The 71,608-nt window shown below is 45.3% G+C and overlaps 1 protein-coding gene across 1 annotated transcript; it reads left to right on the forward strand.

The window, feature by feature from the left end:
• The first annotated feature begins 16,499 nt into the window (after positions 1–16,499).
• On the forward strand, positions 16,500–42,930 carry ZNF831 (zinc finger protein 831). Its single transcript, XM_072799735.1, has 5 exons — positions 16,500–20,174; positions 21,245–21,381; positions 37,282–37,433; positions 41,329–41,478; positions 42,385–42,930. Exons 1-4 carry the CDS (start codon positions 16,500–16,502, stop codon positions 41,373–41,375), a joined length of 4,011 nt encoding a protein of 1,336 aa, XP_072655836.1. The 3' UTR covers positions 41,376–41,478; positions 42,385–42,930.
• Positions 42,931–71,608: the final 28,678 nt, after the last annotated feature.

The raw sequence follows: 71,608 nt of genomic DNA on the forward strand, positions 1-71,608 counted from the left end.
TAGGGGATGATTAGTATATGTAAATAGACTCATTGGTATAGCATGCATAGAGATCACACACAAAGCTTTTCCAACCTTCATTTCTGCAGGTGGCCATGAAGATGTGGTCCAGATCTATGACTTTCTTTGGTGATCCGTTCCATAGATTCCTTGCTCTCAGGGTATGACCTCAGCTGCTCTCAGTTCTTTACCCTTGGAGTATCTAGTATTCCTTGAAAAGTTCAGTATTTACCTTTTATTCCAACTATAGTCACTCTAGTATGTGGCCAAAGGTCCTTCTGGAAAAGGCTAGAAGGAAGATCAACAGTGTTTCTTACGGCAATAGCGTGGGGTCCATTTTCCAGGAGATCTAGTAGGTCTGTCATTCAGGGGCCTCTGGTCTGTGAACTGACTTAGGTCTGAAAACTGGATGAAAGGCCTTGGTTCTCCATTTGGTGACTCAAGTAAGTTGTTTACTACCACACTTAGAGAGTGTTTCTTGTTATATAGATCAAGCAGTGTCCTAGCAGGCTGACTACCTTTTTCACTCTTGGTACACCATGATCAATCAGCCACTCCTAAAGATCTCTGCGTCCCAGAGAATTCTGATTATTGACACGTCCCTACTGCTGTGTGGTTGACATACCTACTTTGCCTTTGACAACTAAGTGCTGCCACTTGGCCTCTGTTATACTGAGATTCAGGCATCACATTGAAATCAAGGAGCCTGTCCCAAGGGTGGCATCCCCTATGGTCACACTTGGCCTGAAAAACAGCAACCAGAAAGGTTTTCAGAGATGCCAATGGCCCCTCACTAATGTATTTCTCAAAGTCCTTGGAATCCATTCCCATGTAGCTGTTCTCCACATTTCTGCTACTATGTATTAGCAAAGGCCTTCAGCTGTTTTGGTGATTAAGCTATTTCCTCCTGGGTCACACTGTATACCTGATGTCCTCCCCACCTCCATCATGCTGAGACTTGATTCTAGTTAGGGGTCTCCTGGCAACAGGGAGTGGTTAGGGTGGGTTGGGAGAAGGAGCAGCCCCCTTTCAAGGTGTCTGCCCCAAATGAGGGTATCACAGGGTTTTTAAGCTGACAGAGACGGGTCGTCTTGGACAGTGGAAGGGAATCTACTGCTGCTACTAAGAGAGGCTCAGGATGACTCAGACTTTAACATTGTCAATTTCTTGAGGTCCAATAAGATGTTTTTATTTCATGTTTCAAGGATCTCATTTTTCCCCTATTAATGACCTTATTTTCACATGAGAAACTTGGCAAGACTGTGAATTCAGCTACCATTTTAATCAACAACTTGCACTATTACATTTTGTGTTTGATTTTCAGCAATGTCAGCCCTGAGGTTATAAGAAAGAAGAGATTCTTTTAGGGCTGTCATGGAGGCTGTCTGCTTCTTAGACCATGACTTGAGGTGGAAGTTAACAGACCTGAGCTTGTCATTTTCTCTCTGTAAGCACTCAAGGGCACTCAGAAACATTCATCCCACACCATAGCCCTTGTCGTCATCATTACTGCCACGCAACAAGAGCGGAAGCCACTTAAGCTCGCAAGGCACGTGCTCCAGTTGGCACTTCATCACAGTCAACCACAGATGATAGCTTGATTAATTGTGGTGGTACTGCATGTCATGGGTTACAAGCAGCACATTTCTCATTGGCAAGGAGCTCAGCATGACACTCAAGTCTAGGGGCATGACCACATCAGTTCCCAGATCCCATCTTCAGGATTCTGTCTCTTGGGACCACTCCTAGAATTCTGTAGTAGTTAGTGTCTAATCAGGAGACAGAAACCACAGTAGGTGACACTCTGGAAGTTAAACATAGGAACAATGAACTATAATAAAAGACCAACTATAAGATATAAAGCAACTCTGTGTGATAACCTAGGGTGAGAGAGAGTACTCAAGAAAGGGCATACTTGGCATTCAAGACCTCATTGGAGAAGCTGTGGTTTTGCCATGGAACAGCAGAGAAGTTTAGCTAGACAGGAATTTGTCTGGAGTTGCTGGGTGAACAGTAGGTAATACCCTGGACTGTAGGCAAGAAGCAGGAGATGTGGGTGTGCACTGGAAATTTGGATACCAGTGGGAACAGAGGTCTTCAGAGCTCATGGGCTATGTGGAGGGGAAATAGGTCTTGCTGAAGGGCAGCCACTTTGTGTAGGGCCCCCCATCCCCAAGCTACAGAGATGCTGTGCTTGGTCTGCTGGGCCCTAGTTTCTCTGTCAAGAAGGCTGCGGATACAGCATCTCCAGTCTGAGGCTATACTGTTGCAGAGACACCACATTTGTGGCCTGTGGTTTAGGCAGACTCCATTGGCTATCCCCATATTGAGTATGTGGTTGCTCTCTGTATGACATCATAGACCCAGATGACATCATAGACACACAGTTCATTGGAGTCCACGGTGTCACTATTTTACCATTTGGAGTGAAGTGTATGAACTTTACCTCCTTTTACCTTCCTCCATTTCTGGCGCCCCCAGACTGTTATTTTTTGTTTCAACCATCAAACATCATTTAAAATGTTCTAAAGGAAATACTATATTACCTATACTTTTACTCTGTTACTCTTTTTTCTTCTTGATGTTCCAAGTTTCCTTCTTTTATTATTTCCTTTTTCTTTAGAGAACTTCCTTTAGCTTATTCCTCTAGGATAGGTCTGCTGGTGACAAATTCTCTTGGTTCTCTTTTGTTTGAGAATGTCTCTATTTCCCCTTCATTCAAGGAGGATTTTTTTTTTTTCTGGCTCTAGAATTTGGGTTGACAGTTCTTTTATTTCAGGCCTTTCAGAATATACCATTTAATCCTCCTGGCCTCAAGTTTCTGAGGAGGAATTTGCTGTCGTTAGAATGGTTTTTACCCTTGAAGTAAGGTGTCACTTCTCTCTCATTGTTTTCAAGATTTTTTTCTTTGTTTTCAGAGTTCAGAAGTTTGATGTATTTTGGTGAGAGTTTCTTTGGTTTTATCTCGTTTGGGGTTCATTAGCTTTCTGAATCTGTAGGTTTTGTGTCTTTTGCCAAATTGAAGTTTTCAGCCATTATTGAAGTACTGTTTGAGCTTATTAGTCCCCTTTTACTTCTCTTGCCAGGACTCTGATGACATGAATGTTATACTTTGTTAGTCCCACAGGTTTCTGAGGCTCTGTTCATTTTTTCAGCCTGTTTTCTCTCTGTAGTTCAGACTGGGAATTTCAGTTATTTTATCTTCAGATTGATTGATTCTTTTTTCTGTCCCTTCCATCCTGCTCTTGAGCTCATCCATTGAGTTTTGAAAATTTTGGTTATAGCATTTTTCAGTTCTGAAATTTCCATTTGGGGAGCTCCTTCGTAGCTCAGTCTGTTGAGTGTCTGCCGTCGGTTCAGGTCATGATCTCAGGGTTCTGGGATTGAGCTGTGCATCGGGCTCCCTGCTCAGTGGGAAGTCTGCTTCTCTCTCTTCCTCTGTGCCTCCCCTCCTGCTCATTCTCTCTCTGTCTCGAATAAATAATAAAATCTTTTTATTTTTATTTTTATTTATTTCTGATAGTCACAGAGAGAGAGAGAGAGAGGCAGAGACACAGGCAGAGGGAGAAGCAGGCTCCATGCACCGGGAGCCCGATGTGGGATTCGATCCCGGGTCTCCAGGATCGCGCCCTGGGCCAAAGGCAGGAGCCAAACCGCTGCGCCACCCAGGGATCCCAAATAATAAAATCTTTTAAAAAAATTTCCATTTGGTTGTTCTTTTTTCCCCTGAATTTTTTTTTATTTGTTTCAAGCATATTCATAAGTGTTCATTGAAACATTTTTATGATGGCTGCTCTAAAATCTTTGTCAGATAATCCAAGGGGCACCTGAGTGCCTCGGTGGTGAGTGTCTGCCTTTTGGCTCAGGTTGTGATCCCGGAGTCCTGGGTTCGAGTCCTGCCTCTCCCTCTGCCTATGTCTCTGCTTCTCTCTCTGTGTCTTTCATGAATAAATAAATAAAATCTTTAAAAAAACCCATAATTCCAACATTTTTTTTGCATCTTAGTTGGCATCTATGATTTTATTTTCAGTTTGAGATTTTCCTATATCTTGGTATGACAAATGAGTTTTGATTGAAACGTGAACTTTTTGGGGTCTGTTATGAGAGCCTGGGTTGATTGAACCTGTTTTAATTGGGTTTCTTTGATACTGCTCAGCAGGGGAAGTGGGTAGATAGAAGGCCAGGTTGCTTACTCTGTCTTGACCTCAAAGGGGGAGCTTTTCATTAGTCCTTGGGAAGGGTGATAGTTGGGCTCCCCACTAGGCCATCACTGCTATCTCCTAGTGCCTGGGATAGATAGGATGCCTTGTTACTGTTCTCATGGCTTCCACTGCCACCATGGGCAAGGGTGGCCTCCTTGCTGTCAGGCAGTGGTGAATGTCCCAACTCTTCCCGCAGGCTTCCTCAGACATCACCCAGCAGGTAGGGAAAGTAAATAAACTATGGCACACTCACACATAATGGTGGTGTACCCAGCAATAACAAGGATGAACTAATGAAACACGCAACAACATGGATGCGTCTCAGAGGCATTATGATGAGTGAAAGAAGTCAGACTAGAAAAGTTACATAGTCTATAATTTCATGTATATGACATCTGGAAAAGGCAAAACAAGAGGGATAAAAGTAGATCTGTGGTTGCTAGGCTAGGGGAGGGGAAGGGGCTAATCAGAAGAGGTGTGGAGCAGCTGGGAGGAGGGGGTATTCTTCTGTATCTCTGTTCTCTTGGTGGATACACAATTGTGTCTGTTTATCAAAATTCATAGAGCCATACACTTAAAAGGTAAATAGTACTGCATGTAAATTGTAGCTTAATTGAAAAAATAAAACTCACTGTAGGCTAGCACTGCTGAAAGATGGAGGTTTGAGGAGTATCAAGGGTAATCTTCATGGGTGCCAATCGACATAACTTTAATGAGTAGAGCCCACCGGCCCGTTATATGGATCTGTGCATTGCATTTAGTGCACACAAGGTGCATATGCTCAAAGAATGCCTACCCAAATGTGGCATTCCCAGAGTGGGCAGTTGAATAGGTAAGGGTTAACTTGTAATTCTCTGAATTCCATGAATATTAAGGACCCTCTGTCCTACTCTGCTTTGAATTCAGCACATCTGTTTGCTGTTTCCCTGCCTAATGTATTTATATAAAACAGTAACCATCACCAGTAACATATTCTGAAATGTTATTTCATACTGTAAAACACCCAAGTCTATTTATAACCTACCAGGCGATCATGAATTGTGGTGTTATGTACCATTTTATTTTATGTCTTCTGAGCTGCAAGGGGTCATGATAAGCCTCCAGTGTGGTCAGGCCTGTGCTGGGGAGAACTGGTGTTGGGATGCATGACATCTAGCAAAGGTGACCTTTGAAGTTGTGTTCCATGCATAAAGGGAGGTGGTCCTGGAGGATGGTTCTCCATTTTGGGTTATCCCCATAGCTTGGCCAAAAAGAGAGCTTTAAACTGAGCTTTTTCCATCTGCCAGAGAGGAGAGTCATAGTGACAACGATGAGAAGGGCAGGCCTCTTGTCATTTAACTGAGAAGGGTGCCTCTGTAGCTATAATTTTTGGTCGTTTTGTACCTAGACGTTTTTCTCCCCGCTTTGCAGGTGAGGAAACAAAGACCCAGGGAAATAGATTTTTCCCTGAAAGAACCGCAAAATATATAGTCGGGTAGGTTGGTATCTATGAATGTATTTATTTCCTTTCCATTTAGTGTATTATGTGTCAAGCATGCCAGACACATTCCCACCTCAGGGCTTTGGCATTGCTGTTCTGCTGCCTGAAAACCATCTTTTGCCAAATGCCACTATGGCTCACGCCATCAGGAGCTTCCTGTGTTTAACATCACCTTCTAGGCGATGCTCACCTGACCTATCCCATTGAAAGTGGTAACCCTCCCTCCCTGCCTCTGTCTCCCCCCACACCTATCTCACCTCCCTCCCGCCCTTCCTTACCATAACACTTATTTTTGGATGCATTACGTAATTTGTTTTAAAAAACTCTCTCACCTGTGTACTGGTGTATTGTAAGAGAAATCAGCACATGAAATAGCACCTGACAGACTAGATGCTCTATAAACATTTGAATGAATGAAAAAAATGAGTTTTTCAATAGGTGGAAGCTAAACTGGAATCCTCTATTTAATGTCATCCTGAGCAGTGCTAAATCTACCACTTTTTTTTCTTTTAGATTTTATGTATTTATTTATTAGAGATACAGAGAGAGAGAGGCAGAGACACAGGCAGAGGGAGAAGCAGGTTCCCTGCAGGGAGCCCGATGCGGGACTTGATCCCGGGATTCCAGGATCACATCCTGAGCGGAAGGCAGGTGTTCAGCCGCTGAGCCGCCCAGGCGTCCCTGTTCTACCACCTTTTGTTTGAAATATTTTACTAAATAAACCGAGTTAATGGAGATATCCTGACAGCTGATGAGACTCAAGTGTGCCAGAATGTACAGTATTTTCTAAGCCAGGGAGAGTGGGAGATGCATGCTGCCAACTTTCTTGGCCAGCGAGAGCTCTCCAGTGTGTCCTGTGGCCTCTCTTCTAGCTGTTTCTTTTGCATTCCAACAAACAGTTTTGATCTCAAATGAATGTGAAAAAGTATGCTAGTACTTGAGCTGTATTAAGAACCAGTGGAAGATAATCTTGCTATACCTTAAAATGCTAATTTATGAGCTCTGTAGGCCCTTCAAAGAAATGGGCGAGAGAACAGGGCAAAGATCAGGTACAGAGGCCATCATCGACACTGAGTTAGCCTGGAGGGGGTGACCAGCGGTGGGAAAAGGGGAGCTGAAGAAACTCTACATCAAGACCTTGCAATATTTGAAGAAAACAAAGTACAGTGCCACTGCCAGAGGAACTAATCAATTCTGACCCTTTTCAGTGCTGATGCAGTTGTCTATCCCAGCAGTGTGTCCCAGGAAAGGTGGGTTATCGTGGAGTAAGGTAAAAATCACCACTGGTCAAAATTACCCTTAAAATTCCTCAGGTGGGCACCATGTTGCTATTATACTATTCAATTAGCTCTTACCACCTAACAAACCACCCCAAACATGGTGGCTTAAAATAACAACCATCTATTTAGACTTAGGATGCTATGGGTCAGTATTTTAGGCTGGGCTCAGTTGAGAGGGTCTCGTCTTGGCTGGGCTTATTCATGTATCTGTGGGGACTGGCTGAACTAAAGTGCTGTCCCTAGAGGGCTTGTCTTGGCTCCACATGGTCTCTTGTCCTCCAGGTGGCTAGCTTGGGCTTGTTCTCATGGCTGGGGTGGAGCGGAAACATATGAAGTTCTTGAGTGCTAGGCTTGGAACCAGCTCACTATCACCAATGCCACTCTGTCACCCAGAGTTGAGGGGCAGATAAAAAAAAGTCTCCAGATCTTAATGGGAAGAGCAGCCAAGTCCATTGCAAAGGCTGCTGGAAACATGGAGGTATGAAGGATTGAGGCTGGTGTTTACAGCCTGCTAACAGTGTCTCTCAGTACCTCAGACTCAGTCGGTTTTTCTTTGGGTATTGAAGCTTATCTTATTTCCTTGCTTGGTCAACACATGCAATAGGGGACTTGTCTGTTCAGTGCATGGTGCACAAAAAATCCTGCTAGCACTGGGATTATGCTCAGCAGTGAGGTGCTCATTGTGTGAGAACTAAGTGGGCTTCAGGTTTGCTCATTTTACTCTGCTTTTTGCTTATGGAGTTGACATCTGGGGCATTGCTGAGAGATTTAAATGATTATTTTCTTTCTTTCTTTCTTTTTAATGTTTATTTATTCATGAGAGAGAGAGAGAGGCAGAGACATAGAGGGAGAAGCAGGCTCCTTGCAGAGAGGCTGATGTGGGACTTGATCCCAGGACTACAATCTTGCCCTGAGCCAAAGGCAGATGCTCAACTGCTGAGCCACCCAGGCATCCCTGAAATGATTATTTTCATTTTTGTTCAACCTCACCACATGTTGTGGCTCTGCTGTATGAAATTTGGGGTTTTTGAGAGATGAAAGACTGGAGCAGCACAGTGTGGTCTGTGTCAAGTGAGGAGTCTCTTTATCCTGGAGTTCTGTGGACACGAGTCTCACCTGCTCCTCATACCTGACAGTGTAGGGACACAGGAGCTAGGGGGTGTCCTCGCTTTCACTGGTCCCTGCTTATGGTTGACTTCTTCTTTCTTGGGGGACAGGGTGGGCAGTCACTGGATGGGTCACTGAATCTGCTACGGGGCAGACACAGCTCTTCATCCAAGTTAGGCCATTTCTTTATAGTCTTCTCCAATGCTGCAGTTTATTCATTCAGTAGTTAATTCATTGAATATCTACTATGTTCCGGGCAGTGTTCGTGAAACTGGGCCATCTGGGCCATGATTAATAATGTACAGCCATTAAATGTAATGACTCGGAGACTCAGAGTTTCATAGCATGAAAAGACAGAGCTCGCCCTGCAACTTGGACACACGTAGAGCAGAGCGCTCCTTAACTCGGCCTGTGGTTGACTGGCTCTTTTCTATAGCCCTCCTCTTGGTTAGCAGGAGGCAAGAAGAAAAGTTAACATTTATTTATTGAGTTGGTACTCTAGGCCAGGCACACTTTTAATTCACTTCACTCTCAACCAACCTATGGGGGAGGTATTACTATTTCCCTGTTTTACAGTGAGGAAATTAAGTCACAAGGAGGTTGTGCAGGTGGTCCGAGGTCACAGCATGAATAAGTGCAGAGTGGGATTTAGACCCTGCCTCCCAAGCCTTCTAACTACTCTGCAGAGTAAATTAAAATAAATGTCTAGTCTCCTTGTGTCCCCTCATCTCCTATCCTTTTGTCCCTCACCTACCCACAGTATCTCCAGGATGGCATCTGGTGGTCTACTCGGCCCATTTGGGGGGGGTCTGTTACAGAGTTATTCTTTCTACCGGATGCCCACCTTCCTAGCACCTTGTGAGCCCCAGGCCCGACCCTATCCAGCCCTTGGAAGGACCTGTGGCAGCTCAGGATGGCTCAGCCTCTGGGGCCTCTCTCTGGCCATCTCCTTGCAGAGGGCTTCAACAGAGAGATGGGGGACAGCCTGATGTTGCCCAAGCTTGTACCCTCTCCTGTCCTGCTTGGTTTCCTCTTCTGGGCACCTGACCCCCTCACCATCTTCCAGGGCCAGAAAAATTGAAGCACTTTCTTCTCTTTTCTATATAAAAATTGAAGCATTTTCTTCTCTTTCCTATATAAGTGTCCTGGGTCTGCTGTAACCAAGTCTCCCTGGGACACTGGGAAGTTTGAAACAATAGCAGTGAGGTTTCCCACAGTCTGGAGGCTAGAAATCAGAAATCCTGGTGGGGGCAGGGCTGGGCTCACTCTGCAGGCTCTTGGGAGGCTCCTTCCCACCTCCTGCAGCTTCTGGTGGCTCTAGGCCTTGGCTTGTGGCCACATCCCTCTTTCTTGGCCTGCACTGTCGCATGATCTGCATGTGGCTATCAGTGTGTGCCTCTGTATCTACCCTTTTATGTGTACACAGGTCATTGGATTTAGGGCCCATTTGCCTTCATGTGCAGGTCTTCTCACCTTGGAGCCTGAAACGTCAAATAAAGAGAGGTAATTGTGAAAAACTTTTCACCCTCAACAACAGTGTCTGCTCTCAAGATGATTGTCTTACCAGATATCCTGTTTTGCAAGCTGGAAGCTGAAGCTTACCTTGTTTCTCAGTGTCTGTCCTCCTCCTTTGGGAGGGAACATGCTTCCCAGCAGCTTGCCCTTGGGCAAGTCTCTCCCCCCTCACAGCGGCCCCCTCCCCTGTAACACCAGCAGTGCCTTCTGAAGGGGAAGCCTGGTGTGTACTGGGTAACTCAGCCCATGGAAATGATCAATGCATGGCAGACACTAAATAAGGCTCAGTGATGCCACTTCAAACCTGTAAAAATTCTCATCTCTTTAGGCTGATAGATGCCTCAGGCTGACCAGAGGGAAACTGATTAACTTGGAAAAGGAAACAAGAGAGAAACATCAATGACTGTAGTGGATTGTTCCCCTTTTGCACTTATGATAAGAGCCTGTTGGTAGTATCTCTTTTACCCTTCTTGTTTATCCCCATTTTACAAATGAGGATCCTATAGTGAGAGGAACTTGCTGCGGCCATATGGGGAGCCTGATGCGGGACTTGATCCCAGGATCCTGGCATCATGACCTGAGCCAAAGGCAGACGCTCAACTACTGAGCCACCTGGGCGTCCCAACTACTGATTTTTAAACTATCTCCATAGTTTTGCCTTTCCCAGAAAGTCAGATAGTTGGAATAATATAGGATGTAGCCTTTTCTGGCTTGCTTCTTCCACTTAGTACTATATGTTGAAGGTTCCTCCATGTTTTTTCATGGCGTGATAGCTCATTTTGTTTTAGTGCTGGATGATACTCCATTGTCTGGATGGACCACAGTTTACCCATTTGCCTACTGAAGGACATTTTGGTTGCTTCCAAGTTTTAGCAATTATGATGAAGGCTGCTATAGACATCCATGGGTAGGTTTTTTTTTGAATGTAAGGTTTTGGCTTATTGGGTAATGATTTAGCCATCCCCCTATACCGTTGTTATTATTATTATTAGTTTTTACATTTTAAAAGTTGTAAGATACACATAACATACAATATATCCTTTCAACCACTCTTAAGTGTGCAATATAGTGGCACTGAGTACATTCACATTATTTGTATACCTAGCTCTCTTTTAAAGTTACTATGTTCCAGGGCTCCTGGCTGGCTCAGCTGGAAGAGCATGCAACTCTTAATCTCCAGGTCGTGAGTTCAAGCTCTATGCTGGGTGTAGAGATTACTCAAATAAATAAACAAACTTAAAAAAGAAAAAAAACTTGAAAAAAATGAAGTAACCATATTCCAGCAAACCCCAGTTTGCTGGAGGGCCAAAGAAGAAGTAGGGCTCTGAGAGGTCCCCACGGCACAGCAGGTGACAGACTGTTGTTTGGGAAACTTTTAGCTGAAACAGTGGATTCAGCACTAGATTGTTCCTGAAAAGTTCAATGTGTTTAACATGTTGGGTACATATCTCCAATGCCTTCTCTTTCAGGGCCCCAAACATTCATTTTTAGAACCTATCTGTGGCATTTCCATGCTCTTTCTTTGCCCAGGCCCCTTTATGGGTTGTTTTTTTAAAAAGGAGGCTTTGGAAATAGTCACTTTCTTCCTACAACTTTCTCCCGCCTCTCTGTTCACTTTCCTGTAAGCTGCACACATACCAAAGAGTATTGCTAGCCTGGGGGGCTCTGAGGAGGTGGGGGCAGCATATGTGGCAGGATGGAGGAGGCAAGGGGTCCTTTAAGCTCTCCGCATAGCAAACCCTCAGAATGGCAAGGAGGTGAGCACTTGGCAATGAGTCTTGCCAATCAGGTGGTCTTCCCAGAGCCTTCCCTGACATGCCTGCTTTCTCAACCTTGTGCCTCAGTTTCCCCATTAGCCCAGTGGGGATAATACGACCTGCTACTGCCTTGATTCAAAGTAAGAAAAATTAGTGGTGGCCCTTTGAGGTTTCCCTGAGAAATGTGCCATCTCCCTGGAGGGAGGTGTCAGTTGGCTCATTACCTTGCCGGCAGGGATCAGCTGCTCCTAAAAGGCGTCAATTTTGCTGTGATCACAGAACAGGCTGCAGAGAGAGCAAAATAATCATCGTGGCACGTGTGTCAGAAACGTAACACTCTTTTCCTGGAATTTCTATTTTGAAGCCCCACGCTTGTCCACGGCAGTCTGGGCTTCTTTTCTCCTTTCCCCAAGGATGGGCTGATTTCAGGGGGCACATGGTGCTCAGCCCTCAGGGACCCCCAGGACCCCAGGACCCAAGTTGAGTTTTCCTGGTTGCTCCGGGGCCCCTCTGTGGGGCTCAGGTATTCACTCTGTAGCATGGGAACCATGTAGGCTTCCTCCATCTTGCTTGCCTGGACATGCATCATGGGCTGTTTTTGCTCTGTCCTGGGCCCTCACCTGATTGCCCCAGGAAGTGGGGTTCAGGTCACCCCTCTATTCAGCTCTCCCTGAAGCCAACTTTGGAAGGCTTTTTTTCCTTTCACTACTTCTTCCTCCCACCTCCTCCCAATTCAGGGGCCATCATAAAAGAGGATTGGGAAATGGATTTCCTCCTTAGGCTTTAGGCTCTGGAATCCAGAAGACTTTATTCTGTTTGTATCATAGCAACTCCAGGGAGAGCCCTGCCTACCCATCTCCCCCTGCACTTGTTGGAGCCAGCTTTGGGTAGCACTGTGGGACCAACAGCTTTCTAGGGCCCCCAGAGCTGCCCAGTGTGTACACTTGGCCATCTGCATAGCCAGCACCTCACTGCGTCAGGAGGACCTTAGGTGTATGACAGCTCTCTAGCTGTGTGTGTGTGTGTGTGTGTGTGTGTGTTTATATTTTATTTGTTCATGAGAGACACACAGAGAGAGGCAGAGACACAGGCAGAGGGAGAAGGAGGCTCTCTGTTCAGGGAGCCTGATGTAGGACTCGATCTCAGGACCCAGGGATCATGACTTGAGCCAAAGGCAGACACTCAACTGCTGTGCCTCCCAGGTGCCCCTGATGTATGTTATATTTGATTTCTCATCATTCCTCCTTGGTATCAAGCTCACCTGCCCCATGACACACATTTTATAGCTTCCTTCATCTCATCTTTCTCTCTCCCCTACGAGTGTTCCCTGGGATTACCTCCCAAACAGAATCCTCGTGATGACATCTTTTTTTTGAGGAACCTCACATGAGATAGCATTTCTTTTCAGAAGCAGTGACTGGGGCCTGCTGACTGATGCTGATGAGGGAAGAGGTGGGGTAGGAGGGAAGAAAGGGTGGGGAGGACTCACTGGTTAATAGTGCACAATATCAAGGCTTATCTGTAGAAACCTGGATAAGTGGAATACTTACTCCCTGCCTGGTGCTGCACTCAGTGTTCTCACAGACTATTTCAGATGATCCTCCCTGTGGCTCTGGCAGAGTGACCTGTTCTCAGAACTGAGGGATCTGGGTCTCAGGGATACCTGCCAGGAAGCCAAGGAAGCAGGGACAGGAACTCAGTCTGATGGTTCCCCTGGGAAGCTAGTAGAAAGGACACAGCATCTTGAGGTGAGCCATTGTCTTCCCTCAACATCAACACTGAGGAATTCCAGTACCCTCTAATGATCTCTAAAGATTTTTGTCTTTAAATCTTCCTTCAGAAAGTGATAACATGTCAAATGTTTTGAGGCGAGTGGCGTGGTGGCGTGAAAGCCATAATTTTAGGTCTATGTGGAACGGAGGATGGAAGAGTTGGTTTCAGGATTAAAAAAAGACTGGCTTGGGGCCCTTGAGTGGTTCACTCGGTGAAGTGTCTGCTTTCTGCTTTCGGCTCAGGTCATGATCCCAGGGTCCTGGGATCAGTGGGGAACCTGTTTCTCCTTCTCCTTCTTCCTCTGCCTGCTGCTTTAACTTACATTCTCTCTCTCTGTTGAGTAAATAAATAAAATCTTAAAAAAAGGAAGACTGGCTTGTAGCATTTGCCAACTTCTGTGGTGTGAATACCCCCACCACAGCAAGTCCCAGGCTATGAACATGACATCACAGAACCTGAAGTTGGGAAGATACAGTGACATGGAGTGCCACACCATTACATGGCATTTCCATGAAGCCAATGCAGTCAACATAACTAACCCCAGAGCACTGATAATGGTAAGATATAATAAAATATAATTAGCAAGTGATGAGCTTTAAGTATTTAATACCTTTTTTTTTATTGAGGTAAAAGTCATGTAACATTAAACTTACCATTTTAACTATTTTAAAGTGGACATTTCGGCAGCATTCAATTACATTCATAATGTCATACCACTGCCAGAACATTGTCATCACTGCAATAGGAAGCCTTGCACCCAAACGGTTATCCACGCATATACCTGTCTACCTGTCCATCCCTGGCAACCATTGTAGTCTGCTTTCTCTGCCTATGAATTTACCTAGTCTAGATTCTTCATATAAATGGAATGCTACAATATGTTACCTCCTGGGTCTGGCTTCTTTCACTCAGCATCATATGTTCAAGGTTCATCCCTGTGGTAGCATGTGTCAGCACTTCGTTCTCATTATGGCTGAAAAATACCCCATTGCATGCATCTTGTTTATCCATTCATCTGTCAGTAGACACTTGGGTTGTTTTCACTTTTGGGCTGTGTTGAATTGTGCCGCTATAAGAAGCATTCATGTACAAGTTTTTATTTGAACCCTTATTTTCAGTTCTTTGGGGTGTGTACCGAGAAGTTGAATTACTGGGTCATATGATAGTTCTATGTGTCACTTTTTTTTTTTAATTTTTTTTTTTTTGATAGTCACACAGAATTGAGAGAGAGAGAGGCAGAGACATAGGCAGAGGGAGAAGCAGGCTCCATGCACCGGGAGCCCAATGTGGGATTCGATCTCGGGTCTCCAGGATCGCGCCCTGGGTCAAAGGCAGGCGCTAAACCGCTGAGCTACCCAGGGATCCCTGTGTGTCACTTTTTGAGGAGCCTCCAAAATGATGTTCACCATCTACATTCCCAGAAGTGGCACTCAACATGTTCTGATTTCCTTACATCCTCAGCAACGCTTGTCATTTCCATCTTGTTGTTATTGCTGTAGACATGCTAGTTGGTGTGAAGTCGTATCTCATTGTGTTTTTGCTTTACATATTTCTAGTGACTGATTGTATTGAGCATCTTTGCATGTGTTTTTGGCTCTTTATATATCTTCCTTGGAGAAATGTGTATTCAAGTTCTTTGCTCATTGTTTAGTGAGTAGTTGCCTTTTTGTTGTGAAAATTCTTTAGGTATTCTGGACATACCAGATAGATGATTTGCAAATACTTTCTCTAATCCTGTGAGTTGTCTTTTCACTAGTCCTTTGATGCACAAAAGTTTAATTTTGGTAAAAAAAAAAAATTTAAAAAGTTGGTATAAAGTTAAATTTAGAAAGTTTACTATAAAATTATATAAAACATGATTTTAAAAGGTTTTTTAAAAATGGCTTGTGCTTTTGATTCTAAATCTAAGAACTTGTTGCCAAATCCAAGGTCGTGAAGATTTACTCCTGTGTTTTCTTTTCAGAGTTTTGTAGTTTTACCTCTTGCATTTAGTTAGGTCTTTGATCAATTTTGAACTAACTTTTGTACATGAAGTGAGATAGGGAGTTCAACTTCATTCTTTTGCATGTGAATATCCAGTCATATACCTTTGTTTTTTATAAGTTTATATAATTTAACTCTTAATTATGGCCATATTTAACAACTGGCTTGCAAAATTCCTGAAAATCAGCTCTCATGAGCTAGTGTGAGCTGGTATGAGCCAGTATGAACCAGTTCCTGCATGCCACTACTTCTTCCTTACCCAGTTTGATGCAAAAGTCTGGAATATATCTTTTGTTGTTCTTAAGGAGTTGAGTTAGGGGGTGATCAAAATGTGCTTATGAAGCTCCTAGGGCATGGGTGTCTGAGCAAAAAGCATCTGGAGACCCCCATTCATGTAGCCATGGGCCTGTCCTTCCTCTTCCCATTGTTTTTGGCTTTCCCTCCCATAGTTTAAAGAACCTGGCTGGATCTCTCTTGCTGTCTTGCCAAATATTTTCCCAGCTCTTCCTTCTGGCTGAGAGGGAGCTAATTGTGCCCCAGTTGGATCTGGAGGGGTTTTGGAAGCCCCACCTCTGAGCAGAAACCCAAGCCTAGTCCTGGGGTTGAGGAAGTGCTCCTTATCCTGGTGGGTAACCAGAAAAAATACAGGCTGCCATTACATTTGGATTTCAGGTAAATAATGCATAATTTTTAGTATAAGCATGACCCATGCAAGATTGGGATATACTTACACTAAAGAACTATGCATTGTTTATCTGAAATTCATTTAGCTAGGAGTCTTCTATTTTCATTTGCTAATATCTGTTAGGCTTCCCTTCAGTTCCATTTCCTTCCTCATTGTCCTCATCCAACAGCAGAGACTAAGAACTCCAGAGTGAAGAGAGCCTAGGGAGGTGCTCTTTCTCTGCCCATTTTACAGATCTGGGAACCAAGTCCTAGCATGGAACCAGTATGGACTTTGAGGACCTTGCTGAGCTACACGACTTTTCTTTTTCATGAAGTCAGCACATTTCCTGAGTGTCCCCTCTACACTGTGCTGCGTGTTGGGGGATGACAGTGACAACAAGCCTACCATGGACCTGTGTAGAGGGCAAGAGTTAAGAGTTCCCTTAGAGCATGTGAAGTAAGAGGCAGTATTCAGACAGCCTTGTGTCCAGATCCTGCTTTGCCATGTATTAGCTGCATGTCAAGTACTTCTCTCTGAGCCTCTGTCTTCCCTTTCGTAGTGTGGGGTAGCAGTACTTCTCTCAGGGGATTGTTACCAGGCTTCAATGGGATGATGAAATGCCAGGTGGGGGCAGGGAAGAGTTTATTGCATGATGAGAAAAGAGAGGTACCCATGGTAAAGTTTGGTTGTTGCCTACAGGTTGCCAGGCATCCTGGGCCACCCAGATGATACAGAATGGAGGTGCCAGAACTCACTCGCCCTGCCTCGCCTGCCAGGGACCAGCCAGCTCCTGCTCCTGGACAGCCAGGAGCCCCAGGTGGGCAGGTCTCACCTCACCTGACCCTGGGTCCTGTTATTCTGCCACCGGAGCAGGGTCTGGCCCCTACCGTGTTCCTGAAGGCCCTGCCCATTCCATTGTACCACACAGTGCCTCCAGGGGGCCTCCAGCCACGTGCCCCTCTAGTGACACACAGCCTGGACGGGGGCAGTGTACCCTTTATTCTCAGCCCCCTGCTGCGGCCTGAAGGACCAGGCCCTACTCACGTGGGGAAGCCAGCAGCCCCGGCGCTCACCGTGAACATTGTGGGCACTCTGCCTGTCCTGTCACCAGGCGTGGGGCCCACGCTGGGTAGCCCTGGCAAGGTACGGAATGCCGGCAAGTACCTTTGCCCACACTGTGGTCGGGATTGCCTGAAGCCCAGTGTTTTGGAGAAGCATATCCGGTCCCACACTGGTGAGAGGCCCTTCCCGTGTGCCACCTGCGGCATTGCCTTTAAGACCCAGAGCAACCTGTATAAGCACAGACGCACCCAGACCCACCTCAACCACTCTCGGCTGTCCTCAGAGTCCGATGGAGGTGGGGGCAGCCTCCTGGAGGAGGGGGAGAAGGCTGGAGAGAGCTCCAGAGCAGATGGCATGGGGGACAGCTGCAGCCAGAGGGTGGGTGGTGGGGCCCGACCAGAGAGACCCCTTTGTCCAGGCACCCAAGGTGCTGGGCAGTGCTCAGTGTCTGCCATGCATCTACCTTCTGTTACCAAGACCTTGGGTCTGAAGTTGGAAGCCGTTCCCTGTCCAGGGTCCACATTTGCTGACAGAGAGACCCCCATGGATGCTGCTGCCCATCCAGCCTCCCCTGGGCTTGCCCTGGCTGGCTGCCAGCCAAGGTTTAAGCCACCAGAGCAGACATCCCCGACTGCCAGCCGACTGTGCTCCCTGCAACAGCAGCAGATGGCGACGTCCTCAGAGAAGCCCTGGGATGCCAGAGCCTCGGAGGGCCGGCTGCGGAAGTGTGAGAGCACTGACTCGGGCTACCTGTCCCGCTCGGACAGCGCAGAGCAGCCGCCGGCCCCTGGCAGCCCTCTGGAGCACAACACCGTGTCCGAGGGGGAGGTGGCCCTGGGGCCCGGGGGACCTGGCCTGCAGTTGGAGAAGAAGCAGTTGGAGGAACGTATTGCCTGGCTCATCTCCCACAACCAGGCCGTGGTGGACGATTCCCAGCTGGACAATGTGCGGCCCCGCAAGACGGTCCTGTGCAAGCAAGGTAGCATCGACCTGCCCATGCCCTACACCTATAAGGACTCCTTCCACTTTGACATTCGGGCGCTGCAGCCTAGCCGGAGGAGGCCTGCCACTGTCAGCTCGGCCCGGTCCACTTTTATCCCTCCGGACAGGGCAAGGCCGCTCTTCTTTCACTCTGTCCCCACTCAGCTCTCCACTACCGTGGCGTGTGTGCCTGTCACCAGGAGCAACTCACTGCCCTTTGTCGAGGGCACCAGGACCTGGCAGGAACCGTTGGACCCCAGGGACGCCTGCCCCAGGAGGCAGAAACCTCTGAGCCCCAAGCCTGCCCCCACCCGACTGGTGGATGTCCTCAGTGGTCCCCCTCGGGCCTTGGTCAGACAGGCTGCTGTGGAGGACCTTCTCTTTCCCCCTACTGGAGACAGCCTGGCCCCTGCAGAAGACCCAGATGGAAACAAAGTTGCTGCTGGGGAGGGGGCAGCCAGCAAGGGCAGAGCAGCCAATAAGAAATGCAGCCAGAGGAAGCTGAAGATGTTCTCCCAGGATAAGTGGCAGGTGTATGGGAATGAGACATTCAGGAGAATCTACCAGAAAATGAAAACCAGCTGCCACGGAGGCAAGAAGGTGAAGGAGGTGACAGTGGGTAGTAGGACAGAGCTGGACTTTCCTCTCCAGGAAGAGCTACCAGGGAATGAGGGCATAGTCTCGTCCCAGGACAGGAGGTACCCTGTCGATGGGGATGCACCTGTGGGAGCCAAACCAGGACCTTGCAGAAGTTCACTGGCCCCGGAGGGCTTCTTGGTGATAGAGCCCCCCAAGCAGAGGGAGATGGTCACCAGAGCAGGAGTCAGTGACCAGCCTGGGGTGAACAGGGCCACCTCACCCTCCACCTTCAACTGCAGAGAACCCCCCTGTTTGGGCAGCAAAAGCCCTTTGCTTTCTCCAGATGAAAGGCTGGGGCTGGGGTGTCAGCTGCCCCCAGCACCCGGTCCCCTCAAGGGAGGTGACCTAGAGGCTCCCACACCAGTTTTGCCAGACCCTGAGCTGGAAGGAGGCTCCTGTGATGGTGGGGGAAAGGAGACCTGTCCGTGGACCCACACTGTGCCAAGGCGGCCCAGCGATAGCTCTGGGGAGCCCCAGGCCTCAGAAAACAAGCTCCCCTCAGAGAGGAAGAAGCTGAAAGTGGAGAAGCTGAGCTGCCAGGAGCAATCAGAGCCTCCAGGAACAGAAACGGAGGTCCCAGGTGGCCCTTTGCAGGCCACCTCTCTGCCATCTCAGAACCAGGACAGTGACTCTGGGGATAAGCCAGGGGGGCTACGTGAGAGCACTGATAGCGTGGCGAGGGGCAGAGCTGGGCAGCCGTGCAAGCCCTTAGAGGTTTGCGGTGCTTCTGCTGCTCCTTCTGTGGCCCCGAGGCAGGTGGGGCTGAGGGAAGAGATCTTGCCACATCCTGCAGCACCATCCCACCTGGCTGCTCAGTCTCGGGCGTCTGGTGCCCTCACTGCCCTGGTAGATACCCTCTTTCCCCCCAAGTACCTCCTCAGGTTGCCTCAGGGAGAGACCCACCCACCAGCTCCTGTGGCCCTGGGGCCAGGACAAGTCCAGGACCCTCTCTGTAGGAGAAGGTGGCCCGAAGAACAGACATCCTTTGTTGGGTCAGGGCTGGGGACCTTCCTGCCTCCCTGCCCAGCCTCGGGCTTGGTCCTTGGTGGGGCAGAAAGCTTTGAAGAGGACCCCAGCTGGTCCAGGCCCTGGGGCAAGAACAAGGGTGTGCAGGGAAAGGAGAAAGGAGACATGGACACTGGCACTCCAACAGCGGGACAGTCCCCTGGCTCATCTACTGGAGCCCCTAGGGAGAAAACCTCCTTCCTGCCCACCCCAACGTGTGCTACCCGGAAGAGTGGGACCCCTGACACCCGACACCCCTGCATGGGCAGGACTGCGGTGGGAGCCAGGCTGTCTGGGGGTGTCCTGAGTCCCTGTGCACTCAGCAGGGACTTGGGGGGAACTCCTGAGAATGTCCCGGAAGACCCTCCCTCAGGGCCTCTGGCTGGGCTCAATTCCTGCCACTCCTTCCTCTCGGCCCCCACTCCTCCCAGCTGGCCAGAGCTGGCCTCGTGTACCCACTCAGACACTGGGTGGAGCTTCAGGGCCCACAGCCCTTTCCCATCATTGAGGGCTGAGCCCCGACTCACGTGGTGTTGCTTGAGCCGAAGCCTGCCTCTGCCCAGAGAGCAGAAGGAAAAGGCCGCTTCTGTGTACTTGGCACTGCACTTCCTTGGTGGCAGCCCCCAGGACAAGGGTCCAGATGCCCAGCCCGTGAGCAGGGCAATGGTGGGAGGACAGACGAGGACAGGCCTGGGAGAAGGAGGGCAGGTCCAGACATCAAAGGTAACATCCTCCTTTGCCTGGGGCCCCGGGGCTGGGGGAGTGTGCTTGGCAGGCAGGATTCCTAATGATGGAGAGGGGGCTTGAAGGCACCCCTGAAACACCCGCTGTTTGTGATAATGTCTTCTCAGCCTGCTCCCAAGGGAGGTGTGGCTTCGATACGTGGCAGGATAAGATAAAGGCCAAAAGTGTACACAAAACTAAATCATGAAAAAATATATTTCAAAGGAAGGAATTTTTGTACTCAAGATCCTAGATGAGATGCTTCTCATCACTAGATACTAAATTTAACTCTGAGCTTCCTGGCAGTAGCAGCAAAAAGTGAAATGAAGTACTGCCCAGGAGAGCTCTGTGGGTGACATAAGATCATAAACCAGAAATTGTCACCGAGAGAGAAACTCCAGGTGAAACACCATCTCTTAAATGTTTGTGAGAGTTATTAGGGCACCTGGCTGGCTCAGATGGTAGAGCATGTGATCCTTGATCTCAGAGTTGTGAGTTTGAGCCTGACATTGGATATAGAGATTACTTAAAACTAAAAAAAGAAAGCATGAGTTTTTATACCAGGGACTCAGGAAACTATTACTATGATCAAATGCAACTTTCATCCAAGTTTCCTGGGAGCAGTGGCTAAAAGGAAAGGCCGGACGCTCTGGAGCTCTTACTTGGTGACTAAGTGGTAAGTTTGTGGTCCCATCTGGAGAGCAAGTCCATGCGTCTGGATTATGTCCTACTCTGGGATGTCTTGGGCCAGGGAAGCTGAAGAGGGTCCCAGATCCTCTGTTCTGACATAATCGTACACAACAGTGGTAGGGCCTGGATTCTAGAGCCTTGTAGGCTGTTCTTTGTCCCGAGAGTGATGATTAATAAAGAATATGCTAAGTCCTAGACAGGGGATCTGAGACCCAGTTTGGCCCTCCTTCCTTCCAAAGGCAATTAGGTACTGGGTATGGAGGTTCCTGGAGAGGGGGAGTTGGGGCAGTGGGGGAGACCTGGCTGTGGTGTTCCCTGGGCCTCCAGTTAACACCATAGGGCTTTGAGCTTTATGATGCCAACATGCCTGGTATTTTCAGCTCTCCTGCCCAGTGGCCTCAAGGATGGTGTCCCAGGAACGGGTATCTGAGCCCGAATGGAAGAAAGGACTGCCGTGGAGGAAGGCAAAGATGTTTCGGGGGAGCGGGAAACAGAAGCTGAGTATCCGCTCCAGAAGGTAGGGTGTGTGACCACCTCTGTCTCACATGTGTCCAGTGTCAGAAACTGCAAGGGGGGTTCCAGAGGCATCTGTATAGGGTGAGAGTCTGGAGGTTTGTGGGTAAAGGAATCGGTTTGTTCCCCATCGATGCAACTGCACAGTTTCCCCAACTGTGTGCTTTTCGGGGGCACCTCTCCAAGGCCAGGAATCCAGTAAATATTTGAAATAACTGAGTTGAAAACACATCCACCCGTTTAAGTCCTGAGGAGAGAGCGTGTTAATTATTTACAGCTTTTATTGCTTTTTTATTTATGCAAGTGGTGCATATCCTTTGCAGAAAAGTTAGGAAATACAGGCCAGCGAAGAAGAGATGGTAAAGCATCCTGGTACTGCCGCTGCTCTGGTAATGCCACTAGCACACAGGGTGCTTCCTTCCAGACTTTTCTCTGTGATATTTGCATGCACAGCATCTCTTGACAACAGACGGGATGCATAGATTTTACTAATACCACTTTTTCATCATTGATAGTCTTGCCCCTTTTTCAGAACCTTCTAGCCGTTGGGGATGAGGGGAAAGGCCACTCTTTCACCAGGCCCAAGCCCCTCTGTGCTGCCCCAGAGGCTCTTGGATCTGGTTTTCCCATGGCCTCCTGTCTGCTCAGAGTGACTTCATATGGTTCCCACCCCCCTATCTCCCATTCTCGAATTTGCACTCTGAACCCGGAGGCCTGATGATTTCCCAAATTCCTCCTCCACGTCTTGGCCCCTTACCCTCCCCTTCCTTCTCCCCCAGTTATCAGTATTTGACCCAAGGCTGAGATATTCTTCAAGAGGCAGTGAAAATTCCTAATTCTTCTCCATAGTTGCTGAGAACCTCTGTGGCTAGAGATGATGTTCCCTCTGGACAGGCTTTGAGACGAGGTTCCTACCTCTGTTTCAGTTGTCTGCCGGGATCACATTCCAGAGCTGGCATCACCAAGGACTTGCTATGTGCCAGGCACTGTACAGTGATGCCCCCCTCCCCCCTGGAGACACCGATTGGCCTCTCCAAGGACCCAGATTTGAATCAGTAATCATGCCCATGTCCCAAAGAGCAGCTTGCCCTGTGCTCTCCAGCCTGCAGTGGGCATGAAAGTCACCTGGAGTTTTCTGGCTTTCCTCGTGATGCTGAGACACATTTCTCAGGTCTGGGGTAGGGCCTGAAAGTCTGCATTTCTAACAGGTTCCCAGATGATGCTTGGGGTGCTAGCCCCAGGAGCACTCTTGGAGGAGCTGTTCTTTGTGCTGCCCCAAACCACATTTCATCCTTTCCAAAGGAAGCCCAGCTGTTCATAGATGAACAAAAAAAGGGTCACTGCCTATGAGTCAGGGACATCCAGCCCTACTCCAAACCCCTGAGCCATGCAGAGTTGGGGAGGGATAGTGCCCCCAGGGAAAGTTTGCATGTGAGCCACACCAAAGAGTAAGTAGCTGGGGCACCTGGGTGGCTCAGTGGTTGAGCATCTGCCTTTGGCTCAGGTCATAATCCCAGGGTCCTGGGATCGAGTCCCACATCGGGCTCCCTGTAGGGAGCCTGCTTCTCCCTCTACCTGTGTCTCTGCCTGTTTCTCTGTGTCTTTCATGAATAAATAAATAAAATCTTAAAAGAAAAAGAGTAAGTAGTTGCTCATAGATCCTAGGAGCATAGGGACATTAGCCTGTGGCCTTGTCCCATCAGTATTCCTGCACTGGGCTGACATGGAGTGACAGCTGCCAAGCCTGTTTCTGGGCCTCAGTCATGGTCCCAGGAGATGTGGGGTAAGGGACAAGTGTGTGTGTCTCATTGGCTGCTCCCACCTTTCCAAGACTTCAGCTTAACTAATACAACAGATAATCACTGTGCACATGTGGAGGGGAAGCTTTCCTGAACTAGCCTGGTGGTACCAGGCTGATGCTCTGGGAGGCCTGGAGAGGTATGCAACACCTCCTGGGCCAAACATAGCTTGGGTGAGGATCTCATTAGACCTGACTGTATTTAAAATTTTTGACTCTTAGTAGCCAAGTATATACCAGGAGATTTCACATAAAAACCTGAATTTCTAGGGGATTCTAGGGTGGTTCAGCTGTTTAGTGCTGCCTTTGGCCCAGGGCATGATCCTGGGAGTCCCTGGATGAAGTCCCACATCGGGCTCCCTGCATGGAGCCTGCTTCTCCCTCTGTCTGTGCCTCTCATGAATAAATACATAAAATCGAAAAAAAATCTGAATTTCTAGCTTATCTTGAAGCTGTGGGGAGAGGCTGGCCTTGCCTTCTTGCATGGCAGCAGCTGAGTAGTGGCCACCCCTGTGGGCAGTGCCTGGGTTCTGTAGCTTGCCTCAGTCCCCACCTCTCCCTGTTGTGTTACATTTCAGTTTGCAAATCTTGGTCTTAACTCTGGCCTTGTGGGAGCCAAAAGACTGCCTCCCCCATCAGTGAGCTTGTCAGTAAGAGCCTGTGGGTGGGAAGGTAAGGAGGGGGCATTGGTGCCAGTGTAAAACAAGGAGGAGGGGTCTGAATCCTGGAGCCCCCCCGACTGGGTGAAATGAGGATGAGGCCATTGAAATTTTTATATTCATTGAGCATGTATTGGATGACCATGATTCAGCCGTCAGTTGTGCCTTTCTTTATTGGCTTGTGACTGTCCTTTGAGTTAATTCCAGCTTCCCAAGGCTTCGGACCTTGGCACTTGCAGATCCCTCTACCACCTCCTGCGCTGCTCACCTCTGGCTCCTCATGCAGCTGGCTCCCCCTTGTCTTAGATGTCACTATTGTGGTGGGACCTCCCTGACCTCTGTACCTCAATGTTCTCCCTCCCATCATTTCCCTCCCACTATGTGGTTTTATTACCTTCACAGCTTTTTGGCAGAATTTGTTTTTTTGAGGCATGGAATCCGTGGTAGCTTACTTTTTCAACACCAACAATGGTGAAAGGGTATGTGCGCCAGAAATGGCTTTCCCTGGTTCACCCAGGGCTAATGGAATTGGAGCTTCATTCTGAGTTTTCTGACCCAGTGTCTTCCATCATACCACCCATGATGAGTGGTTGCTAATAAGACTTGCCCTTTTAATGAAGGACACACATCTTTGGGGAGGTGTTCAGAAGGGAATACAATGCTGAGCTTTTAAGAAAAGAGTTCCCTTTAAAGGAAAATTTCTTACTAAGCCGCTGGTTTGATAGTATTTGGCCTGTAGAAATTTGATAAAGGAGATGACCAGTTTGTTTGACTCACACAAGGTCTCATTTTCTGGTGATGGACAGCATAGTTAGATGATAGAGCTTCTTGGAGAAGTGTCCTCTCCCTTTCTCTTTCATATCTGGTCCATCTTCAGAAACAGAGGTTCAGTGCCCAGTCTGAGTGCCAGTGTTGGGAAAATTCTGAAAGGTAGTACCTCGCCTAAAAGGGCTTCAAGTTCACTGTCTAGGAGGCCAAGCACAGAGCTTACTTTTTCTTTTTAGTATATTGAAATCTATCCATTTCTCACACAGTAACTTATGGCCAGCTTAAAACAGAAGTTACAATAACATAGAATTTGTTTAATGTATATTTACTTTGCAGAAAACCAAACAGGAAAACTTTTCGATGAAGGGTCTATCATCTGTCATTCATCTGTCCATCTATCTACCTACCTAATCTATTGATCTAGTTTTCTGTTGCTGTTCTAACAAATTACCAGCTTAATGTAAATTTTGTTTTGAACAACACCAGTTTATTGTTTTATAGTTCTGTATGTAGATCAGAATTCAGTACGGATCCCACCTGACAAAATCAAGGTGTTAGCAGGGCTGTGTTCCTTCTGGAGGCTCCAGTGAAGAATCAGTTTCCTGCTCATTTGGGTGATTGGCAGAATTTTGCTTCTTGGCCAGTGGCCCCTCTTCCATATCCCAACCCAGCAAAGGTGGGCTGGGTTCCTTGCACACTTCATGTCTCTGTTCCTTCTTGTTCAGTCTCACTTTTCAGACCTAGCCTCTTCTTTCGTTTTTAAGGACTCATGTGGTTAGATTGAGTTTACCTGGATAATCCAGGATACTCTTGTCATCTTGGGGTCTATGCCCTTAACCACATTCATGAAATCCCTTTTGCAGGGGAAGTCACATAGTCACAGCCCTGGGGATTAGGACATGGGCATCTCTGAGGGTGGGGGCATTATTCCACACTGTCTTTCCATCCACATGTGTATGATGTATATGTGCACGTATGCATCAATTTATGTATCTGTCTATGCACTCGTGTGTGTATGTGTGTTCTCTCTCTCATTTATCCACTCACATGTCGTTTCCTTGAGAAAGAGGCCTGTTTTCTCAGTTGTCTTCACATCCACCAGAAAGTGAAATACTATAGCAGAGATTCTCCGTAGGCCTTAGCTCCCAGCACATGGTGAAACCCGTGTAGCGGATATTCTATTCTCTTTTCCTCTTGTTTTGAAAAACATTTAAAAATGCAGGAAAGTTCAGAAAATGTGTAACAGACTCCTGGGTAATGATCCAGAATTAGCAAATATTAACATTTTGTCATAGTTTCTGAGCCTTTAAAAAAATGAAATAAAATACTACATTATATAGTGTATATTTATATTATACACATATATTCTGTGTATATATACATAAATATTACGTAGTTTTATGTATTTGGTACTGATTGTTTCAATCTGTGTTTTCATACTTTGCATCAGTGTATATGCTAATAATAAATACAATTGTTTGGGTCTTTAAAACGTGTATAAATATCATACTGAATTAGTCATACTTCAGTTGATTTTTTAAACGCAGTATCATGTTTTTGAATATCTAGCCATGTTGGTCAAATTCATTCATTGTAAGTACTGTAGAGTGCTCCTTCCCATGCGTATAACACATTTTATTGTCCATTCCCCTATTTATGAGCACTTAAATTGTCTCCATTTTTTTTTTTTTTTTTTTTGCTAACTTTGCAGTGAATGAATGCATATACATACATGCTTCCCTAGGCACAATGCAAGAGGTTTTTCTCAGAAATATACCTGAAACTGGAATTGCTGGGTTATCAGGTAATCACATTTTCAACTTTACATATTATTTCTGAATTGCTTTCTGGACGAGGTGTGTCACTATATTTCCTCCAGCTATGAGTGAAAGTTTGCCCTGCTCCCATATTCCTACTAATGTTTGTTATTAGGAGATTTATATGCTGTGCCCTCCCAGAATATGTAGGATTTGGTATGTATTCTAGGTTTGTGTATGTACTTTGCCATTATTTTATTTTGTACTTTGCCATTATACATACTGTGAATATTTTCTAAAGTCTATTCTCTTGTCTTTTTGAGCCCATTTCTATATCTTTTACCCATATAATTGTATATATCTTATCTCTTCATTCTTACTTGCATATCAGGCCTTACTTCTGGGATTGTTTTCTTCTGTCTGAAGCATATTTTTTAGAACTTCTCTAAAAGAAGAAAAATTATGTTCTCATTAGTCTGAAAATACATTTATTTCTTCCTTAGTGTTGAAAAATGTTTTTGCTGGGTATACAACCTTAGGCTGACAGTTACTTTCTCTCCACACATCAAAGCTATTACTGCACTGTCATTTGGCTTCCTTTTTTTTTTTTTTTTTTTTTTTTTTTGTGGCGGAAAAGTCAGCTATTAGTGTGCTCATCTCTTTTGAAGGTCTCATATCTCTGGCTACTTTTAAGATCTTCTTTTAATCTTTGGTGTTCCATAGTTTTATTTTGATGTATACAAGTGTATGTCACTGTTATTTATTCCATTAGGAATCCATGGGCTTTTATGATTTGTGGATTGATGTGTACCTAGAAAATTCTGAACCATCATTCTTCAAACATTGTCTCTATCCCATTCTCTGTCTTCTCTCTCTGGAACACTGAAATAAGTATCTTAGATCTTCTCTTATATGCGTCTTAACCTCTGTTTTCCATAACTTCGTCTTTCTGTGCTAAAATCTGGATATTTTTTTCAGACCTCTCTTTAAAATTTTACTAATTTTCTCAACCCCCTGAGTTACTATTTTTAAAGTTCTATTAAGGTGTATTGAATTGTAATGTTATATATATTTCAAGTGTATAATTTAAGAAGTTTTGACATATGTACACACCTTTGAAACCAAAAGCATGATCACGATAATTATCAAAAATCCCTCAAATTTCCATATGTCCTCCCTCCTCCCATCCCCAGGTAGTCACTGGTGTGCTTTCTGTAACTATACAGCAGTCTTTTTTTCAAGAATTTTATAGAAATGGAATCACAATATATGCTCTTTTTCAGGATACGAGGTCTATGTCTTTTTCGCTCAGCCTGATTATTTTGAGGTTCATCCATGTTGCACGTGTCAATAATTCATTCCTTTTTTTTAAAAAAAATATTTATTTTAGAGAGAGTGCATGTGAGCAAGGGGAGGGGCACAGGGAGAGAGAGAAACAGGCTTCCCACTGAGCACAGAGCCCAATACCAGGCTCGATCTTATCACCCAGAGATCATGATCTTGAGCCAAAATCATGAGTCAGATGCTTAACTAACTGAGCCATCTAGGCACCCAATAATTCATTCCTTTTTATTGCTAAATACTAAGCCATTGGGTGGATATGTCATAGTTTGTTCATACGTTTACTTGTTGGTAGACATTAATGGTTTGTTCCAGTTTAGGGCTATTACAAATAAAAACTACTATAAATACCCATACACAAGTCTTTGCAGACATATACTTTATTTTCTAAAATTTTGAGTTGGTTATTTTTGTTGTTCAGGTATGATGTATGTACAATGTTATGTTAGTTTCAGGCGTATGATACAGTGGTTCAACAATTCTGTACATTTCTGAATGTTGGTCACGATAAGTGTGCTCTTCACTCCCTTCACCTATTTCACCCATCTCCTACCTGCAATGAACAGAGAAGAGACAGAGGAACAGACTCTGAAATGTATGGATATATACTTCAAATTCTCTTGAGTTAATAAGAGTCCAATGTCTGGATCGTGTGGTGGATGCCAGACTGTTTCCCAAAGCGGCTGTATTATTTCACAGTTCTCTAGCGCTGTGTGAGAGCCCCAGCTTCTCCACAGCCTTGCCAGCAAGGCAAGCTAGTGTGGCCACTCTTTTTACTTTTGACACTCTAATAGGTGTGTAGTGGTATCCCAAAAGCTAGAATTTGCATTTCCCTCATAACTAATGATGTGGAGTATCTCTTCGTGTGCTTATATGCCTTTCATGTGTCTTCTTTGGTGAAGTATCTTTTCGAATCTTTTGACCATTATAAAAATGGATTGTTTTCTTACGGAATTTTGAGAATTTCTTCTGCATTCTGGTTGTAACTTGTCTGTGCCTTTTTTTTTTTTTTAAACTCTCTTAACAGGTTCTTTTATTTATATATTTTTAAAGACTTCATTTATTTGAGAGAGAGAGAGAGAGCACAAGAGAGCACAAGTGGGAAGAAGGAGTAGGCTCCCCTCTGAGCGGGAACTCCATGTGGAATTCCTTCCCAGGACTCTGAGATCATGACCTGAGCTGAAGGCGGATGCTTAACCGACTGAGTCACCCAGGCACTCTTTAACAGGGTCTTTTAAAGAGCATATATTTCCAATTTTGGTGAAGTCCAATTATCATTCTTTTCTTTGGATTGTGCTTTTGGTGTCATAACCACAATGTTTTTGCCTAACTCATAGCCACAAAGGTTTTTCTCCCAGGTTTTCTTCTAAAGTTTTATACTTTTAGATTTAACATTCCAGCCTATGATCTATTTTTACTTAATTGTTCTGTATCAAGTGATGTATAGATGAAAGTTCCTATTTTTACATGTGGACATATAATTGTTTTGGTACTGTTTGTTCATCTATTTGTTTTGATGCAAGCATCACACCGTTTTGATTACACCTCCTGACCTTAAGACTTACTATAAAAGCTAAAATATCCAAGACAGGATGGTATTCACATCAAAATAGACAAATAGGTCAGTGGAACAGAAGAGACAGTACAGAAATAGGCCACTTGTATTTGGTCAATTGATTTTCACCAAAGCTTCAAAAGAAAGTATAGTCTTTCCAACAGATGGTGCTGGACCTGATAAATTTTGTTACCAGTAAGCTGAGCAATTACAAGGTTTACCTCATTTGTTTCTCTACTCTCAAGGGATCACTGCTTTAATTACTTGATATCTCTGGTCCTGAAAACCATTCTTTCATATATTTGCCTAGTTTTTTTCTTTGGGAGAATAAATCTAGTTACTGTTAAACTATGTTGGTCAGGAGAAAAAGCCCCTGGACTATTGCAATGGCCTCTTAATTGTCTCCCTCCCTCAACTTCTACTCATCTGTCGAGTGTTAAATTTGACTATTAGTGTATATTATGCTTTATTTCCAAAAAGTTACACTTAATTATTTTTCAGATCTGCTTGACCATTTTTATAGTCTTGATCTTCAGTCTTTTCTTTATTGAACTATGATTGACATACATAAAAGCTGTACATATTTAATGTATACATCTTGATGAGTTTGAAGATGAGGATATACCCGTGAGACCATCTTCATATATGATGTTCTAAACTTACCTATAATTTCTAAAGGCTTCTTTCTTTCCACCTCCTTTTTTTTGGACAGAATATTTGCATAGGATTTCCCCTCTTAAGTTTTTATGTATACAGTACAGCATTGGTAACTATATGCATTGTGGTATACAGTAGTTCTTTAGGACTCATTCACTTTGCATAAGTAAAACTTTGTACTCTTTGATTAACACCTCCTGATTCCCTCTTCCTGGGGTCCCTGGCAACCATCATTCTCCTTTCTGTTTTTATGAGTTTGACTGTGTTGGATTTCTGCTATAATTGGGATCATGTAGTCTTTGTTCCTCTGTATCTGGCTTATTTTACTTCCAGGTTCATCTATGTTGTAGCAGATGGCAAGATTTCCTACATTTTTTAGGCTGGGTAATATTCTGTTGTATATGTACCACATCTTTTTTATCCATTCATCTGTTGACAGACATTTGGGTTGATTCCATATCTTGGCTGTTCTAAATAATGCTGGATTGAACGTGAGTGTGCAGTTACCTCTTTGAGATCCTAATTTCAATTTGTTTGGGTGTACACCAAAGAGCATGATTGCTGGATCATAGGGGTAGTTCTATTTTTAATTTTTCGAGGAATCTCCATACTGTTTTCCATAGTGGACATTCCAGTGTACATTCCCACCAACACAATACAAGGATTCCTTTTTCTCCACATCCTTGTCAACACTTACTATCTTTTATTTTTATTTTTTTGATAATAGCCATCCTAACAAGTGTGAGGTGATATTTCATTGTGGTTTTGGTGTGCATTTTCCTGATGATCAGTGATGTTGAGCATCTTTTCATGTGTCTGTTGGCCATTTCTATGACTTCTGTGGGGAAAGGTCTACTCAGGTCTTCTTATCCATTTTTTTTAAAGTTGGGGTTTTTTTTATTTTATTTTTTATTTTTTTATTTTTTTTGCTATTGAGTTATGTGAGTTCTTCATATATTTTGGGTATTATCCTCTTATCAGATAAATGATTTGCAGATATTTTCTCCCATTTTTTTAGGTTGCCTTTTCATTTTGTTGATGGTTTCCTTTGCTGTGCAGAAGCTTTTTAGTTTGATGTGGTCCCAGCTGTTTTTGTTTTTCTTGCCTTTGGTGTCATATCCAAGAAATCATTGCCAAGGCCAATACCTAGAAGCTTTTCCTCTGTGTTTTCTTTTAAAAGTTTTATTTTTTATTTTTTTTTAAAGTTTTATAATTTCAGATCTTATGTTTAAGTCTTTAAACCATTTTGATTGATTTTTGTATATGGTATAAAATAAGGGTCCAAGTTCACTGTTTTGCATGTGCACTGTTTATACATGTTTTGCATGTATAAAATAAGGGTCCAAGTTCACTATTTTGCAGTTTTCCCAACGTCATTTTTTGAAGAGACTGTCATTTTCTCATTGTGTATTCTTGCCCCCGTTGTTGAAAATCAGTTTATGATAAATGTGTGGGTTTATTTCTCTATTCTGTCCCATTAGTCGATATGTCTGTTTTTATGCCAGTGCCATAATACTTTTATTACTATGGTTTTGTAATATATTTTAAAATCAATAAGTGTGATGTGCCTGCTCTGTTGCTCTTGCTCAAGATTGCTTTGGTTATTTGGAGTCTCTTGTGGTTCCATATGAATTTTAGAATTGTTTTTTAAAATTTCTGTAATCTTTACTTTTATTTGCAACCTTTTCTAAAAACACATTTAATATTTTACATCTGATAATGCCAACATAGGAAGTCATGGCACATCTGACTCTGTTTTAGGCATTAGCTCTCACTTGTAACTTTTTTCCTTGTTTGTTTTTGGACTTTTTTTTTTTTAAAGATTTTATTTATTTAATCATGAGAGACAGCGATAGAGAGGCAGAGACATAGACAGAGGAAGAAGAGACTTGGGTTGGAGGTGTGTTTCTCCAGTAATGATATGCTTTGCTTCTGCTAGGTACCTGAGGGCATGCACTGGGCACTATATATTTTTTAAGATTTTTTAAAGATTTTATTTACTTATTCATGAGAAACACAGGCAGAGACAGAGGCAGAGAGGGAGGAGCAGGCTCCATGCTGAGAGCCCAATGTGGGACTCAATCCCAGGACCCCGGGAGCATGCCCTGAGCCAAAGGCAGGTAGGTGCTCAACCGCTGAGCCACCTGGGTGTCCTTGGGCACTACTTTAAATAAAATTCTTAGTTTTAGGCTTTTTTGTGTCATGTGTTATATGAATTCAGATTGTAAACTCATGAGAAGAGTGTTTTTTTTTTTTAAGATTTTATTTATTTATTCATTCATGAGAGAGACAGAGAGAGAGAGACAGGCAGAGACACAGGCAGAGGGAGAAGCAGGCTTCACGCAGGGAGCCGGATGTGAGACTTGATCCCGGGACCCCAGGATCATGCCCTGGGCTGAAGGCAGGCACCAAACCGCTGAGCCACCCAGGGATCCTGAAGACTGTCTTATTGTTACGAAATTAACAGAAGAGACTTTCACCCCTTTCACTTAGGGATAAGATTGGAGTTTTTCCAGCATTTCCTGGGAAGGGTGTATTTAATTCACCTGTATTTGAAGGTATGACCCTCAGAGTACTCAGCTTTTGCAGGAGTAGAGATTGGGTCTTCCACTTGATTTGCATGTAGGGTAGATTCTGGGTTGGAATTCTGCTCTCCCTAGCCCCCAGATCATAAAAATGGAAGATTTGGCTCACCTAGTTTGGCAAATACCCTCAAAATGAAAACTCTCTTACCTTTTCAGGTTTCAGTTTTCATTTGGTTTTTGATTCTTAAGTACATCTTACTTCCTAATCAGAACATCAATACATTTATATAGAAGTTTTAAACATTTTTATATTTTAATTTGCATTTTTAGTTCTTTTCAATATAGGAGTAAGTATGGCAGTGGTCAGCCCAGAGTATCTAGTCGTCTGTACTATTGGAAATGGACTTCTTTTTATCATCAAGAAGGTGAATACTTTGATGTAGTCAGGTGGAGCTGCCTTTTCCTTTATGATTATTACTTTTTGGTCTTCCTAAGAGATCTTTCCTTACTTTCAGTCTCCCAGTGTCACAAACACAAAAATACATATTCTCTTATGTTCTGTCTGTCTATATTGATGTTAGGAAGGATTTATTTTTACTTTTGTCCATATGAAAATGGGTCAGATTTGACTTTTGACCTGTTTTTATATGTCCTTGTGAGCTAGACATGGTTTTTACATTTTAAAAGGTCATATATATATAGAGTATGTGGTAGAGGTGGTATGTAGCCTGCAAAGTCTAAGGTATTTATTATCTGGATGTTTATACAAAAAGCTTGCAGACCCTTGGATTAATTTACTTTTTGTTCCTCATTTATTTGCTATATTTTAACTTCCCATTTATACCTGGAGTTTATCTCTGAGCCCTCCATTTGATTTCATTTGTCTCTTCGTTTATTGCCAACTCCAAATACCACAGTGTAATGAAAATGGCTGTTTTCGTTAATGAAAGTACATGAGCTAAAGGAGAGGGATTAGAAAATGCAGGATCCGTTTTCAGAGTGGAATTGGAAAAATGTAGAAAATTCATCCTTGGATGCCTAATTGCCCTGACATTAACTAGAGGCATAGAGATTCAGAGTGCCCACAGACTACGCCTCTGCTGTGCCCAGAGCAAGCGCTGGACCATGGAATTGGATTTTATTGATTAATTTGTAACTGTGTACAGTGCTGTATGAAGCATGAAACGCTTGTTCTAGGAAGCTTCTGACAAATGGAACAATGAATTGTGAAATCCCAAGTGGATCAGAATGAGTGAGGAAGAGATTGGGGGTCGTCACATGGGAGAAGCATGCGGTGTGAACCCTAAAATATGTGTTAATCATTGAAGATGGGAGAAGCAGAGAAAGCTAGGTGCTGAGAATATTAGATCTTTCCTTCTGAAGCAGATGTTTGTCTGAGGTACGTGTCTGCTTACTCCAGTCGTGACACAGTTTACTTGTGCAGTGAGGTAGCACTCTCAGGGGAGACAGCACAATCTCTGAGGTGAGGTGGAGATGCACACAAGAGCTGTGTTGGCTGCCATCACCCCTGGCTGAGACATCTGTCACATTCACCAGGGCTCTCCTGTTTAGTGGGACACTGGAGGTTTGCATGCTCCACTCTGCTTCCTTTTGCTTCCTTATTCCCTGTCGGATCAAATGAGAGGAACAGTATGACAACACACGTTTCCCTTCCCCGCTGCACCCCCCCCCCCATAAGCCTGTGTGAAGGGGCCTGACCCTCTCCTTGAATCTACCTTCCTTCCCTCAGACTTGGCTGATCAAAGGGGCAGTGAGTGTGTGTGGGGCAGGGAGGGTGTGGCTAGAGTAGGCAGGCTGGCCAGTGGCTTTCTGCCAGCCTCAAGATCCATGACACAAACTTTACCCTGCCTCCTCTTGAGAGCAACTCACTGAACTCTAGTTAAAACTGGTGCCTCCTGAGTCCTTGACCTTGGCCAGCCAGCCACCAGTATCTCTGCTGGGGCTAATGTGGGGTAAAAAGGCTTTTTTCTGATGAGTTTTCCATGAGGCCTATCAACAAAAACATTGTGCTGATCTTACATAACTAGTAGTAACATAGACTCTTAAAGGAAGACCTCTGGAGAGAGACCAGGAGCGCAGGGGATACACATCAAGTATAGAAGCTAAATTTAAAATCTGGGCCCTAAATGGCCAGATTTATTCAAAACCCTGTGAACCACTCTGCAGGTTGGCTCACAGCGAATTAGACATAAATACAGAAACCTAGGTTGATTGTGAAGATAACCTTGAGTAAAACCGCGGTGAGAAAAAGAATGGCTCCATGGAACAATGTCACACACAAAAGCAACACTACATATTTATAAGGATCCTAGCATAGCTCAGGATGTTTGGAGCATCTCTGGGGGACATAGGCCACTGGGAGACAGAGGAGAAGGGAAATGCTCCACTCCTGTGTGTGAGGTTGGGCTCCCCAGAAGCAGAGCCTGAGATGAGCATTCCTGGATAGGGGATTTGCGGAGAGAGGGCTCTCAGGAGTGAGGGAAGCAGACCAGGGCAAGGGAAGGATGAAACAAGGTTTGGTGTTGAGTCTCTAGTTCTGCCTCATCCCATGGGAAGCTCTGGAGTATGAGATGCACCAGAGATGGTCCTGCTCAGAGAGGAAGGGGCAGAGCTATCATCCCTGCAACCGTCAGTCAGTGGCTAAGGGTCCTTCCTGGGGAATGTGCAAGCTCACCCAGGCCTCTTCAGGCAAGATGGCTCCCATCAGCCAAAGGGCAGCCCTCTTGAGAAGGGGGTAAATATGAGTCATTAGCAGCCAACATCCTGGCATCTGGAATACAATATGCAGCTGAGTGATGGCAGTTGAGACAGGTCCTCATGGCATCTGCTAAACTGCAGGAGGCCTTGTTTGGCTGGTGATGGTGACAGGCTTGCTTCCCCTGCCACGCCCTGTGTGTTCATGCCCAGAGGATGATGCTCCAGGAGGGGTGCATACAGAATGTTCTAGAGAACCCAGGAGAGGGAGCAACAGACCCTGCCCATGACTAAACAAAATACTGCTTTGAAGGCAACACCAAGATCCACTTGGGCTCTCCCAAGGGCAAAAGGGCCAAGATTCCACTTTCCTGAGACCTGAATTCAGGGGTTGGGACTCTTTCACAGTCTCCTAATGATTTTCATTGAGCAGTCCCTCACTAGGCCACTTTCCAAAAAGCAAAACCTCCCTGCAGTTCAAACTGTGCCATTCTTAACACCTGCAAGCTTGTGGCAGTCACCCACTGACTTGGGGTAAAGGTGACACGGCAGCACATAGAGAAGACTTCTCCCTGCAGCCCCCCACCTTCCTACCTCCCTTTGTCTCTACACTTTGAAATCACTCTCCGCCCAGGCCCAGCAGGAGCCCTGACTGGTTCAGGGGCTTGTGATTAGCTCCCTACCCTGGCTCAGATAGCTCTTTCAGGAACCTGTGGACTTGACAAGCGGGGACGACTGCTTCAAAGAACAAGGCAGGCACCCCTGGGGAATGACAGCTCCTGCCCAAGGCCAGGGAGGCAGCAGTGCCATGTGAGTGGCGCCTCTCCCAAACACGGACTCCAGAAAAGATGAACAAAAAAGGCACTTTCTCATTGTTGTGATGCCATAAAAATCAGTGCCTAAGAGAATACAGCATTCTGCAGATCTTATTTAAAATTCTGTGAGCAGCCGTGGTGATTAGGGGGCTGCAGCTGGAGGCTGGCAGTAGCTCAAATGACAAAGGAGAATGGCCAGGCAGGTCGCCTCACCTTCCCTCCAGGCTGAAGAGCATCTGGGAGTAGAATTCTCATAAACTGAGGCTTGTAAAAGAAGGGGCATCCTTGTGACTTGACTGGGTAGAGAGAAGCAGTGCAAAGGTCTTTTCAGAGAGCTGACTACTGATGGTGGCCTATAGCAAAGTGGTATGGAGTGCTGGATCAAGGGTCTAGCTCCACCTGGCCACACAGTATTGTGTGTCTTAGGGCTCCTAGCAGCTGCGCTGCGTCTTGGTTCTTGGGCCGCAAAATGGTGGCATGAGACCAGCTTGCTGTCTGTTTTTGGTTGCACTTTTGGTTGAATATGCCAATAAATGCATAACTATTTACTTAGAAATTATACACACATTGTACTTTACTAATGTATTATGTATATTATAAAGGGCATATAGCAATAGATACAAGAAAGTCTGGAAGAAAATAAATAAAAGCTCTAGTATATTCTTTCTCAACCCTTGCCATGCCCTCCCACTGGGATGTGAATACTGTTTTGGAGATGAGATGAGATGATCTGGAAGGGCTTCTCTCGATGGAAAGTCTGTGGTGCCCGTTTTTTCAAAGTAGATCCTCCAAGCCTATAGTGTCCAATACAGTAAGCCATTGGTCCCACATGGCTATTTAAATTGATTAAAATCAAATAAAGTAAAATTCAGTTCCTCAGAAATACTAACTACATTTCAAATGCTCAATAGCTGCACATGGTCAGTGCAGATTATAGAACATTGCTGTCATTGCTGGAAGTTGTATTGAGCAGCATGTTTTTTAAGTAGTCAGGACCATATGATTCAGTATTTAATTACATCCACTAGCCTTTAGTAAGCATTTGCTATGTGCTGAATAGCATGGAAAGCACTTCATCCACATGATCTTGTGTAGTCCCTCCAATGACCTCATAGAGTTAGGTCCCAGTATTGTCTCCACATCCTAGAGGGGAAAAGGAGGACAGGAAGGATAAGGAATTTCTAAGTTGACAAGCTGCATCCCACAGGGATTTGGGGTTTATTGAGCATGGCCTTTGTAAATGTTTGTGTGTGGGGGCTTCTGGGCCCATATTGCCAGGGCGGGCTACTGCACACGTGCTTCTCTATCCCACAGGTACAAAGGGAGTTTCTTACAGAGCCGCACTCAACGGAGGGGGAGCGGACCCCGCAGGCAACTCAGGGTGATGAGAAAAGACTGCCACCTCCCCCAACTCGAGGGGCTGGGTCCACACGGAACCCCCAAGCAGCCTTCTTCAGAAATGACAGGTAATGTTCTTCTTGGAGGCAAATCTACACTGGGCACACAGAGGCATCAGGCGCCTTATGGAGGTTGGGGATGCAGGATGGGCAGGAGCCAGCCATCCTTGCCCTGAAGGAATGATGACACAGGTTTGGCCTCAAACTAGTGGGGAGAATCCTGGGTGAGAATATAGAGAAGTCAGCACACTTTCTTTACTCCTGGCCATGTGTGCTGGGTCCCTTGCCGGGGACAGATTTGCTCCAGGACCTCGGGAACATGAGTCAGAACTCTTGGTGCCTCCGCTTTCTCCTATCTTTTAAAAGGAAGTTTACTTGATTCTTTCTATAGGGCCATTTCAGGCTGCAGGGGGTCAGTGGGGGGCTTGAGAGTCAGCGTGGAAGAGAAAGATGAGCAGTTAGTACGCGTGGGAGCTGCAGGGAACATTGCTTACATGGAGGCCAGCAGAGGCGCACGCTTTGTCATGCTCAGAAATAAATCAAGGATGAACTAATGCAGAGCGCTTCCAGGAAAAAGGCCTATTTTCAGCTGTAATTGCTGGGCAACCAGGGCAAATGGCTGCGCTTCTCGGGACCTCCATTCTCTCTCTACCTTCCCCCTTTCCCCAACAGCAGCCCAGCCTTAGCCCCTATGCAAGGTGTTGACTGGGAAAAATGAAGAGCATCTGTGGAAAGGCTGCAGGGTCCCATCTGGCCAGCAGTGACCAAATTACCATCCTTTTGTGGCTGATTATTGTCTGTTTGGCTCAGGGGCTGACCTTGGGCTGTGTCTGATGGCTGAGGTTTTGGTCCTTGGGGACAGTTTGGGGGGGGGGGGGATACTTCCCCTCCCCCTTTGTGTAGCTCCAGTGCCCCCTGCAGGCAGATGGCTCTACCTTGCTCCCATCCCTGCCATCCCCAAAAGCTTCTCCTAGAGGCAAGGACAAGGATTTGTGTGCTGTTTCTTAGAATTTAAATCAAGGTAAGTATTTGCTCCCCAGGTTGGCCAGGAAAAGCATCATCTTTGCTATGGAATGTGGGGGGTTATGATGGTGTGGGTGAGGCTGGGATGAGGTGGGGATGGGAGGCCGAAGGCCCCAGAGAGCCCTGCTGATCCTTTCTTCACTTCTGTGGCCCACATCCTCAGCTCTGTTACTTTCCTTCTTCTCAAATAGATGCAGCCAAGGGAACTGCCCAAGGGGGTTGCTTGGGTGATACCTGCCCCCTCCACAGAACCAACTGGAACTCTGCCTGTTGTTCCAAATGGCAGAACCTTCCCACCAGCTCTCTTGCCAGTGCCTTAAAGAGAGCTAAGTCAGGCCACTGCTGGAAGCTCACGTCAGCTGCCATGTTTATATTCCTAAGCATTGTGCTGTGCATTGAAGAGGAGAGGAACAATCCCTGCTGTGGTCTAGGGTGAAGACAGGCCAGTGGACTTACTAGGTGTTCAACCCTTTGCTCAAATCATACTGGGGATGACACAGCAGGTCAGTTAGCTGCCCCCTTGGGATCTGTGTCTGCACAGCTAAGCTGTTGATAAAGGTTTTACCTACCCAGTGGCTCAGTGTGAGTGTCAGGTGAGCTGCTATATGCAGCAGGCACCGTGCAGACTCTACGGCAGATGATAAATGTCGATTGTTACTATCTGCTGAGCACGATAAGCATACCTGCGTAAAAACTGGCAGGTGCTGAGTGCCAAATGAGTGTGGGGCATGTAATAAATTTTTCTTGTTTGCAGAGGACAAGGTCAGCACTGGGGGAGAAACCCAAAGGGGAAGTTTTCTCCAGAGATGTAGGGCTTCATCTGGAAATGCACATGTAGGGAGAATACAGCAGAGGCTTTCTGGACTGAGGAGTGGTAAGTAGGGGCTCATGGGCAAGAATGCAGACCCTGGAAAAGGCCAATGGAGCCCTGATTGGCCAGTGTGCACTGGGCCCCGTGGGAGGCAGGGGCCAGCCACTGAAGCCAGTGCTCCACTAGGCACCACCTGTACTAGTTCCTATGGCTGTTGAAGAACTTGCCACAAACTTGGTGGCTTAAAACAACAAAAAATAATTTTCTTATGGTTACGGAGGCCAGTTGTCTCACACTGTCTCCAGAAGCTTTAGGGAAGGAGCCTTCCTGCCTCTTTCAGCTTTTCGTGGCTCCGGGTGGCCCCTGGCTTGTGGGTGCATCTCTCCGGCTTCTGCTTCCATCTGTACATAGACTTCTCCCTGTGTTTCTGTGAATCAGATTTCCCCCTCTGTTTCCCTTATAAGTATACTTGTCATTGGATTTAGAGCTGATCCTAAATCCAGGATGATCTCATTTTAAGAGTCTTAATTTAATTACGTCTGCAAAGATTCTTTGTCCAACTGCCACAGGTTCTTCAGGTTAAGACTGGGACATACCATGTTGGGGGCCACAGTTGACCTAAAAATGTGTTTCTAAGTGAGAAAAGTGGTGGCCCACATGGACATTTAGTGTTCAATGATGCACGTTGTCTGTGCTCTTATCATGTGCAGTTTGGGTAGGAAAGTTCTATTATAAACCAAACCAATACATAATCATTAAAGGGAGTCACCCAGGCCACCACCAGCAGGACATGTTCACACTTGGGGAAAGAGTTGTTCAAGTGGCTAGAAGTAGCTTCAGTACCAGGATGGGTGTGTTGGGCTAGAGGACCCATTAGTTTCTCTTTAGGGAGAAGCCCTAGCCCTAGGCTGGGTAGGGCATGGGCAGGCCCTCCACATATGGCTGTGTGAATTGTGCCTACAGGGCCTGTGGTCCAGTTACCACCCAGTTTGCCCAGTCTTGCACTCTGACTCTGAGGCTGTCAGCTCCTCTCTTTCCCTGCCACAGCCCAGCAGTGAAGCAGGTGCCTCTTCCTACTGTGCACATTGCCCCATGTGCTCACAGTGACCTTGGGGGGTCAACCCCAGCATGAGCAGAGACACCAGGCAGAAGCCTCTGACTTGTCACTTTCCCAAAGCCTCAGGGTGTGGTCCTGCTCCCAACCACATGGACTCATGGAGGACATCTGGAGACTCCCTCCATGTTGGGAAAAATCCCACTTGTATCTACTTATCTCAGCATCAGCTTTTCATAGCAAAGCCTCAGAGCAAACTGGGCCACAATGAATGGTAGATAAAAACAGACCCAAAGAAACAAAAAAGTCAGAAACACAATCTGTGGAGCTAAGAAAAGAAAGGAGAGGCCATCCGTAGTTCAAATGTCCCCTGGGATGTAGCCCCACACATAAGTATTATAATGCCCCAGCAACAGCCCAGAGTGGTGACAAATGTCTATGCTTTCGTGTTTATTATTTGAGAAGCGGATTGAGCTAGAGGCCCGGGTCACTGGTGCCCATTTTCAAAGGGCTCCCTCCGCAATTAGGAGAAGCGTGGAGGATGTCCATTAAAAGCAGGTGTGAGCCTGCGGGATGTGGGCTAAGCATTGGCCCAGGGAGTATTAATCACCCCCTGTCCCTTATTGAAGTGTCAGAGTGGGAATAGGAATGGCTGGTTGGGTAAGCCAGCCAGCCCAGGGTGGACAGGTCATGATGGACACCATCGAGTCAGAGGGTGGCAGAATGCATTAAAATAAATACCTCCTGGAAATCAAAGGGGCTTGAGGATTTTTATTGCCACTGCTTGCCCATACCAATATTTCACAGTGGAGTGACGGGCACTCTGAGTGTTGGGTGTTTGAAGACAAAGTGCCGTTACTTCAAAGGAACCTAATGATGGGCGTTGGTCACCCACCATCTACAAACAATTTTCTTCTATCCTTTGACCTGGCAGGTCCCTCATGGAGAGATCAGGGCTGGCTTCTGAGTGAGGAAGCTGACCTTGCCATGTCTGTGTGTGTGTGTGTGTGTGTGTGCGTGCGTGCGCATGCACAAGTGCCTGTGAATGCATGCAGCTGTGTATATTTTTCTTTCAGAGGGCATGGAGGAGAAGGAGGACCTGTTTTCCACGGCAGGACAATGATAGAATTTTAGGTGACCTAGGGGCTGTAACTTCGAGGAGGAACTTGACAAAATGCAACAGAGAAGTTGAGAATTGTCATTGAGGGGAACTTCCCAATTAAAAGGTAGAGAAAACCTTTGACCCTAATTCGAATCAGTAGAGCCTCTTCAAATAAGTAGGCAAGAATACTTGTGTCTGGGGGCTGAAAGAAGATGTCATAACCGATTCATTGTCCTCTTCAGCTTTAGTGACTCTTCCTGTCAACAATTTATAAAGATGAGAGGAAGAGGATCTTTCTGAAAAATATTTTTTAAAAGGATGCTTAATTTCCCTCTTCTTTAAACTATTCTGATAGCTTGATACTAATCATTGCAATTAACAGATGGCTTTGCAGTGAAGTCATCTGCAAGCAGAAGGCCAGAGGAGTTAGGAAAGATAAAGACCTAATTTATAAAATTGTAGAGTGATTGAAGTCTTTGAGACTCTCCTGAGAACTGAGTCTGTTTTTAAACCTGAATCCAGTAGTCTATCCCGTCCAAGTTTCCAGCAAGGGGGTGGGGGAAGCTGGAAGTCTCTTTTTAAAATATCAATGCATTGCTATCAATAGCAATGAATTATCAGTAGCAGTGGTAACTGTCAGTTGGCAGGAGTACTGCCGTTTTGGAGAACTTGCTTCTTCATTCCTGTGGACTTCAGGATCACGGTGTAGGTATGGTTGTTAGGTGGCTTTAATCTCAGAAGCTCAAGGTTCCTCATCACAGGGATTCATCAAAAGATACTTTCTTTTTTTTTTTTTTTAAAGATACTTTCTAAGATATCAAGTCATTGAATGTCCCAAGTAGAGCACACACCTACCTAAGGGAGGACCTTGTAATCTAAACTTTCTTTATGGGACACCCCAGTCAGAGGTTGCCTGAGGAGGTGTAATGATTGTCACAGAATAAGAATATTCTCCAATAAACTGACTCCTTCTAAATTTAGACCCCTTTTAAATACCACTTTCTCTCTGTCTCTCTCTCCTCACCATTAGCTTTCACCCCTGCCATTCAGATGAATTTTCACAATATAATGTAAATTGATTGCCAAGTGAAACCACAAATCATGCTCAGGCCATAGAATTTCATGAAGTTGATGGAAGTGACGACTGGATTGATTGAAACTCATTGACAGAATCTGACTAGATGACAAATGGACAAGAGAGATCTGAGGAGGATAATTCCAAGAGAACGAGGTGCATGCTGGAGAGTTGAGAGAAGCCCTTGGGAAAAATTGACAAGGCCCTATAATAATTTGAGGGGGAAAATCCCTCTCCCTCTTCTTATGAAAGTAAATGTAAACTGAAGAATAGCTCATTGGTGTGCTCTGCAGTTTTGTGTAAAAATGTACTCTGCCCCCATCAGCACTGGATTAACCTTTGTTGATTTCAACAATTAGCTTATAGTTTGCCATTATAACCGCTCACACTGAAGGCTTATTTCTGTTTTATCTTTGTTGGTTTATCAGCTTACTTCCACAGCTTTCATTTCCAAGATAAATTCTCAAAGTCCTTAATTCCCCACTATTTGCTATGAAATTTTGGTCCCTATGGTGAATGGATTCATTTTAGGTGTCTTTCCCCAGTGGCAGTGATCACAATTAATAAGGGCCCTGTTTGTCAAGCTGATGGGTCATCTCTGCCTTTGGACCTGTGCATAGCATGGTGTCAGGTTCTTAGTAAGCATTTGTTGAATGAAGAACTGAACAGAAGGAAGTCACCTTGAAGCTCAGCCTAGTTGAGCTAAAGCTTCTTTGAGAATGAAGGGGAAGGGCAGGCAACCTGTAGGTTTCATTTCTGATTGTATTTTGGAGAGGCATCAATAATAAAGAGTCCAGTGGGTGTCTAGTTTGGATGGCAGTGAGCTAAGCAGCCTAAAAGAAACCTTATCTTGATTTTCCTTATGAAAGAAACTTTTTCATCTAAAAAGAAATATCCATCTTCCCTTACCTTTGCTGGACTCAGTTTGGTGGCACCACCATCTTTGACCTTAAGGAAAGTCTCTCTCTAATGCCACCTCGGTTGTACAGATGGAAGCTCCGGAGAGTTACACATGGAGACTTTGAACCTGAGGATGGTCACCTTGATATCTTTTAACTTGGGGTCCTCTCTTACACAATGGTGGGACCAAATCTTGAGTGGGAGATTTGCCTCTGGGCAATATTGTCTCTGAAAATTCTATAACTCAATTATAAGAGTGTGCTTGGTGTCTATAGTTCTGAGCAGAAATTCTTATGTACAAGATGTTTGAGGACCACTGAGGTAAAGGAAGGAAAGAAAAGAGGCAGGTTGTCTATCCTGGCTGTTCAAAGACCTACAAGAAACCCTCCCTCTAAGGAGGGGGAATGGGAAACCACTCTGTAGTGGCCGTGCTTTGCCGTGCAGTGTACTCCATTTGGTTTTAGCATTAAGCCTCTGAAATGCAACTGTTAGGACATCTTAATGGAGTGGTTTGTTGTGGTGGGGATTAAGCTACTGCAGTTGGGTCTTCTGGGTAGGGTGGGAAGCAGCATCTCAAAGGTCAGAGGGTAGATGAAATGTGTGATGGACCCTGCTGCAGTGGGGGACAAGGGAAGTGTTTCTCATCTGGTGGCAGCTTAGGACTTGGGGGGCACTTCTCTATTTGGCAATTACTCCATGCCAACTTGAACCAGCTGGTGTAGGTCAACAAAAGACCATCTCTTCTAGTGGAGGGGAAGCTGGCCACTAACCCTTGTCATGACCTCAGTTTCTCTGTTGTTTACTTCCCAAGCTGGGGTCTCATATAAGAAGAGAAATTTTGCAGGTGTGTGTGTGTGTGTGTGTGTGTGTATGTGCACACGTGTGCATGTGCTTACACTTGAAGGCTGTTTTTCCATTAGAAAAAGCCATTGAAAAACCCACACATCCATATAAAGTAGATGACACCACCTGAGTGGAAGCAGCTACTGATTCTCTTGTTGTGGTTACCCAGTTCCTGATGCGTTTCTCCTGATGAGGTCACTGCTCTGAAATGAATACTTTTCTTTTCAGAATGGGGGGCACAGTGGAGATGAACACAACATCATTGAATTCTGTTTGCATTTCAAGTGAGACTTTCTAGTCCCTGGGAGCTTAAGACCCATGAGCAATGCAGCCCTGTTACCGTTTTCCCAATATCACAGTTACTGACCCTGGGGTGCAAAAAAGAATCTCATAATTAGGTTTGCCCTAATTTTGTGTTTATATGCACATCCCTTTCTCTCTGGCCAATGACATATCAGGTTTTATTTTTTTATTCCTGAAATTCTTTGTATTAAAAAGACCTGCTCCATTAACTGAGACCTGTTCTATTTACTCTGATACCAGGATACATTAAAACATTCCATGGTATAAAGAGTGTTCTTATAGATTTCCTTAGAAATGCGTTTTTGCAGAACTGAATAGAGAACATTGATGTGGTTAAGGTTAATTATTCAGGTTTGGCTGGGCACATTGGCAGTCGTGCCACTTCTGCCGGTACACAGGCTAAAATTGGGACACTGAAGAGGAGCTGAGTGTGGCCCTGTGCCCGGATGACGCATCCGAAGTCATATTGATTGAGGGGGATGTTTTATTGAACGATAGGAACTATACTGTGTTTATGGTTTTGCAATTTCCTGCAGCTGGCATGGCTTGAAACAGTAAACACGGTGAAGTTCGGGGCCATGTTTCACAGTGAGATTTTAGAAACTCTCCCAGCAAACTAGTGATAAAGGGACTCTTCATGTCCTTTGCATCTGGAGAAACGAAGACCCAGAGAGGCGTCAGCGACTTGCCCAGGGCTGCCTGTGTAATAAAGTTGATGGTCAGCAGTGTTCCCTAAATTCACATAATTCATGTGCCACCTCTAGAAATGTTGCATCTGCATGTCACCTGTGTGAATGTTTGCTCATGTTATCCTTTAAACTCACTCACCAAAAACGCAAATACATTTATTTTAAAGAGAAACTGTTTCTCCCTGCGGAAAATGGAAAGCCAACATCACGTGCCATTAAGAGAGTGCCACAGGATAAAAACACTCTAATGTTCTATGGTAAATAAATTCTAGCTCCAGTCTGCTGTGGGCAGAAGGCCAGGAGCCCTAGGAAGACCCTCTGTTGGAAAGAGTGGGAAGTCTTGAGGTGCATTAGAGGTCCATTAGCACCCAGTTGAGATTTTCTTCTTTCCTTGATGAGAGGGATTACAAGGACACTGCTCTTTCACTGTGTGATGTAGTTTTATTTATTTCACTCTAAACTGTGAATTGCCTTTCCCTGAGACTTTGCTGGCTGCCACACCCTTTTCTTGACAAAAGGAAGGACCCCCATCTGTTTGTGTTGTCCTAATCTAGTGTTTCTTTAACTTTTATAAGGCCTTGACCTATATAAGATTTAAACTCTGCATTCACCAGAGTCAGCTGCAGAGACCATGGGATGACCTTCTGCACAGACCCTCCTTGAAGCCCCTCCCTTCTCTGCCTCATTGGGGGTGTGGAGCAGGGGCTGCCAGGGACCTCCCAGGCAGCTTCAAACTCTGCATTTCTGACATTTCCAGACAGTGGCCCTGCTGCTGTGGCGCTGTCTGCTGAGGGAGAGGGTGGCAAGAAAGGCCCGGGAGGCCAGGTGCCAGGAGAGGACATGGGAGAGGCTGGGTGCCCTTCAGGGCTTTGCAGACATTCAGGAGGAGATTGACCTTGCTTCTGAAGAAGATGGGGACCCGCCGAACAATTTGGGTGCCAGGAGGAGGGCAGCGGGGAGACCGTTCAGTGGAGGCGTTAAAAAGATCACTCCAGGCGCATAGATTGTGGCAGATGGGGCAGACATCAGGAGACTGATTGGAAGGCCCTGGAGACAGGCTGGGTACGTTTGTGTTTAAAAAATCTTGGGAAAATTGATGCTCCACCTAGAGGTATAAAATAGTGAATTATTAGTTTTTAATTATGTATGTAACCATGAATGATACTTCCTTTAATGCATCAAAGTACAGTAGATAAGGCTGATGTTTTCTTTGACCACCACCCCTATTCCCAGTACCCCCTCAGATAAAACTGCCTTTGGGAATTCATCTGCCAGATGCTTATCTGTACGCGTGCGTGCGTGCATATTTAATGTGACTGGCACATGCACATCTCATTGTGCAACTTGCTGCTTGCTTTACTCAACCACGTTTCATAGTTTTCTACACTGTTCATAAATACAGAGACCTATCTCAATCTTGCAGATAGAAACAGAGCCTCTCTGGGTAGGAGTACTCTTGAGTTACAGAGCTGTTCTAACTGGGGAGTCTGGCATTGCCAGCATTTCACTGTTGCGTCCTGCTCCTGGGATCCACTGTTCAGACTCCTTGGTCTGAGCAGAGGGTTTCTCCAGGGAGACCTGAGAAGAGGGCTCATTGGGTCTCTGGCTGCCATGTTGCACATTTTTGATAGATCTCTCTGAATTGTGTCCCAGTTTACATTCCCAGCTCTAGCATTTTAGAGTACATCTTCTTTTCCCTGATCTTCTCCCACTTAAAAAAAAAAAAGACCTTCAGATGGGTTGAAGATGCCACTTCCAGTGCCTGTGGACAGCATGACCTTCCAGCCCAACCCCACAGCCCACTAGGGGGCCATTGCCCAGACAGACCACGTGGAAGGCTGGCCTTATCCAGTGTGGAAAAACATGGAGGGATGACAAGACTGTTTTTGTTTTTGTTTTGTTTTAAATCACAGAGAAGTGAGTTTCTCTTGACCAAACTTTAAGTCCACTGGGTACAATTTGATGTTCTCTTCCCATATTAATAGATTTGTTCCTCAGTCAAGGCACGACGTCTCAGTCTGCTCTGAGAGAGTCCATCACTGCAGAGGACACAAAGCCATGCAGGACTTCCTCTGTGCCTAGCCAATTCATTAGACCCGGTTAGCAATTTGCGGAAGAGATTAATTGATTTGCAGGCTGCTGAGCCCCACGTGTTATTCAGCTACCTCCTAGAAAGCTCAGGCCACCCGGGAGCTCAAGAGAGCAAACAGTAATATGTAAAGGCTTTAGTGAGAGGCCGAGCAGTATCTTCGCTCTGCATTATAAACAGAAGGCAGAGAGATGGATTTCTTCATCCTTTCTGGTTTAGTGTGGGATTTGGGGCCACAGTCCAGACTCCCAGGATAAAATGAGAAGGCTCACAGAGCTATGTCTGCCAATATGATAGCAATGTTTCTCTTTGCAAGCTTTTATTACCCCAAACAGATACCCTGGTTGCCTTATTCTGAAATGTTGCCACTGGAGGTGGAGCTCTACACTCTGCATGTGGTGGTAAGAAGGACGGACTCTGGGTGTGGGGAAAAGGGGACACCGTTGAAACTGGCCCGAACCAAAACCTTTGTTATCTCATGTAATACAATGGCTGCTGGCTTGGCCGAGTCCTGAGGTATGGGTGATGCCATCCGGATGTTGTTTCCCTCCACCCCCGGCCCCTCTTTCCTTTGGGTTATCAGCTGCAGCTCCTCTGGGACTTGCCCAGTCTGTCCACATTCTGCCTGACTCATAGCCAAAGTCCCAGTCTGGATTTTGCTGGCCTGCTTGGGGCCATGTGTCTCTCCTGAGCTAATCACTGGGGATTCAAGTGACCAGGTCTGAGCCATGTACCCGACCTTGTGGAGAGGGATGGATAGGGGCCTTCTTTGCCACAGCAGTTAAGGGTCAAGGAGAGCTGGTTTCTCCAAAGAAGAGGGGGCAAGGCAGGTAAACTGTACAGATATCCAGATTATGTCTTCCTCATGGTTTGATGCAGTTCAGCATATGCTTGTGAGCAGTTGAGTTGCCTTATGCCCCTTGAGAGGGGAGAGGAGGAAGATGACGTGTGCCTTCTTCTCAAGGAGCTTAGGGACTATTTGGTGGACGGAGGTACCTTTGTGGCATAGATTAGAGTCACACAGCCTGAGGTTCACATGCAATTACTGGGGCCTGCTCTGTGCCAGGCAGTGTGTGGGAGCAGGAAGAGAGGCAAATAAGAACATGACGCGGCCCTTGTCCTTAGGGAGAGCCTAGTCTGGCAGAGGGAGCCGACACAGACTGGTAAACAAGTCATTACAAATGCAATGCGGTAAGCTCGCTGATATGATTAAGCTTCCAAATGAGGGACTCTGACAAGGCCGGCTGGAGCGAGAAGGGAGAGTAGGCTAGCATAAACAGGAACATAATGAGGAGGGGCCGCCACACTTCCGACGCCCATCCTGAAGGCCCCCACTGCAGAAGGGAGTGATGGCAGCATGCAGCAGATCCAAAAGGCTGGCACTCTCTGTCATCCCTTTTTTCCTCCTTGGATCATAAAGAAATTTTGCCATATACACTAAACTGCTGGAAATGGAAGTACACAGCACTTAACTACTATTTACTTATTTATCTAAAATGCTAAGTGTTTCCCTTGGCAGTCACTAATAGATTCCTGTAGAAATGGAGCGACACATTCTGAATTCTGATTTCTGCGCCAACAGAAGATGGGAAGGCAAAAGTGGCTCGTGCACTCATGGCTGATTGAGTCCAGGAGCTGGGAGGGCAGGATGATAGCGTCCTTGAGGGAGAAGTTGAAATATGGGTATTTGAAAGATAAATATGTGTTTATATTGAGAGAGAGAGAGATCTTTAGTCCCAAACTTGAAATGGAAACTGTCCTGCTTTTGAAGGATCTTCTGAAAACCATTCTCAACCTTGAGTTGGAAGAGCCTCTTCTTAGCAGATCCCACAAAAAGGAGTCTGAGTCTTGTTTTAGAATTTTTCATGTGAAATGCTGAAGCCAGTAGCCAGATGGAGTCAGAGGACGAGGCAGAATGAGAAGTGATGGTCTCTGGCATGGCATGGTGTTCAGCAGACCCAGATAGGGGGCGAATTATCAAGGATTCAGAGCTCTCACCCTGTTGCATCTTTCCCTTCCCACCTCCACATTGTACCTGGTCTTCAGGTGGGGCAGGTTTGGGAGACAGGTTTTGGTTTTGGAGACACATGACCCTTAGGAGTAATTCTAACTAAGGCATTTGTGGCAAGTTGAGGCAGAATGGTGACACCAATGGTGAGCCTAGAGGAGAAATAATCCTAAGTGATATGTAGAGTAATGTTAAAATGTATCAGTCATAATGAGAAGGTAATTCTTTTCTTAATTCCCCTTTAAGGCTCTTGAGAAAGTCTTGTTTTGATGCTAATACGTCTTCAATGCCTGCCTAAACCAACTCTTTAGTAATCTCCCTTTTAAATAGAGAGAGGTTGGGCTTCAAATCTAGCTAGAATTTGAGAACACATTTTTGTTTTTATTATATTTATATATACTGGTACCCTTTTATGCCAGACATCTCATCTTACCCAACTGCCTTGTACAAAATACCTTAGAAGGCCAGTAATTGCAATACCCTCCTCTTAGCCTTTATTAGGCCAAAACTAATACAGGGGAAGAAATTTGAGTTTTGGATTCAGAAGAATTTGTTTGAGTCCTTCTTAGGCAAGGACTCATCCCTTCTCTTTGCTTCAGATCCTCATCTATAAAATGGGGTTGTAGGGATCCCTGGGTGGCGCCGCGGTTTGGCGCCTGCCTTTGGCCCAGGGCGCGATCCTGGAGACCCCGGATTGAGTCCCATGTCGGGCTCTTGGTGCATGGAGCCTGCTTCTCCCTCTGCCTGTGTCTCTGCCTCTCTCTCTCTCTCCCTCTGTTACTATCATAAATAAATAAAAATTTAAAAAAAAATGGGGTTGTAGATAGATATCAGAGGTGTTTACCTGTACTGATTCATTTAACCTGACCCTTGAAAGCCCCACAAAGCTGGTCTAGGAATCTGCCCACAGGGCTGTTGAGAGGCTCAAGCTATGTGAGATGGTGAGTAGAAAGGTGCTTTATCAACCATAAAGGACTTTGTAGGTGTGGTGGCTCTTACGATTGATGGGACTGTGTCCCAAATTTCTACCCCAGGTCTGGAGAAGACTCTGCAAGTCACATGAGTCAATGAATGGTGAATTTCGTTGGTATTGGGGAGATATGTGGGGGCACTTTATGCTACATGGTTGCATAGGTGTTCCCCCCAACTCCCAGGTGAGACCCTTGAAGGTAGAAAAGAGAAAAGGATCAGAATAACCCTCTGTGCCCTGGCCATATACCATCTCCCTGACAGCCACCCCCCAGCTCTACTTAGGGGTGCTGCTTTCCTCTGAAGAAGTGCATCCACACTGGCCTTCACCCCAACATTGGATGCTAGCAGGGAGCACAGGAAATCTGCTCCAGCAACAAGCATTGCTTTCTGCTTGAGCATTTGGAGAGTTTCCTCCAAGTGTTTTTCCTCATCTCATTTTCAGTATGGCCCCGTGGGGTCGGGTGGGGGGCGTTGTGGCTGTCCTCCATCCCAGTTAGGAGGCCTGCCCAAGTTCTACATTGAGAACAAGAAATGCATGTTAAGCTCCAAGATTTTTCCTTTGCTAGAACTCTTAATGTTTTGGCTTGTTTATTTCCTTAACTTCTAGAAATGTGAAGAAGTAATTGTCCCTCCATGTAGATGTTAGTGATCATTCTCAGTCACCATCACCTCTCCCTTTCCTGCTACGAGGCACCTGGCGTGCCGGGAATGGACAAAAGCCATTTCTCTAAGTACTCGCATTTGAAATTATTAAGTGTTCATTAAGCACCCCCGGGTGCAAAGCACTCTCGGAGATGTTTGTTTCTCAATTTTCTATAATTTCCTTATTTTTTTTTTCCCCTAGCTAAAGGCAGATTGAAAAATGAACTCAGAGCATTTGAGTCTCTGAATCATAGTTAATGTGCGACGCCCCCTCCCTTAACTGCGCTGTTTTCCTTCTGCCTCCTCTTGTCTCCTTTGATTTCTTATGAATCCGATAAAGTTCTTATTCTTTTTAACCCCTACTCAGGGACTGGAACTTTTGCTTTTACTCTTGACTACCTGCCAGGGAGAAATGGGTGCAGAAGTGCCCCCGAGCAGCCCCTGCCCCCAACTATGGGTGAGACCAGTGAAAAATCAGGGAGGCGACACTGGCAGCCTTGGATGGGCATTCTAGGCTGCAGGGGCTCCCTGCGGTCTGAGCCCTGGTGCAGGATGAGCTCAGCTAATCTCCTGCTTCTGCACTCCCTCAGCTGCACCCCCAGGCCGACCCCCCACTGATTGGCATTAGAGGGCAGAGGGCACTGTGTCCTTATGTGGACCCTTCTAGAAGGAACAAGAAAGCCCAAAGCCCCCCCTCCTCTCCACCCTCTCGGCTACGTGATTCGGGTTCTTACATGAGCAGAGAGAAAGGCTCTGTTTTTTCTTTTTCTTTTTTTTCTTTTGACAACAACCTCACATAACCTCAAAAGTTACCCATGAATTTACCAAAACTTTTTATGAAACTATTTTAACCTCTGGTGGGGGTTAAAAAACAAGCTCTGCGAATTTATTACCCGGAAAAAGCGAAGCACGACTTTTTTTATTTGATGTTAAACTGTCTTCCAAACTTCAAGGGAGCCCCCTAGTGCTGGTCTGCGAGGAACAGGAGACATAGCAAACATTTGCAGTTCTGCTTCTGCCCTGGCTCCTGATCACACTCAGGTGCGGGTCTGGACACAGACCGGACCTTGCTTCACGAGGGTGGGGGGCACACAGGGAGCTGCTTTGAATACGAGGGGGGGCCCCTCAGCACAAATTCGTCTCATGCTCTTAGGAGTTTAGGTGGCTGAACTAACATGCAAGGCAAAAGGGAGAGGAGAGTTTAGAGACAGGGAGCCTTGGTGCTTCTGGAAACAGGCTGGATCCTTGCTGGAGAAAGACTCCTGCTATTGTCAGAGCAGGAAGACCCCTCCTCTATGCAGTTCCATTGCTTGCACTTAAATGCTGTCCGTGTGTGCAAGAACAAGAACGATGACAAACGAGAAGAGGCAGAAAGAAGCCCCAGCTGAGAGCAGGAGAGTCGGAGAGGGGAGGAAAGGGGGAACATGAGAAGATGGGAGCAAGAGATGGGAAGGACCACGCCAGGCGCTCAAGGACCTTGTCGGGGCTCAAGGACCATCCTGAGGCATGTGATATGGAATCCAGGATTCTGTTGGGGGCTCAGGCTCCCTGTCTTTGTACATGGAGCAGAACCTCCGAAGCTCTCTGTGCCAAGTAGGAGATGTTTCTATCCTCCAACTAGAAAACATACCAGCTCTCTTTCATGTTGTTGTCCACGTTTTTAAAAGCACATGCAAAAATGTTAAAAGCAAACCTAAAACAGACATGCAGGAAAGGAGAGAGGCTGTGGCGGGCTGCCAGCAGGGGCCACAGAGCCATAGGAATCAGGAGGCCGGCCTGCGCTGGTGGGGAGGGGGGGCTGCTGACACACCCTGGCTCATGTCTGTGGCACTGCCCGCCCAACACGGCGTCTGGTCTAGGGGGTGGGTCTTAGCTCCTCTGCACTTCAGTTTACCTATCTGTAACCTGAAGCTGATAATAGCAGTAACTATTTTGAGTTTGTTTGCCATTGAGTTCCCATTTGTATCATATATATAACTTAACATATAATAATTATAATTTATAACTTAATCAGATCTAATTTAAAATGGAGCTGTATGGTGAGCATGCCAGCTCATTGTTATTAGTCTATCTTTATAGAGAAGCCAGAGACACAGAATTTTCCATTAAAGAAAATCTCCCAATTTTTATCTGATAGTAATGAATTCACATTCAGACACACATATGTGCACAGTGGTCTGGACCCCAAATGCAGTGGGTCATTTGAGACCTTTACCTTACAGGCTGCCAGGAGGAACAGGGAGAGGAGGGAGGAAGGGAGGGTGCTGGCTGCTGTCTACCACCCTGGACATCCAGGGCACTTGAGCCAAATGCTGAACCTAGTGTGGTCATGCTTCTATTGCGGTGAATGGATTTTGGGGAAGTGGACCCACTCCGCTCGCCCTGGGGAAAATATGGAGGACACACACTGTGAGTACAAGAGCACAAGGAAATCTTCAGGAGCCTATGGCCATGTGATGGCATGACCTCCTATCTTTGTCCCTAGAGACTGTACTCTTTCCTTCTGATGTGTGTTTTTTGCCCCCAGACATCTTGGTGCTTCAAGGCTTGTCTCGGCCTCCGTCAGTGGCATCCGTTCCCAGGCTGGCTTCTCTTAAGTTCCAGGGGGCAACACTCTCCTGCACCATTAATGGAGAATATGAGGGCTGCCCCTTCTGCCTGTGGTCACCTCTGGCTTTCCTTTGTCCCTTCCTGCCCCAGTAATGGGGCCTATCACCCATGTACTCTTGCTACACTGTCATCGTGATGAGTCTGGCTGCTCTCTGTGCCTGGCCTGGCCCTGGCAGAGGCAGCTCCCTTCACTCGGCCGTCCATTCGCTCATGGCTGTTTACTGAGCATCTACTGTGCATCCAATATTGTTTCCTGAAGGGCAGATCGAGCACACTTCACTGCATTCCCGCTGTCTCCTAAAGTGTTGAGACTTTCAAACTTTCCCAAGTTGAATAGAGAAAACAACAGAAATTGCATGCTACAGTGATTCCAAAAAGCATTCTAGTGAGCACTACTGAGAACCAAGGACATGCATTCCCATTTATCTTCGTTCAACTGGATTAAATGTAATATGTTATTGGTTTTTAAAAATCCACATATTAGTGGTTCAAAAGAAATTGGTTTTGTATGTTTTAATATGAAAACAATTATTTTCCTTTTAAAACTGCTTCCTGCATCTGCTGGGCTCCCCACCCTTTCCACCCTGTAGACCACTGTACACTGTTCAGGGGAGGGGGGATTTATTTCCACTTATTAATTTTAATCTTCTTTGCCTTTTAAAGTCTGTGTTGTCTTTATTTTCAACTAATTTGGAGTCATTTAAGTAGCATTTTATCCTAGATCAATGCATATTTTTTTTTGTTTAAGAAACAGGGAACATTATTAGTGAGTTCTAAGTAATTCTACATTAATGCTAAGAAAACCTGCTTAGCCTGGTTTGTGCCAGAGTCTCCTTGAGGAGGAAGAGGCTCTTTCTGATTTTGTGTTTGCCTGTCCTCACCCCTTCTTGGATGTGCCTCAGCTGGCGTAGCACCACTTGCTTTGGTCCTGACACCTTGAGGCTCTTGATGCTTCTGAGGACACAGGACATATTTCTTCTTTGCTTCCAGTCTTGCCACTCAATAAATTTGAGGAGTCACGAAGCAGTCATCTGTGTAGTTAGATAAGGAAGAAAATGATGATTTCTCTATTATTTTGCTTAGAAGAATGGGAAACTAGATTAATCAATGTCTGTTGGAAATGTCTCTTTATAAAAGAAACTGGCTTCTTTCATCAAAGTCATGATTGCGGCTCTTATGCAAACACATTAGATGTTTTTCCAGGGGCTGAGAGCAGACAATCAAGGTTTGAATTTTAAATCTGTCATTAGGTAACGTTAAGTAAATCTGTAATCCCACCTCTAATATGGTTAAGAGGGTGTTCGGGGTCAGCAGGTATTCACGGCACCCGTCCCTCTCATTCTTAGGGGCACAAGGAAGGTGGGTGAGTCTGTATAAGGCAGGGGGACGTTTTGGTATGGGTCACAGTTCTTGGTGATAAAGGACTGAAATCCTAACTCAGAAAGGTTTAAGCATCAAGAAGAATTTGCTTGCTCATGTAATACAAAGCCCTTGGTAGCCTTGGCTGGGACTCAAGTGATATCACCAGGGCTCTGATTCTCCATCTTCCTATCTGAGTTGGCTTTCCTCTGGGTTGCTTTCATCCCATTTCATCCCATTTGCTGGCCCTCCAGGGCCCTAGCTGACATCCTACCCACTTAGCACTTGTGTTAGAAAAAGAGCAGTCAGACTGAAGTCCTGGCATGACTCTAATTTAGTGAGGTTTGGGTTACATGCCTGGCCTTGAACCTTCTGTTTGGCCGGATGGGTAGAACAGGCCTGTACTTGGAGATGGGAGAGGTGATCATAGGCCAGCCAATTTATTGAGATGGGATGTTCCCAAAGGAGAATTAAGGTGGCTGGCTGGCTGCTGAAGTCAGGATGACAGGTGTTCATCATAGCTTCTCTTGCTTCCTCGGTGTGGGAGGTCAGAACTGGGAGGTCAGGTTCGTTTTGCATGCAGGATGCTGCAAGTTAATGGTTGTGGAGGCTGTAGCGGGGGCTGTTGGTGGCCTGCCCGGGTCCCCTTTCAGGCCAGGCACTGCCCCCCACAACCTATCCCGACATGCTGCTGCCCGCTCTTGTCTGTGCCCTTCTCCAAAGGATTGCCCTTGGCTGATGGGACTGCCTTGCCATCAACAAGCCCGTGGCACTGACTGAGGGGGCCAGACCACCCAGCCCTTGGTCCCTGGCTGGGACACTCAGTGTGATGCAGTTCACACTATGGGTTCAGGCAGAGGCTAGGCTTCTCCAGAAATCACATTTCTGTCCAGCATCTTCCTGCCTCTCCAGCTTCTATCAAGTTTCTCCTTGGAGCACCCTCTGAATACATGACTAACACAAGAACCCAGGATAGCAGCTCCCCACTGCTTTAATGCCCCGAGGTAAGGCTACCCTGTTTTCTCAGCACAAAGATCAAAAGGAGTTTGGGGGCCAACCTGAGATACAGTAAGAAAAAATATAGATGAAACAGGTAATTTCTCCTTATGATACTCAATTGAAATCAACTGGCATATGCCCCTTTAAGTCACCCATGATGTGAATTATTTAGCAATCTTGTGTCTTCTCCCATTTCACGAAGCCATTCTAGCCAGACTTTTGGTGTTCGTCTTTGCATGGCCTTTGTCACCACGAGAGCCACCTGCCTGAGTCAGGAAGAGTTTCCAGAGCACAGCACCTGCACTTTGACCTGGGCACCTTGAGACTTGGCACTTCTGGAATCTAAGTGCGATGCCATCACAGCAGTCTACCCAGGGCCCCTTTCATTTCCTCTGGCAGATGCCTGTTTGCAGTTTGCACCAAATCAACATGGCCCTGCTTTGCTTTTCAAGGCAGTCCTCAAGAGACTTATTTACAACAATTTCCAGTACTTACAACTGTGTCCTAAGTGCCCAGGAATAATGACTAGATTTTTGTTAAATTCCCTACTCCCATGGCCTTTTTCAACACCAATTTTATCAGGTGCTTCTGTCAGTAACCCAAACCACCATGGACTGGCATGGTGTCAGGCTAGTGTGCCTTCCTCAACTGTATTTTGTAATTCAAAATGAAGTAACTGGGCAAGTTCCTCCTAGTGGGAGAATTCATAAGGATTTGATCATTAGGCGGCTCCATCTTTTCTGAAAGGTGAACTGGGGGGGCAGCCTCTTCTAGTCAGGCCTGTGCAGTCCTTAGCATAACGTGCCCTCTGCATCTTTGGAAAGGGGCTAAAGTGGGACCAGCGAGTGTTGCTTAACTCGGATGTGACATTCTGAAAGCACAGTATCTCACTACAAACAGATACAGAAGAAGACCCAACATCTGAGTGATGAGTCAGGCGGACGGGGATGTTCGCAGCAACGCTAGCTTCCCATGCGCTATTATGAAGAGCCCCTCGCTTTAGCCTTCTCTAGTGTGAACATCTCTACTCCAAAACTCTGGGTCTGCTCAGCGCTTGGTCACATGGTGATTTGCTCAAAAAGTCTTATGGTATCTAGTAACCATCATAGGAATAATCATAGCTTGTATCATTGGGGCACTAACCATGGACTAGTATTATTCTGAGCCATTTTATCATCTCTTGGAAACTTCTGGACAGAAACACAGGTGCTATAATTATCCTCATTTCACAGATGAGGACGAAATAGGCACAGAGTCAGTAACTAACTGACTGGCTGGTGGTCATACATCAAACAAGGAGCAGGAATATAGGTGGTCTGACCCCGTCCCAGGTCATGAACTCCTATGCCGCTAATTCCAGACCTCACTAGTTATCATTGAAAGCCCCAAAGTATAGCATGTTTACCTCTGATTTATAAACAAATATTCTGAAAGAATTTTAGTTATCAAAAAATGTGTATCAGTTGTAAATATATACATATATCTTATTTTTTCACTTAGTTATGCATCTTTTAAAAAATTTTTCGGTTTTTAGGTAGTTAACATACGGTGCAATATTGGTTTCTGGAATAGAATTCATGATTCATTGCTTTACATACAACACCCAGTGCTCATCACAAGTACTCTCCTTAATCTCCATTCTCCATTTAGCCCACCTTCTGCCCCACTTCCCTCTATCAACCCGCAGTTTGTTCTCTATCATTAAAAGTCTTATCTGATTTGTTTCCATTTCTCTCCCCCCTCCATGTTTGTCTGTTTTGTTTCTTAAGTTCCACATACAAATGAAATTATATGTATTTGTCTTTCTCTAACTTATTTTACTTATTATAATATATTCTAGCTCCATCTGTGTTGTTGCAAATGGCAAAATCTCATTCTTTTTGATGGCTGGGTAATATTCCACTGTGTATATATACCACAACTTCTTTATCCATTCATCACTTAATGGACATTTTGGCTCTCTCCATAATTTGGCTATTGTAGATAATGCAGCTATAAACATTAGGGTGCATGTGTCCCTTCGATATCTGTTTTTTGTATCCTTTGGGTAGATACCTAATAGTGCAATTGCTGGATTGTAGGGTATTTTTTTTTTAAAGATTTTATTTATTTATTTATTCATGAAAGACTGAGAGACAGAGAGAGCCAGAAACAAAGGCAGAGGGAGAAGCAGGCTCCATGCACCGGGAGCCCGATGTGGGATTCGATCCCGGGTCTCCAGGATCGCGCCCTGGGTCAAAGGCAGGAGCCAAACCTCTGCGCCACCCAGGGATCCCATTGTAGGGTATTTTTATCTATTTTTATCCTTTTAAAAAAAAGATTTTATTTATTCATAGAGACAGAGAGAAGGAGAGGCAGAGACACAGGCAGAGGAAGAAGCAGGCATCATGCAGAGAGCCTGATGTGGGACTCGATCCAGGGTCTCCAGGATCACGCCCTGGGCTGCAGGCGGCGCCAAACCACTGCGCCACTGGGGCTGCCCATCTATTTTTATCCTATATCAGAGGTAACCATGCATATATTTACTATACAGCAGTAGCTAACTTATGGTCAAATATATGTTTACCTATGATTTAAATTAGCTATTGCTATGTAACAAAGCACCCTAAATTCAGTGGCTCATAGCAATAAGTAGTTATTGTTGTCTGTGAGTCCTTGGGTTAGCTGGGCATTCTGCTGACTTGAGCCAGCTCGGCCAACCTTGCTGAGTTTGCTCACACATCTGTGGCATTAGCTGGGGGGATGGCTTGTGTAGGAGGGTTTCACTCACATGCATGGAAGTTGGCTGGGTGTCAGCATGGGGAATGAGAGTGAAGGAAAGAGTATGTTTTCCAACATGCATTGATTTCAGAAAGAGAGCAGATTCACACCAACCTCTTGGGGCCTAGGTTTGCAACAGGCACATTACTTCTTTTGTATCCTACCAGCCAAGGAGAATCACAAGACCAACCTAGATTCAAGGGTGAGGAAATTGACCCCTTGGGCTCCCATGAGAGACCTTAAAAATCATATTGCAAAGGGTGTGGATACAGGAAATGGTGAAGAATTAGGCTGTTTTTTTGTTTGTTTTGTTATCGGCTTTCTATTTAGGACACATGTAGCAATTTAGAACACATTTGTCAGGAGCTCTTTAAAAAAATGGTTCATCTTTTCATATAACACATAGGCTAAGGATAGGTGGTCTGGGCTCGTACAGCTGGCCAGGGAATTCACCAGTTACTCAGGATCCTTCTGTTTTTCTGCCCTGCCGTCCCTACCCTGTGCTTTTATTCGGTTGGTAGCAGGATCTCTGCACTCCCTGCAGCCCTCAGGATTGCATTACAGGCAGGGAAAGGGTTTTAAAGCCCAAGAGGAAATGCTTTTGCCAAGCTTTCTTGAGGGCTGTTGACAGTCCCTACTTCCATCTCATTGTCTACGGCTGGGTGGGTCACTGGTCCATCCCTGGCTGCAGGGGGTCCAGAAAAAGAGTATTTTAGAGGTGCACTAAACATTTTTTGGGTTCCATTGGTAAGAGAAAATGGAGAATAATAGTGGATAGACAACTGGCAGTGCCTGCCCCACAAGTGATACCAGCGTTCCGTCTGAGGCGGTAATATAGAGTTTATTTAAAAAAAATAATCTAGTTTAAGTGAAAGAGGGAGTTGACTAAACATTTTTATGTAATCAACAGTGTAGATTGGGAGTCTGTAAACTTTTCTCTATAAAAGGCTGAATAAATTATTTTTTGTAATTTAAAAAAATTTTGCTAGCCATACAAGCCCTGTTGCAACTATCTAGCTCTGCCATTATAGGGCAGAAACAGCCTTAGACCTTAGGCCAATACCTGGATGTGGCTGTGTTCTGATCCAACTTTAGTTATAAAAATAAGTGGAGGGCCAAACTGACTGCAGGCTGTAGTTAGCTGCCCCCTGGTCCAGATAATTTGCAGATACGGCAAAAACAATTAAGTCTTAATACTTTCTGCAGTCAGCAGACGTCGCAGATTCACCAAGGTTTTATGTGGCAATCACAGTTTAGACTTTTGCTCTCCCTCTGCCTGTATCTCTGCCCATCTCTCCCCGCCCCCCTCTCTGTGTCTCATGAATAAGTACATAAAATCTTTAAAAAATAAAAAAAAAAGACGCCTGGGTGGCTCAGCGATTGAGCATCTGCCTTTGGCTCAGAGCATGATCCCAGTTCCGGTTTCGAGTCCTGCATTGGGCTCCCTGTGAGGAGCCTGCTTCTCCTTCTGCTTGTGTCTCTGCCTCTCTCTGTGTGTATCTCTCATGAATAAATAAATAAAATCTTTAAAAAAATAGTTTAAACTTTTGCACTAGTGTTTTCCATTACCATGGTATTAAACACAATAAAGCTTTGCTTCTCTCATGAATATTGAAAGTAAAAATTATTTTAAAAGATACATAGCTTATTTCTCTCTAAGACAACCATCTATGTAGGTAGTCTGATCTAGTATGGTGGCTCTATGGTGTGGTAGAGACCCAGATTCCTGCTGTCTTCTTGCTCTGTTCTCCTCACCATAGGTTTTCTTTGTGCTGTGGTGTAGGATGGCTGCTGCAGCTCTTGCCATTAGGTCTGCATCCAGCCAACAGAAAAAGGAAAAGAGGAAGGAGAAGGTATCTACCCTTCTTTAAAGGACATGCCTTGCAAATTTCATAGGTCACATCCTCTCACATCTCTTTGGCCAGAACTTAATTACCTGGTCATACATGTTTGCAAGAAAAATAGAAATACAGTTTTTAAGAGAGCAGCAGTGTGCCTCAGCTAGAAAGTGGGTTCTTGTTACTAAGAAAAAGGACCAGAAATAAGGAGGCAAGTCACATGCTCTGCTACATGAGCTAGATACACAGGCTGAAAGTCCAAAAATATTTTCCTTTTAAAGAGAAATTTCAGTTAACATTCATGCAGTGATGTCATTTTCCACATTCTATTGACATAGTCGGATTTCCGTCTGTGCTCTGACCATGTGCCTCTTTAGGCAGTAGTAAAATCTTGTTCGTGAGTGTCTTCTCTATCACAATAATGAGTCGAAAAAAGAACTACAGATAGAACTTGGAAATGCTCATTAGAGGAGAGCATGTTTTTATCTGTTTATCTGCAGAAGGTGAAGGATCCCACTTCAAGAGTCTTGTTACTATACAGCCATGTGCATGTTTACAAGCTTGGGGACGTGCCTTCCTTTCCTGAGTATACACATTTGGATACCTCTGTTTTGAACCCTTTTGCCTGCACCCCCCTTGCCCTCTGATTGTAAAACAAGGAACATGTTTTCTTCCTTGGTCCCCAAGATTCCAGGCACCGAACCTGATGGTGGCTGGTTTTATCCTTGTCAGTTCCATTCAGTCCTTGCCGCTTCCCACCATCGCCCACTGAAGAAATCTCAAATTATATGGTGAGCTTCAGCAGTAGCTCCCGGTAGTGGAAACACCTTGCTGTTATTTATACAGAACAAGGCGTGAGCCTGTCATAACTGCATGAGAGTGTCCCATTATCTGTACACATTCTACCGTTCCTTCCTGGTGCCCCCACCAATTACCCAGGGAGAGCTCACGGGTATACTTGTATACCCTCTAAGAGAAAATTAATATCACGTGTAACTGAGAGCAGAGAAATGCTGTGGAGCTGGCTCATAACCGAGGATGCTGTGCTTCCCCTCATGGTGAAGCTCCTTGTGGCAACATGGCTGAAAACACAGATACCTTTCATCATCATCTTCAGATTCCCTTCAGACATAGGGCCTGTCACCTTCAAAATTCAGATTTAACTGTTAAAGAGCAGTACCCCTTTAAAGAAAAACCCTTGATGAATGCAAATTGACACTAAATGGAGTTTAAGAAAATGATCAGGGTTTTTAAATATGATTATAATCAGTGAGAATAGTAGAGCAGAGTCAGATCATTATTGATCTCACTCGTGGGGGTGGGAGGGAAGAACTGCTGTGAATTAATCAGACGAGATTTTCTGGAAAGCCTGTCCAACTGTGAGTCCTCCCTGGGGTCCACCTCCACCGTAGGACCTTCCCTCTGCCCCCCCAGGACGTTGGATACTTCGTTATCGCTTGATGAGCTTCCCCCAGGATCTGCAGTCCCATCAAAGGGGAAAGTCTCTGTGCAGGATTATATTTGTGATCTGGAGGAATGAGGTGGAAAAGCAGCATATGGTTTGAGTTTGGAGCCCCTCTGGTGCTGTGGGGAGTGCGTGCAGAGCGAGGACACAAGCGCCAGCACCAGAATTAAGGGGGCCTGAGGTGGCATCTGTCCATACACTGGACAACAGGAGAGCCACACAGCAAAAACCAAACCCAAACCAAACCACACCAAATAAAAACCTAATCTAATCAGGAAATAGCCAAGAATTTCAATTCTACTAAAACAGAGGCCTTGAAAACCATCCTTTCAGAGGACGAGTGGCTACCCATGCCTCTTCCCGATCCTGATCCCTCTGGTTCAGTAACCGTTGAAGTACCACGTGCCCCTGTGGGGACAGGGGTTGGATGAAAAGTTTATTTATCACATCTAAGTCACTCCTCTGCCCCAAAGATGTGACAGGAGTCGAGGAGACACTCTGTCAAGCCCCTCTCCGATGCTCCTGAGGATCAAAACTGACCACTGCTGTCCTTGTGTGCTGGCTGTTAAGGTGATAATCCCTCTCTCTGGAAGTGTGTGTGTGTGTGTGTGTGTGTGTGTGTGTGTGCGCGCGCGCGCGCGCGTGCACGCACTCTCACACACGCATGAGTCTTAAACCCCCCACTCCACTCCCACCTTTGGAAAGGAATAAGAAGAAGACAACCCAGATCACCATCCCACCCTCACTGTCACCTTATCATGAGCAGCTCTCCATGCTGCGGGCTCTCCAGTCCTTCCTAAGGTCAGCCAGGGGCCTCGGGGTCCCTTGGGAATTAGAGGGTACAGAGGTATATGGCTCCTCTGCTTCTTCTGCACCTCACTTCCTTTCACATCAGGCTTCATGAGACTCAATTTTTCAGCTCTTCTGCCCTTCAGGCACTTTTCTGTGGGCTTTTGTCAGTGCTGATGCCAAGAACGGCTTCATAACAAGCCAGGAAGAACTTCTCCCATAACCCTCACAGTGTGTGACCCACGTGGACACTCAGAGGGCCCTACCCTGGGACCCAGGCTCTGCAGTGAGGCTCAAAGGCTCAATCCTATGGAACAAGAGCCCGCATTTTCATTTGCATGAGGCCTGCAAATATGGTAGTTTGGACAGCACGGTGGCCCGAATTCTGCTGAGGAAAGTGGCTGTACAGGAAAATGGGGCAAGGCATATGTGAGCTTCAGGGTCCATTTTGGAGGAAGGAGGCTCTCATGGTCACATCTCAGAGGAGCTTGTGACTTGTACAAGCCCTGGAGAGTGAGGGAGAAGGTGTGGGCTTCCAGAAGGTTCTCAGCTTTTGTCTAGGTCTTGAGACATCTAGAGCAATGGAAGGGAAAGACCACCCTTCTGCCATAAAGCTCTGCCCCCAGGAGACAAGTGTGCACAGTTCTTCAGATAGCATCTGGCACACTGACCTTTTCTCTTTTCCCCAGTAAACCATTTATTTTTTATTTTTTATTTTTTTTTACCATCCATTTATTTTAGAATAGTTTCAGATTTAAGAAAAGTTGTAAGGATCATTCAGAGAGTTCCTTAGAGCCCACACCCAGTTTCCCCTGTTTTAACGTATGGCATATTTGTGATAATTAGTGATCTGATAACTATGGGTAAAGAATTACTAACTAAATTGTATAGTTTATTCAGGTTTTCCTATTTTTTTTTCCTCATGTTCTTTTTCTGAACCCGGATCCCACCCAGGCACCCCATGGCATTTATCATCATGTCTCCTTAGGCTCCCTTTGGCTATAACAGTCTCCCAGACCCTCTTTGTATTTGATGACCTTAGCAGTTTGGAGGAGGACTGGCTGGGTATATTGTAGGATGTCCCTCTATTGAGGTGTCTGTTTTTCCCATGATTAGATTGAGGGGATGGTTTGGGGAGCGAGACTCCAGGGGGAACGTGCCTTCTTGACACATCGTATCAGAGGGTGCATGCTCTTGGCATGACTCACTGAAGCTGATGTTGACCTTGACTGTCTGAGGTCTGTCAAGCTCTCCGCTGCAAGGTCACCTGGCCTCTATGCCCAACCTTCGACTGTGTGCCTTCAGGAATTTGGCTTCTCTCTCTCTCATTCCACCATTTTTCCATGGGTTTCCTTTGGTGGCACGACTCTGCCCTCTGCCCTCAAGAGTCTCCGCATTCACCAGATTCTGTCTCCTGTGATGCATGATGTAATTAGGATTCCTGGAACAAAAATAACCCAGAGCTGCCCTGAAAGACCCAAGTTCACGTAGTCTTTACCTGAACCCAAACGTATTGGAAAAGTAAATTACTTTTATTTTCCTTGAAAATATTGAATGGGAACTGCATTAAAATCCTCACTGAGAAAACATACTCAAGACTTATAATCAGAGGAGACATACTAACTACAAAATAAATCACCATAGAGTACGTTTCTACACTGAAACCTACTTTAAATTTTATTTACCCTGTGCTATTTCATAGGCTTCCATTTCTGCGCCTTGAATTTATTAGCGGGTGGGCAGAGCCTTCTCAGCCTCAGTGACCTTCATGATCATGGAGCACATGCGCCTGATTCTGTTCCAGGGAGTACTAGGCAGCCACATAGAGCGATGTTCAGTGAAAAAAAATGGAGCGCCTTGGGTCCTTATGTTTGGGGAAGAAATATTTCTGAGGTAAATAGACTAATTTTTTAAAATAGAATTTTTGAAGGCTGTTTTTGCATAGTGAGGTTAAACTGTCTGGAACAGACCAGAAGGCTATGGGATACAGATTTTTCAGCTTAGCTGTCCATCAGCCCCTTACTTTCTGTCTGTGTACTGTGGCCTTCTGGGTCCATTTGAAGTCCTCGTGAATTCATCCCTCCTTCCAGGCCTGCCCTTCAGGTCCCTGAAGCATCATGAGGTTTTCGAGCAGTGGCTTCATGTCTTTCTCTGCTGTACCTAACCATGGGACAAATCCAGAAGTGAACACTTGGATCAGACATTTCATCATGTCCTTTTGCTTCCTTTTCCCTCCTCAAGCAGGCACAGGAGAGGAAATGAATACCCAGGCGTTTTCCTGGGGTGCTTGGTTTGCCCCTTCAGTGAGCCCTCCTTGGGGGCAGAGTCCCCTCCTCTAGATGTGACTTATTTTCTTATGAGCCCTTTGCCCTCAGGGGAAAAGAGATGTTCCTGGCAGAGAAAAGCCAACTCTTGTCCTTTACTGAAAGTAGATGCCATTGGTGAGTTTACCAATAAGAGCCGGTTTGTACTATTTTCCCTTCTGGCTTAAAAAGGAGAATAAAGGAGGGAGGTTACTCCCCCCCCTCCCCCACCGGGTGTTAAAGCTCTTGTGGGAGAAGTTAGGAGCATGACCTCACTCTCATTTAGAAAGCGTCCCTGCACCTGCCTGTCCTGGAGTGCGGCCACCTGGCTGGGAACTCTAGAATACCTTTCTACAGAATGCTGTTATCTGCATCATGCCATTTCTGCTCTGCTCATCCTTCTTTCTCGCGACTGTTAGAGCCCAGCCATGGTTTTTCACCCAGAAAAAATCTTCCCAATAACCATTGTACTTGACGGCTTTTCTAGTGGCTGTGGGTTAGGGGACCTTCTGGGGAGGAAGATGAATAGCTTGGGGACCTTGGAAATACAGGAATGGGAGAAATAATGAGATCAGATGGACTAATAATTTTCCAAAATAGACTGAAGGTGTTTTTCCCGTGGTGGTGTTAAAATATTCTTAAAAATGGGGGGGGAGGGCTGCAGGATGCTTGGCTCTCTCTCCTTGCTTTGCCTTTGGGCCGGGCTGTTGAACGTTCTAGACCTGTAAGTAGTTTCTCCATCAAGAGTAGTTGGGGCTGGGCTGCCTGGGGGGGGCGGGGGGGGGTGTTCAGTCAGTTAAGCGTCTGCCTTCGGCTCAGGTCCAGATCCCCAGGTCCTGGGATCCAGCCCCACATTGGGCTCCCTGCTCAGCGTGGGGATCCTGCTTCTCCTTCTCCTGCTCCCTTTCCTCCTATTCCCCCTCCCCCGCTCATGCTCGCTCTCTCTCTCTCTCTCTCTCTCTCTCTAATAAATAAAAATCTTCTTTTTTTTAAAGAGCAGTTGAGGCCATCTGATTGTAAGGGCATCCATGAGGTGCCCTGTCATGAGATGTTTTGCTTGATAATAATTGCTCAGTCCAGACCCTGTTAATCCAGTCGCCCCTGGATTAACAGTGTGCGGTATCTGGAGCTGGTCAGGGGAAGAGGTGGCTTCCCAACCCAGCACCTTCAGTGAGATGATATTTCTGGGCACAGCCAGCCCCCAACTAGCTCTCCCTTTCCCTACACATTACGGTATGGGGGACAGAATTAGCAAATGGAAACACAGAGCACCCAGCTAAAGTTGAATTTCAATGAGAGACTCCTAACTCCGGGAAATGAACGAAGGGTCGCTGGAGGGGTGGTGGGTGGTGGGATGGGATTACTGGGTGATGGGCATAAAGGAGGGCAGGTGGTGAGGTAAGCGTTGGGTGTTACACTTTATGTTGGCAAATTGAATTTAAATATTAAAAATAAATTTGAATTTCAGACAATGAGTATATTTTTTCAGCAGAAGTATGTCCCAAACATGGCATAAGACATACTTAGGCTAAAAATTATCCATTGCTGAACTGAGATTCAGATTTAACTGGGCATCCATATTTTCTCTGGCAACCTTTTCCTAAGACCCTCAGAACACTCTTTCTGGCTTAGGCCTCCTTGGGGGACTCCATGTATTTCAAAATTTACCCTCAACTTTCTTTCAAGTTTGATTCCACTTCTGAATCATGATCACATGGGGGTTCCTGCTCATTCCCACCCTGTCTGCGTGGAGCCCTTCTTATAGCTATGCTGATTTTGGGGTGGTAGAACTCCTACTTGATTATCTCCTCTGAGGGGTGGGAGGCTGGTTCTAATCCTGGGCATCCAGACCCTCTGGAAGCCCCCATAATCAATCTATTTTGATCCCTCTCCACTTCTTCATTCTTGGAGTGTCTCTGCTGGTCTTCTCTCTGGGTCCTTGGCCTCCTAGCCACACACCCCGACCAGAGGACAGATAGGTGGAGGGGTCTTCCCCAGCCTTTCCCCATTTCTTTACCACCTTCACTTCATTTCTTTACAAAAGCTAAAGCATGGAAGGAAAGGGGTTAATTTTCTCTTCTTGTTGAAATTTGTGAGGGAGAAAGCATCAAAGCTGTGCTATTCTGGCTCAGAAGATGTACAGGGAAGCCGTAATCGGTGGCGAGCTACGATCTTGTGTACAGGGTAACATTTCTACACCAGAATCTATTTTAAATTTTATTACCTACCTCATGCTATTTCACCTCTTCTTGTCCTCTCCCCCTTGTATTTATTAGAGGCTGGGTATGGATTTCTCTCCCTGAGAGAACTTTCATAATAATGAAGTGTACTTGGCAGCAGCTCACAGTGAATACAGGATTGGAGGGTATTCTGCAAGGAAAATGGATAGCTTTGTTTTCCTCTGCATGAGAGAAATATTTGAAGTGAAATAGACTAATAATTTCTCAAGATGGAAGTTTTGAAGGTTGCTCTTGCATAGAGAAGTTGGAAACTCCTTGAAGGTGATAGTGTGTGGGACATCATAATCCCGTGTGTCTCTTTCCCTGGCAGGCAGCCGGGGGCTCTCTGTCTCTGTGTTACCAGTGTCCTTTGGGGCTGGAGCCCACTTGCCATTTTTCTTCTGCTTTCTCCTCACTGACTTTTTTTTAATTTTCATGAGGGGCCTGAGTGAGCAAGTCTACCAGAACCCGCTCTTGGTGCTTCCAGCCCGCATTCGTTGATGGATGTTCATGCAATTTTCTCATTATTTTCCTGTCAGCATTCACAGAAACAGTGTAAACTACTTTATTTCAAAACCATTATGTTAGTTTACTCCATGATAATTTAAGTTATGTATTCTTTCTCTGATTTGAATTTAGTAATAACATATTTTTAAAGACAAGAGGATTTCCTGAAGGATTTTTCAGGGACAGCGACTACAGTTGCAATTTGCCACACCCCGCCCCCCCCAATCTCCTTTCATTGGACCCTTGATTTCTGTACTTAATTGAATTTTCATCTCATTCTGCATGTATTCTAAACAGACCCTGTGCCTTCTATGGGGAGGAAATTTTGGAGAGCTGATCTTACCAACCTAGCTGTCTTTCCTTCAAGAAAATGAGCAAGTGGACAGCTGTGTGGTGAGGGGTGCCAATGCCCCCACCCAGTGCCTGTCTAGGGCCGCCACTGGGGAGCATTTTGGGAGTTGCTCCAAGGCAGGAGTTCCCACAGATTGTACCCTCTCCCCATAGGGGGTTCACGTGTATTAAATTCTGTTCTTGCTGCACCCCCTCAGCTCCTGTAGGTCATTTGTGCAGAACTGTGAATCTACCTCAAGATTGATCTCCCACTCCCCTCTCTACCCCTTCTCCTGGTAGAATTTCTGTGTGCATGATGTTGTTTACAGTCTTTGCCAGACAAGAGTCGAAGGGCACCTCCCGTTTTCTCTCAGACCATGGATTTCCTTTCCTATATTGCTTTACAGCTGCAAAACAGATGCCTTTAGGTTGGGGTGGTGGTGGTGGTGGTGGTGGTGGTGGTGGTGGTGGTAAGGTAGAAGTCTTCATGAAAGTTATAAAGAGATTTTTGAAATGCCTCAAAGCTTGGACTCTCTAGATGGTTCCACTGTCTACTGCTATTAAAAAATTCTGAAAATACCATTTCTTGATTAGTTGGGGTTAAAAACAATTTCTGGGGCAGTCTTCTCTCTTTTGTATTCCTTTTCTTTCCTCCTGTTGTATTGGTGGTCTTACCCATATTTCCAGGTAGGCTTTTGGTTGCAAGTGTACCTGAGCTTTTGAATTTCCAGACTGATTAAGTTCAGAGAAGGCTAAAGGTGCTACTCTGAATCTGGGAGAGTGTTTCTGAAGTTAAAAAAAAAAAAAAAAAAAAAGTCCTATACCTCAAGTTCCATCTCACAAAAGAGGATTTCTAAAGCTGGTATGAGGATAAAAGAGTGGCTTCATAGAATTCTGTGAGAATTTGGCCCACGTCTTCCTATTGTTCCTCCTTCCCTCTTTGTTGCCCCCCGTCTCAGCTTCCCAGGCACAGGGAGCCTGTGAGTGCCAGTTTCCATAGTCTTTCAAGCAGGGCACAGGTGACTCTTGACATTTCTTTCCCTGCTTGGGGCTGAAAGAACTCATGACCATCCCCCTGTATTTTTGTATCAGAATCCATAGAAACCACGCAGAGGCTTTTGCTCAAAAAACACTACTTGAGCCGCATCGCTGCAGGATTGCAGTTACAGGAATTCTGCTTCTTTTGAGGTGGGGATCTTGAGAAGAGATGAAGCCAGGTTGCAAATATTTCAATGATTAGCATAGTCCACACAGTTGGGGTTCTGACATTATTAAGAAAAGCACACATTTTTGAGTAAACTTTGGTATGAAAGTTTTTAAAGAGTATTTGGGGGTCACTTCTCTCCTTTCCCTTTATCCTAGTCCCCCTGCTCTCAAATAGTATGTAAGAAATGCTATTGAATTTTGTCCGTGTGCAGGACTTTACATTATTGGAATATTTTAAACAGGCTCTCCCACTAGTGTTGTTTAGAAAAAGTATCTGAGTGGAAGAGGGTTTCCAGCTCTCCAAACACTTGCCTTTCCTCAAGAAAGCAAGGAGCACCACACTGGCAGGTGTTCTGAAGTAAGAAATGACCTCAGTGCCACACAAGGTAGCATATCTAAACATGCCATGGAAATAGAAGAGCGTTCCCTCCCCCTCTTTCCCTGGTTTTCTCATCAAATTAAGTTTTATTCGTCTACAATTTAGGATTGAGGGAAGAGCTAGATTCTCCCTGAACATTTATCTTTTCACAGAGACTGGGCTGAGAATGTTTTCTTTCCTAAGGTGATTGGAAAACCAAAATTGATGAGGCCAACTCCAATATTTTCTTTCTTGTCTTTGTTTCTAGTTTGAAATTGGTCCATTTTTCCCCTTTATCAGGATTAATGAAGTAGAAAAGGGAAGATCTTTCTTCCCAGCTATTATCATTGAAATGGATCAATTTCTTCTTTTTAAGGATGCAAATCTTGAGGAAAAATGAGCTCTCTCAAATACCTCAATTATATTTCGAGAAATGGACTGTCTTTTATAGACTCATTCAGTAATGAGTAGCATTGAAAATAATAATTCAAAGAGTAGATACTCTTGATTTCCATCTTGGTACTATAGATTTCAAATGGTATTTCCAATAATTGTATCCCCCCGCCTTCACCTCATTGTCCACATTTGCTCTGTAAATTTTAGGTACTTGATTATGGTCTGGGCATAAACTTTTAACTTAAGGATTGATTTTAAACATGACTTTCCACTAAACATCTTTCAGGGAAAGAAAAATTCTCTGAGAAGAAAATCTTAAATTGATTGCCTTTCATCAAAGAAACAGAAAAGACATGAGTTACCACTAAGAACAGTTAGTTTCTGAAATATATGATTACTAGGAAGAGACAAACTTTCAGAAAACTGCATTAGGAGAGGGAAATACTCAGGCATATCATGAGGTTTTCAGTAAATGTATTTGCCTGTCCCTTGGATGGATCCTTACAGCCACGTTCTCTCTGAAGAACCAGGTTGGGCCTTCTTTGTCATGTTGGCTCCTTCAGTGGTTTTGTGAGGTGACATTTCAGTGGGTCCTTAGACTGGTTGCTCCTGAGACTCAAGCCAAACTAGATGTCCTTGTGGTATGATTCATATCTCATCTCCTTTGTGGCATTTACCACAATACCCATCATTGTGTAATCATGTCCTAATTTTCTTCTCTTCAGCTCCTCATATGCTGCATCAACTAGGTAGAATTGAGCTTCTTCAATCATTGACAATAAACTCGTATTTAATTCCAGGGTGAGGGAGCGCTCTATTCTTTCTCTTTGTCTCATTTACTTTCTTTCTCACTGGAATCTCTTCCTTTGAATTCTGCACATAACTAAGCTTTTAAGTGACTGAAATATCTTAACTAGATTTTTTTTCCACGAACATAGTTTAGGGAAAATGCCTCCAAGGCTAACGTTATCAAAGCAGCTGTCTTTGATTGAAAGAAAAGAAAAGGTAAAGAGAACTTCTCTGACAGGTACTTTCTGAGATAAAAGGTTTACCTAATCGTGTTGAAGAAGTAGAATAGCTAAATATTATGTGAGCATGGTGATGTAATTCTCTGAAATTCAGTAGATTTTGATTTTTTTTCCTTTATTCCTTTTTAGCCTTTAAACTTTTGTTAGTCTCCCATGAGTGGAATGGGAGAGGTGGGGCTCCCTTGGTGTTGGTCGTGCCCTGCTCTCTGTGTCACAGATCACCTCAAAGTGTTTTCCTAAGAGAAACAAAATGGCAGCCTGAACTCCAGGGTTCCCTCATCCACCAACTCCCTCCCTGCCTCTCTGACGAGAGCTAATGGCTCTGTACCATTATTTTTCCTGTCAGAATTAATGGGGAGATATTCTTTTCCTAAAGCCATTAGTTAAGTAATATTGCTTACAGAATTGCTGAAACAGGATAACACCTCCTTCTCCAGGGTGTAAATCTTAAGAAATGATGAGACAATTGCTTAAACACATCAATTATATTCCAAAGCCTGAACTTTTTTCTCTACACTTTCATTTAGAGTTAAGAAACTTTGATAGTAATGGTCCATAAAGTGGAT

The sequence above is a fragment of the Canis lupus genome, chromosome 26 (assembly GCF_048164855.1).
Source record: "Canis lupus baileyi chromosome 26, mCanLup2.hap1, whole genome shotgun sequence".
Taxonomy (NCBI): Eukaryota; Metazoa; Chordata; class Mammalia; order Carnivora; family Canidae; genus Canis; species Canis lupus.

What these genes read in the sequence shown, in the direction of transcription:
- ZNF831 (XM_072799735.1), top strand. Translation starts at nt 16,500, where the DNA reads ATGGAGGTGCCAGAACTCACTCGCCCTGCCTCGCCTGCCAGGGACCAG. An exon ending in CTGAGTATCCGCTCCAGAAG is followed by an intron (nt 21,382 to 37,281) that starts GTAGGGTGTGTG and finishes TCTATCCCACAG; the next exon opens with GTACAAAGGGAGTTTCTTAC. An exon ending in GCCTTCTTCAGAAATGACAG is followed by an intron (nt 37,434 to 41,328) that starts GTAATGTTCTTC and finishes TTTTTCTTTCAG; the next exon opens with AGGGCATGGAGGAGAAGGAG.